Below are 60,948 nucleotides of genomic sequence, written 5' to 3'. Positions count from 1 at the left end.
CTGTGGTCTACAACCAGGATGAGCCCCCCGCCCCCGACAACTCCCTTCAGGCTGTGGGGCTCATTCCTTCTCTTCAAAGTAAGAACTAGGGTAGAGATGGGATAATGGGGGCAAAAAGGAACAGGGCATGTTGAGGAAAAATACAAACACCCAATAGGAGACACAGTGACTGGCAGCTAGGTTACTTTTCACAAGATTTCTTTATGAAATTTTGTTCCGGCTTGGAGAAGGTTTAGTGCAAGAGTGACTGTACATGCTGCTGAGCTCCCCTGGGCTGGGGTGGGCCCTTGGCATCCGCACACTCCTTGATCCTTGCTGGGACTCCCTCCTCCACAGTCCTGCCTGGGGTTGACAGGCACTAGATGCTGGGTTGCAGGATTCAGTCCTTATGGCTTCTCACGCTTGGGGGTAAGGCAATCTTTCTGTGTCACTAACAGTTCTTTTTCTCCATAGTTAGAAAACAAAACAAAATCCAAACAAGGAAAATAGGAACCAGGTTCAGGAGTAAGCCCACAGCTACAGATGGACTGGCTACAAACTCTAATAGCACAGCTGAGTACAGTTTTCTTTTCTTCCCACTGTAAATAAACACAGATGAAGAGAGTGTCCAGCAGCCAGGAGTGTCCAGAGAAGGGTGGGGAAAAACAGGTGGGCTCTGGGCCAGATGTCTAGGCACAGAGTTCCTGTTTCCCATTCTCAGGCTGTAGTGCTTGACACCACTGGCAGGGGCTGGGGCCTGCAAGGATGGTAGAGGGCTGTGCAGGCAGCTAAGGGCCCAAGCATCTTTCCCTCCTGCCCAGAGAAAGCAGGAGGAGGTGGAGGGATGATCAGATTTCCAAAGAAGAGGGTCCAAAGTGGCCACAGTGTTTTGGCCCAGGGCTGCAAGAGGAGAAGGTGGGGGAACTCTGAGGCAGGGCTTTCAGGTCCAAAGCAGAGCTGGCAAAAGGCCCTGCACAGGAGTCAGGCAGGCCTGTGGGGTGGGGTGGGGGGGTGGGGTGCTGCATGTGTTGGGGCACCCCCTGCTGTCCTGGCACCGTCTCCAAGTGTGGTAAGACAGAACCTGGCTCACTCCTGGCAGCATCCAGAATCCCTTTGCCTCAGCCCTACTCACTTCCAGTTTGCAAAATAAACAGGCAAAGGAAGGCTGGATATGGAGGACGCAGCAGAAGAGCTGAAGCACCGTAGTGCATCGTGGCCCTTTGCTGAGGCAGTCCAAAGTGCTGTTGGGCCGGGTGCAGGGAGTGAGGGTGTGAGGCTCACTTTCGGAAGGGTGTCAGCCGGCTGATGCTGTGCCAGAAGGTAGACGGCTTCCGCTTGGGCTCTGCCAGCACCAAGACTTGCTGCTGGGGGGGTAGGCCGGCCGGCAGTGCTGGGTGCTTCTGGCGTGTCAGGTAGTAGGGCCGGCTGGTGGCTGGGCAGAGGGAAGATGACACAAGCGGGTCACATGGCACAGGGCAGGGTGGCAGCCTGCGCTGTGGGAGGGGTGGACCTGGGCCCGTTCCATGGCTCTGCCTTAGGTCTCCCACAGGTGACAGCTCTGCCACACAAAAGACTTGCTTCAGCAAGGTTTGGGCTGACTACACCCAGGGGCCACCTTGGCCACCAATGAGCTGCTGGCACATGCCCTGCCCTTCTGTGGCCTTCAGAGGTGATGGTAGGAGTGCTGGGAAGATGAGGGCTCTGGACTCCTCCATGGCGTGTGCCATTGACATTTTGGGGCTCCAGGCCTGAGGGAGTGGGGCCGTTTGCTCCTTTGCAGGGAGCTGTGCAGGTCAGTGAGATGCTGTGGGCTGCCTGCTTTGTCACTGGCAGCCCCTCAGTCACCAACCTTCAGGGGCAGACACCTGGTCATGGCTCGTGTCAGGATGGGTGTGTGTGGCCCAGGAGATGGGAACAGGGGGCTTACCCTTAGGCTTCCCAGCAGCTCGATGCTTGCTGGCATTCAGCATGGCCTGCTTCCTCTGCAGTTCTGTGATGGAAAAGCCTGGGGTGGGGCGGGGACACAGTGAGGACCCCTTGGGCATCTCTGCCAAGGATGAGGCAGCCCTTCCACATGCTTTTGTACCTGGGCTGCACCAGCCTATGGGTGGACGCCCAGCCCTTGGCCCTACCTGGGAAGAGAGGTTGCTGGGACCTCATCTGGCCATGTGTCCTCTGCTTCACATGCTGCACTCCCCTCCCTGTTACCAGAGGCCCATCTCCCCACTGCCTGGAGCCCTGAGGGCAGTCTCTCTCCCTGCATCTCCCACGGGGCCCAGGGGCAGGCGGGGGTGCAGTGGGGAGATGCCCTGGTCACGTGGGGGCTGTGGGGGAGGCTTCTGGAGGGCAGCCCCCATATTCCACCCTAATCCTCTCCCAGGGCTTGCTTTGGAAGGGGGCTCCCTCAGGTCCGAGCAACCTGGGGCGGTGAGCAGAGGGGCCCAAACCCTGTGCAAGCAACCCCCCACCCCAGACGCACCCAGGACAGTGGCAGGGCCCTGCGGCTGCATGCTGAGAGGAAGGGGTTGCTCCTGCCAGTAGGGTGATGAAGGCAGTGCAGGTTCACACTCCTAGGACTGAGAAGGGCCCTTGTATGATGGACAGGGGCTGTCTCACAGTTGCAGGTGGTTCTGACCGCCTCATGTTCAGGTGAGGAGGACAAGGCTGAGCAGGGTCACGCACCTGTCTCCTGGTCCAGCCGCACCTGCTCCCTCTCACTGACAAAAGCCTTCAGCCAGCGCTGCTTCTGCTCGGGCTTCCTGGCGCACAGCAGATGGCTCTCCCCCGTGGTGCTGCAGCATAGCCTGAAGGCATTCTTGATGCTCATATGGAGGTCTCTGTCCTTCCCATCTTCCACATCCACGACCTCCAGGCGGTCCATGTCCACGCGGCCCTTATAGTACAGGACTTCACGGCGGAGCAGGTCCTGCCAGAGATGCCATCAGGTGGTGCCCAGCCTGCTGGTAGGGACCCTCCTGGCCCTTCCGAACCCTTGCCAGGGCCCTGCCTGAGGCCAGCTCCTCTTTACAGGAAGGGTCCTGGGGGTGTCCACCACAGGTACACACCATGGGACAGTGGGTCTCCTGACCAAGGTTTGCTGAACCTGTGAATGCCCCTGGTCCAGCCCCAGTCCTGGGGGGAGTCTCTAGTTCTGGAAACAGCTTCTGATGCCTCTGCGTGTCTGGTCTGGGAGCAGGAAGAGATTAACCAGTAAGCAAGGTATGCGTGGGCTTTTGTTTACGTACTAATCTGTAATGCACAATTTCACATGGGTTTTACCACCTTTGATGTGGTGAAGAACAGTTGAAATTGTGCACTACAGATTAGTAAGTAAGCACAAGTAAGCCTGTGAGTACTTCGCTTACTGGACAATCCAACCCTGCATGGGAGTCAGTCTCTATTTTAGGAGGGCAGAGGGGCTGCAGCTGGGATGGCAGCCATGGAAACAGTGCGGAAGCTGAACTCTACATCACCTGGGAGTGGGGTGGGGTGGGAGGGGAGGGACAAGTGGCCAGGTCACACAGTGAGGCAGAGATCTTGGTCAGTCAGGTTTCATCAAGAGAGGAGTCAAAGCAGTGTAGGTGCGGGCTCCTCAGGCCCTACAGGTGGCTTGAGAAGCCTGCAAGAAGTTACAGGGCTGAGGACTGCAGGGCTGGGAAGGAGGAGCAAGGTTTGCAGGGAGAGAAAAGGTGGCTTGAGGAGCAAGAAGTGTCCAGGCCCGGGAGAGCCTAGCTATGGTGTTCTCGACAGCACAGGCCCCAGTCAGGCTGCCCCCTGTCGGCCCTGAGTATAGGCCCACCCTGCAGAGCCACCCTCCTTCTGGCCCTGTGGGTTGCCCGTGGGCCTTTTGGGAACCTGGCTGGCTGCTTTCCTCTGGGCAGCTGCACCTGGCCCTGGCTTGACTCCCTCTGCCTGATTGATGCGGGGCCACCCTGTGCCCAGGGCTCAGCGACTCTGGTACCTTCTTACAGTAGATGAGTTGATGGTCAAAAAGGAAAAACATTCTCTGCTGGCTCTTGGCCTGAGGCTGCAAAATGCGTGTCAGCTCCCCCGAGTAGATGAGTTCTGAGCTCCTGACCAGGAGATCTTCCCCCTGGGGGAGCCCAAGGAGAGCCATGAGCTGAGCCCACCTAACTGTGAGCCCCAGAGAAAGCCTCTTCAACCATCTTTGCTTCCTGCCTCTGCCCTGGGGATGAGGGGTGTGGCATCCACAGGGCTTCAGCAGCAAGTACAAGCCGTGGTGGGCCTGCAGGACGTCCCTGCAGCCCGGGGAAGTAAGTATTCTGGGTGCAGCAAAGGTGGGAAGAGGGAGGAAGGTGGGCCACGTTTGTCGTATGAGTTGGTTATCTTTGTAAAGCAGGGAGCCTGGAGCCTCCTGTGGCTAATTGAGCACTTGAGGTGTGGCCACTTGAGATGTGAGGTAGGTATAAAATGCCAGTTTTGAAGACTTCATATGAAATAATGAATGTAAAATATTTCCTCAAGTACATTTTATATTGATTACATGTGGAGATGGTAATATTTTGGATATAGAGTTAAAACATTAAAATGAGTTTCATCTGTTGTCTTTTTTTTTTTTAAGATAGCTCAAACCAAAACCAAACCAAACCTGTTGCTGTCGAGTCGATTCTGACTCACAGCGACCCTATAGGACAGACTAGAACTGCTGCACAGGGTTTCCAAGGCTGTAAATATTTACCGACGCAGACTGCCACATCTCTCTTTTGAGGAGCAGCTGGTGGGTTCGAACTGACCTTTTGGTTAGCAGCCAAGTGCTTAACCACTGTTCCACCAGGGCTCCTTAGGTGGCTATTGGAAAGTATAAATTTACAGTGTGGCTCACGTTGTATTCCTGTTGGTCAGTGCTGCTCTAGAGAATAACTAGGCCTGGCTGGAAGTCACTCTGACGCCAGTTTTCATGGCTGCTAAGGTGGTCCTCTTCCCAGTGAAATGTGTTTAGAGCCTGGAATGGTCTCACTGGGGCCTGACTTCCTGACTCAGCCTGCCCCTTAGGCCACTCCTTGAAGATGCCAGCCACAGCCAGGAGCTGCAGGCTGCTTTCAGTTTGGTATTTTGTAGGGAGTCTTAACCAGGGCTAAGTCTCAGAATCAATTGCCACGGAAATGTAAAAGCAAAAACAAACATTGCTCAGCCCCTCCCCCAACTCCAGGGATTCTAACTCATTATATCTAGGGTGGGGTGCAAACATCTGTATTTTTATAAAGTTCTACAGCTGGTCCTGATGGTCCTCTTGGTTGATTTGTGCAGGGGCCTATAGAGACAGGACTGGTGTGGGTGTGGTACGGAGTGGGCAGGGCACCACAGGGAGCCATGGTCTCAGGGAGGAGTCAGATTGATGGGGGTGCAGAGGTGGGGGGTTCCTACAGCCACTCCTTAGGCTGATGGCCCGACTGGTAGAAATGTCCTAGTTCAGGGTGTGGTGGTGCTTTAGAGGCAAAACTGGTTCCTGCAAACAAACCAGGAGGCTCTGACTGGATGACCCATTGCTGGTCATGCCTGAGGCCCTATGGAGCCCTGGTGGTACAGTGGTTAAGAGCTCAGCTGCCAGCCAAATGGTCGGCAGTTGAAATTCACCAGGTGTTCCTTGGAAACCCTATTGGGCAGTTCTACTCTGTCCTATAGGGTCGCTATGAGTCGGAATTGACAGCATTGGGTTTGGTTTGGTTTGGTTTGGTCTTGAGTACCTTTACTGGTGCCCCCACAGTTAGCTAAGGTCAGGAGTCCACCTGGAAGCAGAGCAATGGAATGGCTTCCCTCTGTGTGGGGCCCCATTTTGGGACTGGCTGTCTGCCAATGGGAAGAGAATAGCATTGTCTTTGCACAAGGGCCTTCCACTCTTCACGCTTCACTAGGACAGAGTGGCCCTTGAGGCCCGCTCCTGGAGTTTGGTGAAACAGGTGCACTCTCCTGCCATGAGTCCCTGCTTGCCAGCTTCCAGAAGTGTGTCCCTGCTTCAGATGCCTCCTCTGCCCCACCACCCCTACCCCGCACCAGCCAACTCTTAGGCACAAGCATGGTGTTAAAGCACAGGGCCAAGGTCTCTGTCTTTTCTGGGCCCTCTGGGCCTCACCTCCCAGTCTTCTATGGAGCTCTGCCACTGCGCAATCTTGTCGATGTTTTCAAGCCTCCGCTTCCTTTCGTTGATGAGCTGGGCCACGTTCTTCATGGCATGTAAGGCAGCTTCCACGTCCTTGAAATCCCTGTGGCACAGCAGAGGAGCTGGAGGGTGGTGGGAGGGGCCTGGGACCCTCCTGCACCCCTCTGGAGCCAGCCAGAACTTCAGCTGTGGTAGCACGAGTCGAACTTATACATCCTTATCCCCCCCCCCGCCCCGCCCCGTTGCACCAACAGCGCCACAAGAGCATGGATTCCTAGTTTGCTCTCTGCTGCTATTGCCTAGTGCCCATAGCAGGGCCTGGCACAGCTGCTGTCTGAAGGGAGGCAAGCAGAGCCCCAGGGGCCCCCTAGTGCACCCCTACCTGTGCTGAAAAACTAAAACCAAACCCACTGCCCTCGAGTCGATTTCCAACTCATAGTGACCCCTAGGACAGAGTAGAACTGCCCCATAGGGTTTCCAAGGAGCGCCTGGCGGGTTTCAACTGCTGACCTCTTGGTTAGCAGCCGTAGTGGCACTTAACCCCTATGCCACCAGGGTGTCCCACCTGTGCTGTGGGGGTGTGTATTTGAGAAGCTCTGCCAGCTGCAGAGGGTACTTGCAGATCTTCTGCACTGGCGTCAGCAGGAAGCCGTCCAGGGAGATGTCAATCATCCTCTGGAGTAGCCGGCAGGCCTCGAAGAAGTACACATACTTGCTGAGCTTGGCAAGCCGGGAGAGCTCCACACAGGCGTTGGGGTGGTTGTTGCAGTACTCCGAGTAGATCTGGAAGTCTGCTTGCTGGAGGGACACAGCTGGAGATCAGGACAGCTGTCCTCTGCCCCCACCCCACCCCCAGGCCCTAGGCAGGGGCCTCTGGGCTCAGAGTGCTGGTTTCCCTGTCCCCTTGCTTTGCGAGGGCACCAGCCAAGTGGACTCAATGCCCAGGGGTGAGAGAATGCTGAAATGGTGAGCGCCAACATGGGCCCATGCTTCCTCAGCCTTTCTCTGGCACATAGTTTGGCTGTATGTTAGGTTTTCTGAAGAAACCACTGAAGCTATGGAGGCTGAAAATGACAGCGGCAGACAGTGGGCATTGCTGGTCAACAGAACCTAGAAACAGACAGATACTGAGAGGTAATAGGATGCCAGCTTCTGTGATGGGCTGCTGGCCCAGGTCCTGCTTACTCCTCACAAAGTCCTGACTCTTTGCCTGTCCCACAGAGTCACATGGACGCCCACATCCTTGTGCCAGGCTCGCTGTGCCTCCTTTCCGTCCAACTTCATCTAACTGGAGGTAGAGGGCCCAGGTCTGCCACGGAGCAACCTGGGCAAGTCAGGAAATTCTCTGGGCTTCCTGGATCAGGTGAAATGAGGGGATGCCTCCTCCTGGGGGAGGTTGTGATGGCCACCCAAAGCAATGTGCCTGTCTCTGGATCTGTCCCTCAACAGAGGTTCAGCCCCAGTACCCCCTCCCTGGGCCACAACTCTGCCTGCTGGATAAATGGAACCAACCTTACTTACACGGGTGCCAACCTGCTGTCCAGGCCCACCATCTGAGTCTGCACAGAAACAGTTGGCCAATGGCACTCCATGGTCTACCTCCCCGGTTCCCTACTCCCTGGGGTGGCAGGGCCTTCCCAATACCACCACTGGTAGTAGCCTGCCCTGGATGGGCTGGCTGTCCTGGATGAGTTGGGCTTGATACTGTCTGCTCAACCCCCTCAAGGCTGCCAGAGAGAGGAAAACAGACAAGAATTCCCCTTCCACCCAGACCAGAACAGGCTGACGAGCCTTGGCTCTGTGCCAGCTGGTACAGCGAGGGGACAAGCGCTGTAAGTACAACATAAGCCGTAATTTTTGCACTGTGTTAGGAACCCCAGAGTTTGCCAGTTGGCCCCTCTCTGGCCATAGCACACCCATCTGGGGCCAGTGCTCAGACACTCCCTGCTCCAAGGAGCTTTCCAGACTTGGTGTGTCCTCACCCCCCATGTCACAGAAGCAGAGGCACTCCTAAAACAGTGTTGAAGGGTTAGGGTGGTTGGCCAAGTGGAGGCGTGGAGCAGGGTCCACCCAGAACGTTTGGAAGCTTCTGGGAGGAGGGCAGGTTGCCTGGGTTTTAGCCTGCTGGGCAGGCCGCTGAGAGGAGGCAAGGAGACTGACCAGGAGAGCAGGGCAGGCGAAAAGGAGGCAGAAATGAGCCAGGGCCAAGGTGTGTGTGGAGACTCGGTAGCGCCGCACTCACGTGCTCCAGGAAGCAGGCCCCCAGCTCGCTCAGGTGCGGGCGCTCGCGGTTGAACCTCTGTTCCAGGGCCTTGATGAAGGCCTTCTGGCACCGGTAGATGTCCTCGATGTTGCCGAAGATGGTGCGCAGCTGCTCCTCGCTGAACATATCAGCGCGCTTACGGCACTGCCGGATGTAGCCCTGGGGGTCGGGGCCGGTCAGGGCCTTCCGGGGCTCCCCACCCCATCCACACCCTAGCGCCGGCCTGGCCCTCGCTCACCTCGCAGATGTCCCGCAGGTGCTTGATATAGTCCCGCTCAGTGCTGAGGATCTCGTTGATGACGTTGGTGCGCATCTGGTCTTTGCTGCTCTGCACTAAGCTGCCTTCTTCCGCCTCGCCATCTGCGACCCTGCCGTCCTCTTGTACCTGATGGGCCTCGTCGTCTGCTGGCTCGTCCTGGTTCACCCGAAGCTGCAGGCAACGCGTGGAGGTTCAGCACCCCATGAAGGGTCAGTGCCCCCATCCTGCAGAGTGGCAGGGGGAACCGAGGCTTGGAGGGGGTCTGACTGGTTCAGGGGCTGGGCAGGTAGGTGGGCACAGTCCTGCAGAAACGAAGGGACAACTGGAAACCCCTGCGAAGGTCACACGTGCAGTTCTTGGCCCAGGCCTGGTGCTAAGGACAGCTGCCACTGCCAGCGTTGTCCGGAGACAACCCAGGCCTACCTCAAAAGGCTCCCGTACTCCCCCAGTTGTCCCTTAGACTCTGTGCTCAGCACAGTGCTTGGAACCCAGCAGTGCTCAGAAGTGCCTTTTGAGTTGTGCCTGCTTATACCTGGGGTCCCTCTGGAGCTGAGAGGCCTGGCTGGGGCTCTGACCTGGACTAGGCGACACCTCGGGTGCAGAATGCACAGGTTATGGGGGAGGCTATGCGCTGCAAGAGAAGCATGACCCAGGTGAGATGGGCCCTTCCCTGCTTCCCCTGCTGGGCCTTTGGAGACTGCACCTCAGTCCTTCCCTGGAGACCAGAGGCCATCTAGGTGGAATTCTGGGTCCCTAGCTGTGATCTCTTGGGCTAATTAACGGAACTTCTGTGCCTCGATTTCTTCATGTGCAAATATTGGTTGCCACCTCAGGGTTGTGTGAGTTAAATGAGATAATTCATGTAAAATATTCTGCACAGTGCTTAGTAAATGTTTGGTAAAGTAAGTCATCTGTGGTGGGGTTATTCTAAACTAGCCAATTCCCGTTGGAGGAGTGGAGCCCTGTCTCCACACTCCAGTCCTTTCCCACCTGCTTTCCTCACAGGTCACCAAGGGCCATCCAGAGGGAGAAGCGGGGTGCAGGCATGGGAGAAGGTGGTGGCTCTGGAGGAGGAGGAACTGGCCTTCTGGCCCTGCACCCACCCTTCAGCCCACACGCACAGAGTGGGCACGCAGTCTCAATGTAGGGAGAAGTGGGAGGTCCAGCCCTGTGCCTCAGATCCTAGCTGCTTGGCAGCCTGAGGTATGTCAGGTTTGGGTTTCTGAGGAGAGCCAGGTGGCTCTTTACAGGGCAGTCAGGCAGGGGTCTGACAACCCTATCTACAGAGGGCCTGAGAGAACTTCAGGTGGAGTGGTACCCGCACAAAGGTGGCTGGAAACCACCCCTCCCCGTCGGTGATGCGGCCCCACCACCACTCTCTGTTGGTGGCATCCATCACTTCGATGACGTCCCCAGCTTTGAAGCCCAGTTCTTGGTCATCCATGGTGACATGGTCCCACAGTGCTTCAGCACAGACCACACTGCCATCGCTGATCAGCTGTGGAGAGAGCCAGGGACAGGCCAGTCAGTGGGCACCCCCGGTCCTCTGCCCCCAGCACTCCTAACTGGCTCTGTGGAGGGGCAGACACCCCTCTCCTCTCAGCTAGGGGCACTTCCTGTGCAGGCTGTGCCCTGGGCATCGCTATCTGGGCAGGGCTCAGCAAAGACACTCCAAATGCACTGGATCGCTGCAGTAGTGGCTGAGGGCTGCGTGCCTCAGTGACCACGGCACCCCTCCCGCTCAGTGTTGACCTCCCTCCCATCCCCGTGGGCCAGCGACTAAACTCGCCTCCTAGCTGCGCCCTCCTGTCTGTGGTCTGCTCTGTGGTGCTGGGCCTGGAATTCTGAGACCCACACTCTGCTGTGCCAGGTGCTCCCATTGGACTCTGCCAGCAAGGGCATTTGAGGGAGATGGCAGGCTGGAGCACTGACAGGGAAGTGCTCCCTCCTGTAGGTCTCCTTTGAACTTGCAGTCCCTGTGAGGCCCCAAGATGCTGCAGCTGCTGGGCCAATATGCAGGCTTTTTAAACACAGTCACAACCAGCCCCAGACACCAGCTGGGCACTGCCCCTCCTCTGAGCTCCAGTAACACGCCCAGGGGATTCTAAGCTTAAACAATATTTTGTTGTGTTTTTGGTGAAGGTTTACACAGCAATTTAGGTTCCCATTCAACAGTTTCTACACAAATTTTCAGTAACATTGGTTACATTCTTCACAATATATGAACATTCTCACTTCCATTCTGGGTGTTCCATTTCCATTAATCTAGTTTCTCTGCCCCCTTTCTCATCTTTGTTTTAAAGTAATTGTTGACCATTTGGTCTTATGTAGATGGTTTTTTTAAAAGAGCACAGTACTCACACGTGATATTCTTTATTTTGTGAACGAATCTAATTAGCTAAAAGGTGAACTCAGGGGCTAGTTTCAATTCAAGGTTTAAAAAATATCTCTGGGCGACAGCTTCGGGGAGTCCTCCAGTCTCAACAGGTCCAATAAGTCTGTTTTTTTTTTTTTTTTGGAATCTAAGGTTCTGTTCCAATTTCTCTCCCATTTTAACAGGGTCCGTGGGAGAAAGATGTGGCACTCTGCTTCCATAAAGATTACAGCCTTGGAAACCCTATGGGGTGGTTCTACTCTGTCCTATATGGTCGCTATGAGTCAGAATCAACTCAACGGCAACAGGTTTTGGTTTGGTATCAGGGTCTATCTATTCGTGGCCCAGATCAGAAAGGTTGGTAGTGGTATCCAAGCACCATCTTCTGGTCTCAGGGTAGATGAGGACATGGTTCGTGTAAATTATTAGTCCTGCAGACTAGTTCCTTCTTTGAGTCTTTGGTTTCCTTCTTTCTCTTTTGCTCCATATGAGTAGAGACCAATAGTTGTATCTTAGAAGGCCACTCACACACTTCTAAGATCCCAGACACTACTCACCAAACTTAACTTTATGCACTATATTATGAAAATTGAGATGTCCCACAAGACCATGGTCCTAATCTTTGAAACTCAGGAAACCAATCCCACAAGGTGTTTGGTTATGTCTAAGAAGTATCTATAACTGTGCCCCCTATATGCTTTATTATGTATAAATATTTATAAATACAGTAACATACATGCATATATATACACACAAAACCAAAAAACCAAAACGACTCATAGCATCCCTATAGGACAGAGTAGAACTGCCCCATAAGGTTTCCAAAGAGCACCTGGTGGATCTGCACCGACCTTTTGGTTAGCAGCTGAACGCTCAACCACTGTGCCACCTGGGCTTATACATATGCATAAACCTATATATACACACACACACACATATATACTTGCATATACAGTGAAACCTGTGGGAGCTGGAACTCAACATGACTGCCTTGTTTTCTGGGTTTCACAAGTTTTCGGCCTTTGACAGGTTGCAGTCTTACACTTTTCTATCACTCATTTTAGTAGAAAATATTTGAGTTTTCCTTCTCTGACAGGTTTTCACCTTACATGGGTTCTGGCTTTCCCAGGTTTTACTCTGCATACCTATATACATATATGTTGTCATGGATTGAATTATGTCCTCCCAAAAATGTGTGTATCAATTTAGCTGGGCCATGAGTCCCATTATTGTGTGATTTTCCTATATGTTGTAAATCCTGCCTCTATGATGTTAATGAAGGAGGATGGGTGGCAGCTGTGTTAGTGAGGCAGGACTCAGCCTACAGGACTGGATTATGTCTTGAGACAATCTCTTGAGATATAAAAGACAGAAGCAAGCAGAGAGACAGGGGGACTTCATACCACCGAGAAAGCAGCACTGGGAGCATAGCGTGTCATTTGGACTCAGGGTCCCTGCGCCTGAAAAGCTCCTCGAACAGGTGAAGATTGAGGACATGGACCTTCCTCCAGAGCCAACAGAGAGGGAAAAGCCTTCCCCTGGAGCCAATGCCCTGAATTTGGACTTTAGCCTACTTTACTGTGAGGAAGTAAATTTCTCTTTGTTAAAGCCATCCACCTGTGGTATTATAGCAGCACTAGAGGACTAAGACATATGTCTATATGCAAACATATATATCCACACATATATTTTTTGGTTGTTGTTGCTGTTGTTTCAAAATAATATATGCCATAAACCAAAAAAAAAAAAAAAACTCTTGCTGTCAAGTCGATTCCGAGTCATAGCAATCCTACCAAAAGATCCTTTTTTCTTCTGTATCATTTAGTGACATCATTTACGTGTGCACACACCCTGATACAGTGTAATCTTTCTCATCATCAGAAATAAATGCCTACTATCTAGAGAGTGAATTTCTGTCTCCTCTGCCCACCACCCGTCACTGGTAACCACTAATGAACGTTAGTTTTTGTGTATCTGCCTGTTCAGGTCATTTCATAAAAGTAAGAACATACAATATTTGGCTTTTTGGATTGACTTATTTTGCTCAACATAATGTCCACCAGATTCATCCACATTGTAAGATGTTTTAGGAACTCAGTTTTTTTTTTTTTTTAAATCGCTAAGTAGTATTCCATTGTATTATGTACCACATTTTACTTATCTATTCATCTGTTGATGGGCATGTAGGTTGTTTCCATCTTTTTGCTGTTGTGAATAGTGCTGTGATGAACATAGGTGTGCATATGTCTGTTCATGTCATTTCTATTAGATCCCTAGGGTATATGCCCAGGAATTGGTAGGTCATATGGCAGCTCTACCTCTAGTTTTTTTTTTTTTTTTTTTAATAATTTTTATTGTGCTTTAAGTGAAAGTTTACAAATCAAGTCAGTCTGTCACATGTAAGCTTATATACACCTTACTACATACTCCCATTTACTCTCCCCCTAATGAGTCAGCCCGCTCCCTTCTTCCAGTCTCTCCTTTTGTGACCCTTTTGCCCGTTTCTAACCCTCTCTTCCCTCCTATCTCCCCTCCAGGCAGGAGATGCCAATACAGTCTCAAGTGTCCACCTGATACAAGTAGCTCACTCTTCAACAGCATCTCTCTCCAGCCCATTGCCCAGTCCCTTCCATGTCTGATGAGTTGTCTTCAGGAATGGTTCCTGTCCTGGGCCAACAGAAGGTTTGGGGACCATGACTGCTGGGATTCTTCTAGTCTCAGTCAGACCATTAAGTCTGGTCTTTTTATGAGAATTTGGGGTCTGCATCCCACTGTTCTCCTGCTCCCTCAGGAGTTCTCTGTTGTGTTCCCCGTCAGGGCAGTTATCGTTGTGGCCGGGCACCATCTAGTTCTTCTGGTCTCAGGATGATGTAAGTCTCTGGTTCATGTGGCCCTTTCTGTCTCGGGCTCATAGTTATCGTGTGACCTTGGTGTTCTTCATTTTCCTTTTATCCAGATGCGTTGAGACCAATTGATGCATCTTAGATGGCTGCTTGTTAGCATTTAAGATCCCAGACACCACACTTCTAAGTGGGATGCAGAATGTTATCATAATAGAGTTTATTATGCCAATTGACTTAGAAGTCCCCTTAAGCCATAGTCCCCAAACCTCTGCCCTTCCTCCGCTGACCTTCAAAGCATTCAGTTTATCCCAGAAACTTCTTTGCTTTCGGTCCAGTCCAGTTGAGCTGACCTTCTATGTATTGAGTATTGTCCTTCGCTTCACCTAAAGTAGTTCTTATCTACCATCTAATCAGTAAATAACCCTCTCCCACCCTCCCTCCCTCCCCCCTCTCGTAACCACAAAAGAGTGTGTTCTTCTCAGTTTATACTATTTCTCAAGAACTTAAAATAGTGGTCTTATACAATATTTGTCCTTTTGCATCTGACTAATTTCACTCAGCATAATGCCTTCCAGGTTCTTCCATGTTATGAAATGTTCACAGATTCGTCACTGTTCTTTATCGATGTGTAGTATTCCATTGTGTGAATGTACCCTAATTTATTTAACCATTCATCCATTGATGGACACCTTGGTTGCTTCCAGGTTTTTGCTATTGTAAACAGTGCTGCAATAAACATGGGTGTGCATATATCTGTTCGTGTGAAGGCTCTTATTTCTCTAGGGTATATTCCGAGGAGTGGGATTTCTGGGTTGTATGGTAGTTCTATTTCTAACTTTTTAAGAAAACTCCAGATAGATTTCCAAAGTGGTTGTACCATTTTACATTCCCACCAGCAGTGTATAAGAGTTCCAATCTCTCCGCAGCCCCTCGAACATTTATTATTTTGTGTTTTTTGGATTAGTGCCATCCTTGTTGGAGTGAGATGGAATCTCATCGTAGTTTTAATTTGCATTTCTCTAATGGCTAATGATCGAGAGCATTTTCTCATGTGTCTCTTGAAAAAAAAAAAGCCTGAATATCTTCTTTAGTGAAGTGTGTGTTCATATCCTTTGCCCACTTTTTGATTGGGTTGTTTGTCTTTTTGTGGTTGAGTTTTAACAGAATCATATAGATTTTAGAGATCAGGCGCTGGTCGGAGATGTCATAGCTGAAAATTTTTCCCAATCTGTAGGTGGTCTTTTTACTCTTTTGGTGAAGTCGTTAGATGAGCATAGGTGTTTGATTTTTAGGAGCTCCCAGTTATGCGTTGTATTAGGGCTCCTACATTGTCCCTATTATTTCTTCCATGATCTTTATCGTTTTAGTCTTTAGGTCTTTGATCCACTTGGAGTTAGTTTTTGTGCATGGTGTGAGATATGGGTCCTGTTTCATTTTTTTGCAAATGGATATCCAGTTATGCCAGCACCATTTGTTAAAAAGAGTATCTTTTCCCCAATTAACTGACACTGGGCCTTTGTCAAATATCAGCTGCTCATACGTGGATGGATTTATATCTGGGTTCTCAATTCTGTTCCATTGGTCTATGTGCCTGTTGTTGTACCAGTACCAGGCTGTTTTGACTACTGTGGCTGTATAATATGTTCTAAAATCAGGTAGAGTGACGCCTCCCACTTTCTTCTTCTTTTTCAGTAATGCTTTACTTATCCGGGGCTTCTTTCCCTTCCATATGAAGTTGGTGATTTGTTTCTCCATCACATTAAAAAATGTCATTGGAATTTGGATCGGAAGTGCATTGTATGTATAGATGGCTTTTGGTAAAATAGACATTTTTACTATCCATGAGCAAGGTATATTTTTCCACTTAAGTAGGTCCTTTTTAGTTTTCTTGCACTAGTACTTTGTAGTTTTCTTTGTATAGGTCTTTTACATCTTTGGTAAGATTTATTCCTAAGTATTTTATCTTCTTGGGGGCTACTGTGAATGGTGTTGATTTGGTGATTTCCTCTTCGATGTTCTTTTTGTTGATGTAGAGGAATCCAAGTGATTTTTGTATGTTTATCTTGTAACCTGAGACTCTGCCAAACTCTTCTATTAGTTTCAGTAGTTTTCTGGAGGATTCCTTAGGGTTTTCTGTGTATAAGATCATGTCATCTGCAAATAGAGATAATTTTAGTCCTTCCTTGCCAATCCGGATGCCCTTCATTTCTTTGTCTAGCCTAATTGCTCTGGCTAGGACCTCTAGCACAATGTTGAATAAGAGCAGTGATAAAGGGCATCCTTGTCTGGTTCCCATTCTCAAGGGAAATGCTTTCAGGCTCTCTCCATTTAGAATGATGTTGGCTGTTGGCTTTGTATTAAAAGAAAAAAAATTTTTTTTGGCTTTGTATAGTGCCCTTTATTATGCTGAGGAATTTTCCTTCAGTTCCTATTTTGCTGAGTGTTTTTATCATGAATGGGTGTTGGACTTTGTCGAATGCCTTTTCTGCATCAATTGATAAGATCATGTGGTTTTTGTCTTCTGTTTTATTTATATGGTGGATTACATTAATGGTTTTTCTAATATTAAACCCACCTTGCATACCTGGTATAAATCCCACTTGATCGTGGTGGATTATTTTTTTGATATGTTGTTGAATTCTATTGGCTAGAATTTTGTTGAGGATTTTTGCATCTATGTTCATGAGGGATATAGGTCTGTAATTTTCTTTTTTTGTAATGTCTTTACCTGCTTTTGGTTTCACAGATATGGTGGCTTCACAGAATGAGTTAGGTAGTATTCCATCATTTTCTATGCTTTGAAATACCTTTAGTAGCAGTGGTGTTAACTCTTCTCTGTAAGTTTGGGAGAACTCTGCAGTGAAGCCGTCCGGGCCAGGGCTTTTTTTTGTTGGGAGTTTTTTGATTACCTTATCAATCTCTTTTGTTGTTATGGGTGTATTTAGTTGTTCTACTTCTGATTGTGTTAGTTTAGGTAGGTAGTGTTTTTATAGGAATTCAACCATTTCTTCTAGGTTTGCAAATTTCTTAGAGTACAATTTTTCATAATAATCTGATATGATTCTTTTAATTTCAGTTGGGTCTGTTGTGATGTGGCCCATCTCGTTTCTTATTCAGGTTATTTGTTTCCTTTCCTGTATTTCTTTAGTCATTCTGGCCAATGGTTTATGAATTTTCTTAATTTTTTCAAAGAACAACCTTTTGGCTTTGTTAATTCTTTCAATTGTTTTTCTGTTCTCTATTTCATTTAGTTCAGCTCTAATTTTTATTATTTTCTTCTGGTGCCTGATGGATTCTTTTGTTGCTCACTTTCTATTTTTTCAAGTTGTAGGGACAGTTCTCTGATTTGGGCTCTTTCTTCTTTTTGTATGTGTGCATTTATCGATATAAATTGACCTCTGAGCATTGCTTTTGCTGTGTCCCAGAGGTTTTGATAGGAAGTGTTTTCATTTTCGTTGCATTCTATGAATTTCTTTATTCCCTCCTTAATGTCTTCTATAACCCAGTCTTTTTTCAGGAGGGTATTGTTCCGTTTCTAAGTATTTGATTTCTTTTCCCTGATTTTTCTGTTATTGATTTCCACTTTTATGGCCTTGTGGTCTGAGAAGATGCTTTGTAATATTTCGATGTTTTGGATTCGCAAAGGTTTGTTTTATGACCTAAGATGTGATCTAGTCTAGAGAATGTTCCATGTGCACTAGAAAAAAGTATACTTTGCAGCTGTTGGGTGGAGTGTTCTGTATAGGTCTTTGAGGTCAAGTTGGTTGATTGTAGCAATTAGGTCTTTCATGTCTCTATTGAGCTTCTTACTGGAAGTCCTGTCCTTCTCCGAAAGTGGTGTGTTGAAGTCTCCTACCATAATTGTGGAGGTGTCTATCTCACTTTTCAGTTCTGTTAAAGTTTGTTTTATGTATCTTGCAGCCCTGTCATTGGGTGTGTAAATATTTAATGTGGTTATATCTTCCTGGTCAATTGTCCCTTTAATCATTATGTAGTGTCCTTCTTTATCCTTTGTGGTGGATTTAACTTTGAAGTCTATTTTGTCAGAGATTAATATTGCTACTTCTGCTCTTTTTTGCTTGTTGTTTGCTTGATATATTTTTTTCCATCTTTGAGTTTTAGTTTGTGTCTCTAAGTCTAAGATGTGTCTCTTGTAGGCTGCATACAGACGGATCGTGTTTCTTTATCCAGTCTGAGACTCTCTGTCTCTTTATTGGTGCATCTAGTGCATTTACATTTAGTGTAATTACAGATAAGAATGTGTTTAGTGCTGTCATTTTGATGCCTTTTTGTGTGTGTTGTTGACGATTTCATTTTTCCACTTTTTTATGCTGAGATGTTTTTCTTTGTAAATTGTGTGTTCCTCTTTTTCATAGTAGTCGAATGTATATTTGCTGAGTCGTTATGTTTTTCTTGGTTTTTATTTTGAGTTATGGAATTGTTAGACCTCTTTGTGGTTACCTTAATATTTGCCCCTATTTTTCTAAGTAAAAAACGTAACTTGTATCGTCCTATATCGCCTTGTTTTCCTCTCCATATGGCAGTTCTGTGCCTCCTGTATTTAGTCCCTCTTTTTGATTATTGTGATCTTTTACATAATGACTTCAATGATTCCCTGTTTCGAGCATTTTTTTTCTTTTTGAAATTAATCTTAATTTGTTTTTGTGATTTCCTTATTTGAATTGATATCAGGATGTTCTGTTCTGTGACCTGGTATTGTGTTGTTATCTGATGTTAATGATTTTCTGACCAAAGAATTTCCTTTAGTATTTCTTGTATCTTTGGTTTGGTTTTTGCAGATTCTCTAAGCTTGTGTTTATCTGTAAATGTTTTAATTTCACCTTCATATTTGAGAGAGAGTTTTGGTGGATAAATGATCCGTGGCTGGCAGTTTTTCTCCTTCAGTGCTCTATATATGTCATCCCATTGCCTTCTTGCCTGCATGGTTTCTGCTGAGTAGTCTGAACTTATTCTTATTGATTCTCATTTGTAGGAGAGCTTTCTTTTCTCCCTGGCTGCTTTTAAAATTTTCTCTTTATCTTTGGTTTTGGCAAGTTTGATGATAATATGTCTTGGTGATTTTCTTTTTGGATCAATCTTATATTGGGTTCGATGAGCATCTTGGATAGCTATCCTTTCGTCTTTCATGATGTTAGGGAAGTTTTCTGCCAACAGATCTTCAACTATTCTCTCTGTATTTTCTGTTATCCCTCCTTCTTCTGGAACACCAATCAGACGCAAGTTATTCTTCTTGATAGAGTCCCACATGATTCTTAGGGTTTCTTCATTTTTTTTAATTCTTTTATCTGATTTTTCTTCAGCTATATTGGTGTCAATTACTTTATCCTCCCACTCCCCCACTCTGCATTCCGATTCCTCGATTCTGCTCCTCTGACTTCCCACTGAGTTGTCTAATTCTGTAATTTTACTGTTAATCTTTTGCATTTCTGAATGCTGTCTCTCTATGAATTCTTGTAGCTTATTAATTTTTGCACTATGTTCTTGAATAATCTTTTTGATTTCTTCAACTGCTTTGTCAGTGTGTTCCTTGGCTTTTTCTGTAGATTGCCTTATTTCCTTTATGAGGTCATCCCTGATGTCTTGAAGCATTCTGTAAATTAGTTTTTTATATTCTGCATCTGGCAATTCCAGGATTGTATCTTCCTTTGGGAAAGATTTTGATTCTTTAATTTGGGGAGTTGTAGAAGCAATCATGGTCTGCTTCTTTATGTGGTTTGATATCGATTGTTGTCTCCGAGCCATCTGTAATATATTGTAATGGTTTATTTTATATTTGCTCACTGAGACTTATCTTGTTTTGTTTTCTTTCAACGTATGTAGATGGGCTACTAGATTACTGTGTCTTGATTGTTGTAGGCTTTGAATCACTTATGTCCTCTTACCAGCTGGTGTGGGCCGTTACCAGAAATATAAGCCTAAGAGTCCATTCACTATTCTTGAGTAGAATCTGATTTTGGGTCAGCAAGTGTGTGGGGTAGACTGTCACCTATTTGCTTAGAGGAGTAGTGTTTATAGTTGTGTGCACCAGATTCTAGTAGCAGCAGGGGGTCACACTCCAAGGGGGCAGGATGCTGACAGGCTTCCGCCAAGTGCCAGTGAGGTAGGTGTGTCTCTATTCCTAAAGCACTTTGGTGGGTGGGCTCTGCAGCTGTACCTTAGGCACCCAATGCATGTACCTCTACAGATTGGTAGATGTCACTATCCTCAGACCTCTATGGCAGGAGGTTAGGTGGTTTGGGTGGAGCTTCAGCCCTCAGTTCCCCCTTGTGGGTCCGTGAGGGCTCTGTTGAATAGGTAGAGATATCAGACCTGGGAAACTTGTCTTCCCGGTAATCAGCTAAAACAATTACAGTCAGATCCCTATCAGAATTGCCTTTGCATTATAATAGCCACCTTGTTCCCTGTAGGGATGAAAGCCCAAGAGGATCTCAAATGCTTGACTGGAGCTGTTCTGTATTTTTAGTCCAATTTTGGGAAGTCAGGGAAGGATTCTTGGTCCCTGGGTTTTTTGCAGCTGCTTTGCTCAAGCCAGGAGAATGGATTAGGAAAAGACAAAACAAACAAGCAAAGAAAAAAGAAAACTGCAGAGCACTTCACTGTCTGGCCCAGGAAATTCCGATATTAATGAAGCCGCCTGGGAAGGGGAGGGGAGGGATCAGATAGATAGGAGAGAGTAGCACCCCGAAATATAGACAAAGTTACTTATCTTGCTTGGGATGACTGTTTCATCTGAGATTCCCGAGGGGCACGTTGACTGTGTGCGCTGGCTGGGTAGAGATTGCCCCCGAGGGTCAGGCCCGCGTCCCATGCTTGCATTGTCTCAGACGCCACGGTTAGTTCCTCTGCTCCCAGTCCAAAGCCTAGCGCCAGGGTTCTCCGTCTGGGACGCCGCACTCCAGGCTCCAAAACCAGTCGCTGCCTCCCGGTGTCTTCTCCTCCTGTCAGCCTCGTCGCTGCGCTGCCTGCGTGCACTGGCTGGGCTTCCCCCGAGACACTTCTGGGGGCTAGGGCTGCATCCCGTGTTTGCGCTGTCTCAGGAGGCCATGCTCAGCTCCCCTGCGCCCAGTCCAAAGCCCGGCACCAAGGTTTTCTGACTGGGACGCTGGCTCAGGCTCCGAAAACGGTCGCTGCTTCCCCGTGGTTGTTCATTCTCTCGTTCACCCCATCATTGTGCCGCCTGCTTGCGCTGGCTGAGTCTCTATGGAGGTTACTCCGGGGGCTAGGGGCTAGGGCTGTGTCCCGTGCCTGCCCTACCTCAGCAAGCCGCAATCAGCCCCGCCACTCGGCACCAGGGAACCGCCAGGGCTCAAGGCTTTGGGGTGGTCGTGGGTTCCAGAAGCGGTCGCTGGTTCAGGACACAGGTTTTCGCTCACCTGTAACTCAGGTCAATTCTTTAGATCTGTGTTTGATGGTCAGGGTTCGTAGATTGTCATGTATGTGATCGATTCACTTGTTTTTCTGAGTCTTTGTTGCATGAGGGATCTGTAGTAGCTTGTGCCTAGTCAGTCATCTTGGCCCCCTATCTCCTCTTAGAAACCCTTCTGTGAGGAGAATGCCAGACTCTGCCTGCTCCAGTCTCAGCACCTGCTCTCTGGGTGGTTCAGGATGGTCCACTCATGTGGCCCTTCTGAGTCCTGTTGTTTCCATCCAGTCCAGGATTCTGGAGGCCAGGCTAATGCTGCAGAAGTGGACATGCTTGTAATATGTCTTTGTAGCTGGGGATGAGTTCTCTCGTCTCCTGAGAAGGCTTAAAGCCCCTAGAGCTAACCCAAGCTCTGTGTCTGGGTCTCTGGATGGGCCTAGGAAGCCCGTGAGCCCTAGAAATGGCCATCACCCAGTGAGTGAGCATGTGTGCATGTGCTTGTGGGTTTCTCTGAGAGGGGTGCCTCCACTGGGCCTGTCTGGGGAAGCCCAGACTTCTTATTTGGGAGCTAGAAAGGGCGTGGTGTTACCTGTAGACTCTGCAGGACTCTGGCAGTTTTTTTGAGGAACTGCCAGACTGTTTTCTACAAAGGCTGTACCATTTTGCATTTCTACCATCAATGAATGGATGAGCGTTCCCATTTCTCCACATCCACTCCAGCACTTGTTATTTTCTGACTTTTTTTTTAATCTTAGCCAACCTAGTGGGAGTGAAGTGGTATCTCATTTTGATTTTGATTTGCATTTTCTGATGGCTAATGACCTTCCTTGAGCATCTTTTAATGTGTCTATTGGCCATTTAAAAATCCTCTTTGGTGACATGTCTGATCATGTTCTTTGCCTAGTTTTTAATCGTGTTATTTATCTCTTTAGTGTTAAGTTGTAGAACTTTTCTCTGTATTCTAGATATTAGACCCTTATCGGTTCCCAAAGATTTTTTCCCAGTCTGTAGGGTGTCTTTTTACTCTTTTGATAAAGTCTTTTTATGAACATAAGTATTTAACTTTTATGAGGTCCCAGTTATCTCTTTGGCTTTCTGATGCTCATGCATTCATTGTTGTGTTTGATAATCTATCATTGAAGAAAATTAGGTCCCAAAGCTTTGCTCTTACATTTTCTGCCAAGAACTTTATGGTTTTAGATTTAACATTTATGACCTTGATACATTTTAATAGTTTTTGTATATGGCATAAGGTTTGGATCTTGTTTCATTTTTTTGCATGTGGAAATCCAGTTTTGCCAGCACAATTTGTTGAAGAGACTGTTCTTTCTCCAGTGAATGGATTTGGCTCTCTTTTTGAAAATCAATTGACCATAGGGGATTCTAAGCTTTAATAGTCCCACCTCTTCCCTTCACTCCCAGCTCTAGGAGAAGCAGGTACTGTGCTACCTGCCTGGTGCTTCAGAATCCTCTTGACCCTCTGATCTCTTTGTTCCAATAGTGGGCATGGCTTCCTTCTCCCGAGCGGGCCCTCTCTGATACATCGACTTCAGCCGATACATGAGGGCTGCTTACTGCCCCTCAAAATGGGGCCGCCTCCCTCCAGCAGCTCTGATATCAGCCCCACTCTGCTGAGTGGACATTCGCTTTTCTGTCCTGTGTGTTCAGCTCTTCCTAATGAACAAGTGAATGGCTTCCTGGACTCAGGGCAAGAAGGAAGGGGTGGGCAGGTCTGGACAAGAGATGCAATTCCTTTGTGCCCACTGCAGGGGACCAACTCTGGGCTCTAGCTATCACAGCCAGAGTCCTGCAGAGTCTACAGGCAACACCACGCCCTTTCTAGCTCCCAAATAAGAAGTCTGGGCTTCCCCAGACAGGCCCAGTGGAGGCACCCCTCTCAGAGAAACCCACAAGCACATGCACACGTGCTCACTCACTGGGTGATGGCCATTTCTAGGGCTCATAGGCTTCCTAGGCCCATCCAGAGACCCAGACACAGAGCTTGGGTTAGCTCTAGGGGCTTCAAGCCTTCTCAGGTGACCAGAGAACTCATCCCCAGCTACAAAGACATATTACAAGCATGTCCACTTCTGCAGCGTTAGCCTGGCCTCCAGGATCCTGGACTGGATGGAAACAATAGGACTCAGAAGGGCCACATGAGTGGACCATCCTGAACCACCCAGAGAGCAGGTGCTGAGGCTGGGGCAGGCAGAGTCAGGCACTCTCCTCACAGAAGGGTTTCTAATTGAGGCCTTGAAGTATGTGGCTTAAGGGAAAGGGGGAAGCAGAGTACTCAAAGTTAGTGTAGGTAAGCCTATGAAAATATGGGCTGCAGGTCAACATCCCTGTGCCCAGGGTCTGTAATGACAGGCAGGTGTGTGTGTCAGAATAAAGTGTGCCTGTAACAACAGGTGAGTGTGTACTGCAGAGCAGAGCATGCCCATAAGGACAGGCAGGTGTGCATATCACAACAAAGCGTGTCTGTAACGACAGGTGAGTGTGTACCTCAGCACAGAGCGTGTCCATAAGGACAGGCAGGTGTGCATATCACAACAGAGCGTGTCTGTAACGATAGGTGTGTATACCTCAGCACAGAGCATGTCCATAAGGACAGGCAGGTGTGCACATCAGAACAAAGTGTGTCTGTAATGACAGGTGAGTGTGTACCTCAGCACAGAGCATGTCCCTAAGGACAGGCAGGTGTGCACATCAGAACAAAGCATGTCTATAACGATAGGCGACTGTGTACCTCAGGGCAGAGTGGCCATAATGACAGGCAGGTGCGTACCCCAGGGCAGCAAATGTCCACAACAACAGGTGAGTGAGTGCATCAGGGCAGAGAGTCCCTGTAACGACAGGCAGGCATGTGCCTCAGGGTAGGGCCTGTCCGTTACTACGGCTGAGTGTGTGCATTATGGCAACGTGTGTCGGTCTGGGCATGTATGAAGGGTGTGAAGAATGAGTGTGAATGTAAGCCCATGCCTCGAGAAAAGCACAGAGGCAGGGACAGAGAGGGCTGTCACTTGCAAATGCTGGACAGTAGGTGGCACACTGAGCACTCAGCCTGGGCTATGCATAACTAGAAGGTCCCCATGGCTGAGGGTCTGCAGTGTTGCCTGAAGCATTTGGGGTGCTATTTTATGGGAACACACTTTTTGAAAAGGTCGATCTGTTCATCTGTCACAGGGGGTTTCTGCCAAGAGGCATTGGGTTTCCCCTCACCAGCTGTCACGGAGAAAGACAATGTCAGAAACCCAGCTCACAGTCAATCTCCAAAAGCTCCTGTGGGCTCAGGAAGTGTAAGCCTGGGCTCTGGCTCTCATCTTCCCTGTGCACTGGGACAGTGGTTGCGGCTCTACCTACGGGAGGAGCTGTCCTGGACACTCCCCACAGTGGACACTCTCCACACTCTTTGGGCAGGCTGAGGAGGACCAAGGCAGGAAAAAGGTGTGGGAAGAGCTGGGAAAATTTGCATGCTTTGAATGATGAGTGAATTATCAAGAGTTACCAAGAAAATGAAACAGTTCACTTCCTGGGTAAAGAGGTTTGAACTGCTCTACAGTTCAGCTTCTGGAGAAAAGGGAGTTCTGAGACTCTGCACATGCAGCCCTGACAAGCACGCCCAGCAAACCTCCCTGCTGACCAATCCTCTGTGGCATGTCAGGATGCTACACTTCCATTCCTAGAGGAGAAAAATCTGCTAAACTAGGAGGTGGCTCCTGTCTGCCCAGCTCCCGCCAGGTGCTCACATATGTGCCCCAGGACAACATGAAGGCTGCCCTTCCTGCAGGAGGTGCCCTTCCAAACCCAGGCTGGAGGGTAACGTAGTTGCAGCCCACACGGCCCCACGCCCCCAGGTGGCTTCCACCTGATATTACCAGGCCAAGAGTCTCCCTCTCTTAGGCTTCCTCAAATGAGTGCCCCCAGAAATGGCCTGCTGCTCCCCCTGCTTTATTTGGCCAGTTGTTGCAGAGAAGGGGGAATCTCGTTTCTTATAGAGCTGTGAGAAGAAGGTCTTGAGGCGTGGGGCAAAGAGACAGAGCTTTACAGAGAAACTAGAGTTCTGTGCCACCACCTGTCTGTTAGTTTGTTGAACTGTGGTGGCTTGCATGTTGCTGTGATGCTGGAAGCTATGCTACTGACATTTCAAATGAAAACTCTACGGATCACAACAGAATGTTGTCCAATACAGTGCTGGAAAATGATCCCCCTTACATGGGAAGACCCCCAAAATACACAGAGGACGCACAATGGACTTCGACATACTGATAATCATGAGGACGGCACAGACCGGGGCCACATTTCCTTCTGTTGTACGTGGGGTCACTGTTAGTGACGAGTCCATGACAACTAACAATGACAGGGTTCCTGGAGAGTTATGAACAAGCTGCTATTCCTGTTCTGCCTCGTCACACGGGGAGCCCTTGGGGAAGGGGGCTTGTCACCTTTGCTACTCCATGCCCTAGTGCAGGCGATCCTCAATAGACAAACAGCTCAAGCAAGTCCTCTGACCTTCTGTGCCTCAGGCTCCCGTCAGGCCTGAGTAACTGCCAGCATCTGCTCTACCTGGGCTGCAAAGCCCCTGTGTAGATCCCAGAAAGGAGAGGTGTCCTGATGAGGTATATTCATGGTATCAACCATTCTTCTGGGGTCTGCAAGCTGGGAGAGTAGCCTCCCTAAGTGTTCCCTGGTCTCGGTGTGGCTTACTGCCTACACTGAAAATCCCGAGTCCTTCACTCATTCAGAAAAAAGAAAAAAAAACCCAAATACCGAAGCCTAACAAGCACTCCCCCTGCCCCCACGTCTGTCAGTTTGTTGTACCGTGGGGGCTTGTATGTTGCTGTGATGCTGGAAGCTATGCCACCGGTATTCAGATACCAGCAGGGTCACCAACGGAGGACAGGTTTCAGCTGAGCTTCCAGGCTAAGACAGACTAGGAAGAAGGACCTAGCAGTCTACTTCTGAAAAGCATTAGCCAGTGAAAACCTTTCTGATATAGTGCTGGAAGATGAGCCCCCCAGGTTGGAAGGCACTCAAAAGATGACTGGGGAAGAGCTGCCTCCTCAAAGTAGAGTCGACCTTAATGACGTGGATGGAGTAAAGCTTTCCAGACCTTCATTTCCTGATGTGGCACGACTCAAAATGAGAAGAAACAGCTGGAAACATCCATTAATAATCGGAACCTGGAATGTACGAAGTATGAATCTAGGAAAATTGGAAATCGTCAAAAATGAAATGGAACACATAAACATTGATATCCTAGGCATTAGTGAGCTGAAATGGACTGGTATTGGCCATTTTGAATCAGACAATCATTTAGTCTACTACGCTGTGAATGACAACTCGAAGAGGAATGGTGTTGCGTTCATCGTCAAAAAGAACGTTTCAAGATCTATCCTGAAGTACAACGCTGTCAGTGATGGGATAATATCCATACGCCTACAAGGAACACCAGTTAATACGACTATTATTCAAATTTACACACCAACCACTAGGGCCAAAGATGAAGAAATAGAAGATTTTTATCAGCTGCTGCAGTCTGAAATTGATCAAACATGCAATCAAGATGCATTGATAATTACTGGCGATGGGAATGCAAAAGTTGGGAACAAAGAAGAAGGACCAGTAGTTGGAAAATATGGCCTTGGTGATAGAAAACAATGCCGGAGATCGAATGATAGAATTTTGCAAGACCAACAACTTCTTCATTGCAAATACCTTCTTTCACCAACATAAACGGCGACTATACACATGGGCCTCGCCAGATGGAACACACAGAAATCAAATTGACTACATCCGTGGAAAGAGATGATGGAAAAGCTCAATATCATCAGTCAGAACAAGGCCAGGGGCCGACTATGGAACAGACCATCAATTGCTCATATGCAAGTTCAAGCTGATACTGAAGAAAATCAGAGCAAGTCCATGAGAGCCAAAATATGACCTTGAGTATATCCCACCTGAATTTAGAGACCATCTCAAGAATAGATTTGACGAATTGAACACTAGTGACCAAAGACCAGACGAGTTGTGGAATGACATCAAGGACATCATCCATGAAGAAAGCAAGAGGTCACTGAAAAGACAGGAAAGAAGGAAAAGACCAAGATGGATGTCAGAGGAGACTCTGAAACTTGCTCTTGAGCGTCAAGCAGCTAAAGCAAAAGGAAGAACTGATGAAGTAAAAGAACTGAACAGAAGATTTCAAAGGGCCTCTCAAGAAGACAAAGTAAAGTATTATAATGACATGTGCAAAGAGCTGGAGATGGAAAACCAAAAGGAAAGAACACGCTCGGCGTTTCTCAAGCTGAAAGAACTGAAGAAAAAATTCAAGCCTCCAGTTGCAATAGTGAAGGATTCCATGGGGAAAATATTAAATGATGCAGGAAGCATCAAAAGAAGAGGGAAAGAATACACAGAGTCATTATACCAAAAAGAATTAGTTGATATTCAACCATTTCAAGAGGTGGCATATGATCAGGAACTGATGGTACTGAAGGAAGAAGTCCAAGCTGCTCTGAAGGCATTGGCAAAAAACAAGGCTCCAGGAATTGATGGAATATCAATTGAGATGTTTCCACAAACAGATGCAGCGCTGGAGGTGCTCACTCGCCTATGCCAAGAAACATGGAAGACAGCTTCCTGGCCAACTGACTGGAAGAGATCCATATTTATGCCTATTCCCAAGAAACGTGATCCAACCGAAAGTGGAAATTATAGAACAATATCATTAATATCACATGCAAGCAAAATTTTGCTGAAGATCATTCAAAAATGGCTGCAGCAGTATATCGACAGGGAACTGCCAGAAATTCAGAAGAGGATGTGGAACCAGGGATATCATTGCTGATGTCAGATGGATCCTGGCTGAAAGCAGAGAATACCAGAAGGATGTTTACCTGTGTTTTATTGACTATGCAAAGGCATTCAACTGTGTGGATCATAAAAATTATGGATCACACTGCGAAGAATGGGAATTCCAGAACATTTAATTGTGCTCATGAGGAACCTTTACAGAGATCAAGAGGCAGTTGTTCTGACAGAACAAGGGAATACTGATTGATTTAAAGTCAGGAAAGGTGTGCGTTAGGGTTGTATTCTTTCACCATACCTATTCAATCTGTATGCTGAACAAATAATACGAGAAGCTGGACTATATGAAGAAGAACGGGCCATCAGGATTGGAGGAAGACTCATTAACAACCTGTGTTATGCAGATGACACAACCTTGCTTGCTGAAAGTGAAGAGGACTTGAAGCACTTAATAATGAAGATCAAAGACCACAGTCTTCAGTATGGATTACACCTGAACATAAAGAAAACAAAAATCCTCACAACTGGACCAATGAGCAACATCATGATAAACGGAGAAAAGATTGAAGTTGTCAAGGATTTCATTTTACTTGGGTCCAAAATCAACAGCCACGGAAGCAGCAGTCAAGAAATCAAAAGATGCACTGCATTGGGTAAATCTGCTGCAAAGGACCTCTTCAAAGTGTTGAAGAGCAAAGATGTCACCCTGAAGACTAAGGTGCGCCTGACCCAAGCCATGGCATTTTCAATCACATCATATGCATTTGAAAGCTGGACAATGAATAAGGAAGACAGAAGAGTTGACGCCTTTGAATTGTGGTGTTGGCGAAGAATATCGAATATACCATGGACTGCCAAAAGAACGAACAAATCTGTCTTGGAAGATGTGCGGCCAGAATGCTCCTTAGAGGCAAGGATGGCAAGACTGCGTCTTACATACTTTGGACATGTTGTCTGGAGGGATCAGTCCCTGGAGAAGGACATCATGCTTGGCAGAGTACAGGGTCAGCAGAAAAGAGGAAGTCCCTCAACGAGGTGGATTGACACAGTGGCTGCAACAATGAGCTCAATCATAACAACAATTTTAAGGATGGCGCAGGACCAGGCAGTGTTTCGTTCTGTCGTGCAAAGGGTCGCTGTGAGTCGGAACCGACTCGATGGCACCTAACAACAACAACAAAAACAACAAGCACCCACTTATTTTTTTAAAATCAGCTGGTGGATCACTTTGCTTGTGAAGCATGCCCTGGTCTTCACGGAGCTGACGCTTCCTTCTTTGCTAAGCACACTCTGCCACAGCCTTATTCAATGGGGTGGTGCCTGCTTTGTATGGCTGGTAGGAGGACCAAATGCCATCATCATGCATGTTCGGTGCCAAACACAGGGCTGGGATGGAAGTACAGCAGCACTTACCATTTACAGAGTGTGTTTGTTTCCAGAGAGATCTAATTGTACTCAGGTCTTCTGCTGCTGCTTCATAGAAGCCTCCCTCCACCCACTGGGCCTTCCTGGGCTTGAAGACGCAGGGCACTGGGTCAGAGGCAAGGCCAGGAGCTATGTCCTGTGGGTAGAGCCCTTCTTCTGGGAGGAGCTGGCCCAGTCCCCTGCCAGCCTGGGCAGGTTCCTGGACTAAGGCTCAGCCCCTCACTCCCTGTGGGGCTAGGGGCAAGTTACTTCCCCTCACCATGCCTCAGTTTCTTCATCTGCAATTGAGGTTAATTATAAAACTCACCTCAAAGGATTTGTGAGTATTAAATTAATATGTATTAAGAGCTTAAAAATCCTCACAACAGGACCAATAAGCAAAGCAACATCATGATAAATGGAGAAAATACTGAAGTTGTCAAGGGTTTCTTTTTACTTGGATCCGCTGTCGACAGCCATGGAAGCAGCACTCAAGAAATCAAAAGACGCATTGCATTGGGCAAATGTGCTGCAAAAGACTTCTTTAAAGTGCTGAAAAGCAACAATGTCATCTTGAAGACTAAGGTGTGCCTGACTCAAGCCATGGTGTTTTCAGTCTCCTCATATGCATACAAAAGGTGGGATGACAATGAATAAGGAAAACTGAAGAATTGATGCCTTTGAATTGTGGTGTTGGAGAAGAATCTTGAATATACCACGGACTGCCGAAAGAACGAATGAACAAATCCGTCTTGGAAGAAGTACGACCAGAATGCTCCTTAGAAGCAAGGATGGCAAGACTACACCTCACATATTTTGGACATACTATCAGAAGGAGGGAGGAAACCCTGGTGGCGTACTGGTTAAGTGCTACGGCTGCTAACCAAAGGGTCGGGAGTTCAAATCTGCCAGGCACTCCTTGGAAACTCTATGGGGCAGTTCTACTCTGTCCTATAGGGTCGCTATGAGTCGGAATTGACTCGACGGCACTGGGTTTGGTTTTTGTTTTGGTTTATCAGGAGGGATCAGTCCCTGGAGAAGGACATCATGCTTGGTAAGGTACAGGGTCAGTGAAAGAGAGGAAGACCGTGAACCAGATAGGCTGACATAGTGGCTGCAACAATGGGCTTAAGCATAATAGTGATTGTGGGGATGGTGCAGGACTGAACAGTGTTTCCTTCTGTTGTATATTGGGTCGCTATGAGTTGGAACTGACTTGACGGCACCTAACAAGAACAAGAGTTTAAAACAGTGCCAGGCAACACTGTTAAGCTATTACCTGATGACTGCTCCCTTTCTTTCCTTTAAGGTCAGAACACGTCCCTTCTCTACCAACAGGTGTCTGGGCTGCTAAAGCCTGCATGGGTGCATGAATGTAGCACTGTAATGGGTGCAAGAGGCAGGCAAACTCTGTCTCACTGCATCTCTGACACAGGAGCTCAGACTAGTGAGGATCATGGGGAGATTCAAGAGCAAGAACAAAAAGGAAGGGGGCTGCAGGCACAGCCAAACTTGTCTGAGAGAGTACAGAAGGTTCTACTTTGGAAGGTGAGCCTGGGAAGCACCAATGCACACGCAAAGGAGTCCCAGGGAGTAAAGAGCAACTTCACAAAGCCCTCTGTTCCACCAGACTTGCATTCACAGGTGCTGACTCACCTGCACAGGGCTGTGGAGAAGAGTGAGGTCTGGGGTCTGCCTCTCTCATCTCAAGAGGGCTGCTGAGCTATGTGGCATTGAAGGGTGCAGCACGAGACAAGTTAGGAGACAAGACTTATACCATCCAGGACTGGGATGGTCTCCAGGCTGTATGCTCTGGTCCAGACTCAGGCAGCCTGAACTTGCCATGCCCGCACACCACCACCCTCTCTCCTCTAGAGCTGTGAGCTGCAGGCTGCCCACACCCGGAGTGCACAGGTGTGCTTAGGGCCACTCCAATCCTGGACACTACAGAGAAGAGTTCCATGTAAGGACCTCTGGTCACAGGCTTGAGGTCCACCGTGCCTTCCTGAGACCAGCTTCTGACCATAGTCCACCCTATGTTGTCCCTGGCACACACATGACTTCTACGGTGTCACCAAGACAAAATGAGTCCAAGAGGTCAGAGTCATGCTTCATGTGACATCAGAAATGCCTTGGTCCTGAAGCCATGAGGGTGCCGATCACAGCCAGCACTGGACAGGCTCCTGGGCAGAGGCCCTTCCCTGTGTGGCTTCTGTCTTCAGCAGCACCTGGGCCAGAGGAGTTGAGGATCACACAACGACTGCCATGGGCTTTGCCTGGCCTCTGAAGCACAGGGGTGTTGGGGAGGGGGGTGGTTCCCAGTGAAGGGACAAGCTCAAGACTAAGGCAAGCCAGGGCCCAGTGGAGCCTTGCAGTCCTGGAAACAACAGCGCAACAGCCGGCCACGCCTGCCTCCAAATGGCCATCCGATGACCACTGGCTCCGTGTCCAGCTCTGTGTTACATGCCCACAGGATACTATCTCCCCGGAAGGCAGGCCCTGCACAGCCCGAGTACACTGTGGGTTCTGCCTGTGTGTGTGTAGTGGTGCTGACCAGGACCACGAGTCAAAACCTAAAATGCAACTGCAGTTATGCGCAGGGAAGAGCATCTTCCACAACACAGGGAACTTGCATGCCGGCCCCACACACGCCCCACCACAATGCCGGTTTCCAGACCACCGCAGCCAGCCACGGCCACGCCCGCACCAAAGCCATCAGGCAGACACGCCAGCCATGTTAGTCACACGCATCAGAGGACAGACAAGGGGCCTTACCAAGCCTGTGCCCTCGTGCCAACGGCACTGCCTGCAGTGCGCATCTGCCACCCCGCGGGGACGCTCCAACGCGGCACCTAACAAGATGTGCGGTGAGGGGCAAACAGAGAGGCCCTCCCTTCAATGCGTCCAGTGCAGGGCCACCGGACCAGGCCAGTTTAGGGGCAGAGAGCATCTGCCCCCCACCTGCCATACCACTGGCTGGGCCTGGGGGAGACCAGGCGGGGGCAGACGGGGTTGGGGGGGCGGTGAGATGGGACTAGGTAGAAAAGACCGGCAGCGGCAACTGCAGCAGCAGCAGCGGCGGCGGCGGCGGAGGATGGTGACGAGCTGACTCTTGTGTGTGCCAACCCGGTGCCACTCACCCCCAGCCCGTCGCCTCCTCGGCAGGCGGTCAACGGAAGGCCAGCAGGAATATCAGCACGACATTGATGAAGATGAGGAGGGCCAGGACGGTAGAGACCACCACGCGCTGGGCGCCGGGGGTCAGGTTGCACTGCAACAGGGCGCGCAGGGCGCTCCCCCGTGGGGGGCTGCGGTGGCGCTGCGGGATCCGAGCCATGCTCTGCAGGCCGTAGGGCGCCGCCGCCGAGGCCGCCCCGGAGCTCGGTTTCCTGGAGCAGTGCCGGGGCGGCGGCAGGGCCTCAGGGCCCGAGAGGAGGAGCCGCCGCCGCCGTTCAGCGGAGCCCTGCCCCCGCCGTGGTGGGGGCGCCGGGAGGCGGCGCAGGCTGCGGGCTTCGGACGCCACCGGCTGTCTGCCAAGCGGGACAGTCTCCAGGCGCCGCGGCCCTAGCAACCAGCAGGCTGGGCCGCAGGGGCGGGTGAGGGAGGGGCGAGAAGGAGGGGGCTTAAGGAGGCGGCTCGAGAGGAGAGTAGCTGGGGGGCTCCCGGGCTCTCCCCTTGGCTTCTTCCTGTAGCGTCTGCAGGAACTGCAGGCAGTAGAGCAGTCTCTGCACTGAGTAGGCCAGACCACAGATGTCCGCGGAAGGGCTGAGGGAGGTCGTGCGGGACCCGCAGACAGACACACAGAGCCAGGCCAACGGATCAGCGACCAGAGCGGGTGTGCGTAATCAGAAAACTCGAGTCCTGATAGCAAAAGGTGGATACTAAGCCTCTCTCTTTGTTTCTTCTCCTTATCAGGGAGCCTCCCTCCCCGTTCTGGGTACGTAGTAGCTTTCTTTGTTCTGCTCCTGCGTGGCTACCATATGGCACCTGGCCAACCTCATTTTTATTATCTGTTCCTGGTGGGGAGGAAACAAGGTCCCTCACCTGCAGCCTGAGAGGGGTGTGCCCGACCCTGCCAGTTCTGTGTTGGCTCTGGGCACTGACCTGATGGCCATGGAGGACCAGTGCTCCCTAGCAAAGCTGACCTTCCCTGTGTGAGTAAAGCATTGTTCCATCCACTGCCTTTGTGTGGGACCCCAGACCTTGGCTCAACAGTTTGGTGCAGTGTGCCTTCCCTACAGTTAGCTCTCTGAAGCAGGGACTGTGTCTTACACCCCGTTGTATTCCTAGGGCACTACCTGACACAAAGTACTCAGTAAATACTTACTACATGCATGCAACACACACACATCACACCCATAACCGTCACATACAGCGCACACGCACACACACACACACAAATACATGCACTCCTTATGTGCCCAAAATACAAAACTGCTCCACTGGACTACACTGTGTCTACTGCTTTTCAGACCAGGTAGTTTGTTTTCCCTTCTGCTTAGGAAACTGAGAAGTAGTCTTTCCTTCTGAGGTAAAAACAAAACAAGAAAGTGTCACAATTTTGAACAAGACCCCCACATATTTTTAGAAAGTACAAGTGAATACGTTACTTTCAAGCAGACCAAATATTACTTAATAAGAACTTTTCTTTGACGTCTGTTGCTTCTATAATCTCCAGAGATTCTGGTATACAACTCGTTAGGCCCTAACAAACCTGGATGAGCAAGTGAGAATGGCAGTGGATGCCAGAGAAGTCATAAAATGCTCTGTGGAACTGTGCTGTCCTGGAAGACAGAATTAATCAGGCTGTCACTGGAGAATCACCTTTTATGTCTTTTTCAAAGAGCTTCTGTAAAGCACAGGCGATTCAAATGGATGTCACACTCTGTTTCAAAATTCTTATAAGGCAAGTTGATTGTAGTGCTTTCAACAAACCCTAACAGGTGCTGCATTTCGCAAACACCAAAGCATGCCAAGCACTTCCAGGCCTCACACATCAGCCGCATCTACCCTACAAGGAAGAAACCGTGGCTCACGGAAGTCAAAGACTTGCCAAAGGTCCTACAGGTACCAAGCGGCAGCAGAGTGTGGACTCAGACCCAGGATGTCTGCCTCCAAACCCGGGCCCTTCCCTGCATACTCCACTGTCTCTTTCAGGACAGCATCTGAACTTTCCGCATCAGGGTGGAGAGCTGGCAACATCTCAATGTGCTGGCTGGTCTCCTGAGGGAGAGCTAAGCACTAGGAGCCCAGCTTATCTGCTGCACTGGCACACTGCATCACTGGGAGAGGGCGCCCTCAGCCAGGACCTGGTTTTGTTGTCTGGATGGAGTGCACCTTCCTCCCAGTGGTATGCTATGGTCTGTCAGGGGAAGACAAGTACATGGAAATCACTGAGTGCTCTAAACAAAAGGTATAGCAGCAAGACCCCATTTATTCAGTGACCTCAAATATGAAAACCTTTGAACCAAACAGGAAAAAAATTCTCTAATCAGCAAAAACAGGGGTTACAAAATTTATGTACTAAATTAACTTCATTTCCCTCATAAAGGTGCACTCCCTGCCAGAGCCCATTTGTCCTGGCTATTGGTTTTCCTAGTCCACACGTCTTAGAATAAACAAATTCTGAAGGGCCTGAGGGTCCCCAAAGGTACCTCATCACCAGCAGCAAGATGTAACAGGCCTTAATTTCACTGTCAGGCATAGTTTATAAAAGGCAGGCAGAAGAACTCAAAAATGCAGCATCTATGACCAATCAAATAGCACCCACACAAGTCATTAGTCCCTAAAAGCTTTATTTAACATTCCTTCTTCATTATCATCCCACTGTTGGGGACTTACTGAGACATCACTGTGCACTGGGTTACTTACGTTCATTACTTTAGCCAGTCCTCTTCCAACTTCATGGCTGTCCCGTTAGTTCTCCATATCACAGTTAAGGAAACAGTGCTCTGACACTACCTGCTCAGACCTCCACGGCTGGTTGGTGGGAGACAGAATCCCCTCCCAGGTTTAGAGGCCCCCGTGCTGGTTCCCCCACTTCCCTGCACCGCCTCCCCATAAGGCTCAGCTGAGGACAGCAGTCTGAGTCCTCAAAAAGAGCAAACCATTATCTGTGGCCTTGCTTCAAGACAAGATTTTTCAAAATCTTCCATCCAAAATGGAATACAATAAACTTTGTTCTCTATACATTTGCTTTTTCTGGTCTTTTTACGTAAGTGAGATCACACAATACTTGTCCTTTTGTGATTGACTTATTTCACTCAGCACAGGGCAGGAGGGAGGGGAAAAGGCAGATGGAAATATTGCATTGATTAAGGGTAGGATTACACAGCCGATTATTGTAACTGTGTCAATAAATTGTACACCTGTAAAAAGTTGAATTGGCAAAAGTTGTGTGATGGATACATTTACAACAACGACAAAAAAAAAAAAAAAGTAACTGCTAAGGCTGATTATGTATAACCAAAAACCTCATGGGATTTTGTTTCTTGATTTGGAGATTTGGTGTGATGGTTTCATGGAACATCCCTGTTACTGGCCTGATAACATGTTTAGTGCCTCTGCTCTACCTCCTAGTTTGATGCATAATGCATGGAGTCTTAAAAGCTTGCAAGTGGCCATCCAAGGCAGGACAATTGGTCTATTCACCTGGAGCAACAGAGGAAGAAGGAAAGTCAGGAATAGGAGGAGGATATAGAATGTCTGTCTAATTGCCTCCATCAAAAACTGCCTCCTTTGCCATGAGACCAGAAGAACTGGATGGTGCCCAAGTCAGTCTCTCAAAGATTCCACAGAAGAATCTTGATCAAAAAGGGGGAAATGCAGAAGAGAATTTCAAATTCTCATGGACTCCAGGCTTCCTGGAGTCATGAAGGTTGGATGAATCCCTGGAACTATTGCCCTGAGATAATCTTTAAACATTAAACCAAAATTATCCCCTGAAGTCTTCTTAAAACCAAACAATAGTTTAGCTTAACTAGTTAAGAATGTCTGCCTTGAATAACTAGTAAAGCATGCCTGTCTTGACTATATGGGATCAAATCGATAACAGCAACTTGAAAAATTAGATAGGAACCTTAGCGGGCAGCGAATTTATGTTAGTGAGAGAGGAACAACTCAGAAAAGGAGGGCGAGAATGATTGCACAGCTCGAAGAATGTGATCAGTGTCACAGCTCGAAGAATGTGATCAGTGTCACCAAATGGCGCATACAGAAACAGCTGAATTGGTGTATGTTTTGCTGTGTATATTCTCAACAACAGCACAAGAAATAAAATTTTATATATCTATAAAACAAAATGGCATACAAGTGGCACTTAAAGGGAAAGGTTGTATTTACTAGAAAAACTAACTTATTTGGATGCTTTTTCTCTGTGTACCATGGATTTTGAATAAAGTATTCCTTAATGATGATTTTGAATTATTTTCTAAAGCCAGGCCTCTAAGAAAAGTCTGTCTACCATGGACTCCATTACTCTGTCCTGAGGGTAATGAGGGGCGCCGGGCCCCCTACAGCCTTCTGAGAAGCGCCCAGCCTGTTCATCCACAGAGATGGCAGAGGTGAACTGTTGATGAATGACTCCTTCTGAAGAAGAACCTCTGGGTGCTTCCACAACCCACTGTCAGATTCTGGCTTTAATGAAACAGAAACATACCACCATCTCATTTCCAGGAGAAAATAAGGTGGTTGTTATGGACATGTGGTTATGCTGACTGCTCCAAATTAAATAAAAAAGAAGAGGGTGAGAAAATAGGAGTATGAGTGAGTCAAGGTCTCAAACCTTGATTCTCTATGGAGAGCGCAGAAGGGGAGCTGGCATGTGAGCCCATTTTGAATACATGAATTGTCTCACCAACTTCTGCTTATGCAGAAGGTGCAAAAACCGGTCACTCACACAGTGGTCACAGCAACAGCAATGCTTTTGAGCTCTTGGTGTCAATAGGAAAAGAGTCACTTTCCTCTTGCCTTGCCCCTAGTCCTGCCTAGATGGCTTGCTGGAAGGTTGGGTTGAGGTGGCTGGAGCAGCCATGCCCTCTTGTGTCCCATGCAGGACTCCTCAGCCCGGAGGGATGGCTGTGGGGGTTACTTGGTAGAAACCCGCCACCAGACAAACCAGCACTACTGTGTGGTAGGTTGGGCTGTGTGGTGTCTGCTGGGCTTCGTGAGAGGAGGGAAGGGCTCCTGTAACAGACATCACACCCAACAGTGGTGGCCACTGGCTGACACTGTCCACGTTCATGCCCGGTCCATTCATCTGTTTGGAAACAGAGCATGTGGAAATATTGGCCCACATGAATGGGCTGAAGTCACCCAGGCCCAGACCTGCAGGCCACAAATCTCTCCTCTATCTGCCCCACATAGCCCCGACCCTACCTCGTTGATGGCCAGTTGTTCACCACCCCCGCCAGAGTGGCTGTAGTGGTGACTGGAGCTCCACATGTCCTGATACAGGTCCTCCTCGCTCCCCGCCTCTTCCACATGGATGGCCGTGCCGAGAGCTCCATCAGGAATGGCTGGAAGGAGAGAGACCAGCTTGCAAAGGGAACAGACTGGAAAGGGTGGAAGGGGGGATGTGGAGAAGGAGGTGAATCTTCTGAGGATAAATAAACGCACTCTCCACAAGCATGCAGCCTGGCTGACAGAGTACTCTGGCTGGCTCTCCCGCCACCACGGATGACAGCCAGCTATGCAGCTTGTACACACTCACTACACAAGGAGACAGAGACATCTGCCACAGCAGCACACTCAGGAGCCCCTCCATCTGTACTTCAGTTCAAAGCCATTCCTAAAGAGTCTAGTATGGTCAAAGGCCCTGAATAAGTTAAGAAAAATGGAATTTTCTTAAGTGCATTATCCTCATTTTTTTCACATGTTGCGTTAATGTAAATGTACATGCACCCATGCTCTCCCATTCTGTATGTGCTACAAGTATCTTCTCGTACTTTGTGGCTTGTCTTGTCATTCTCTTTAAGGGACCCTTTGATGGACAGAATTAAAAAAAAGATTTTATTGTGCTTTAAGTGAAAGTTTACAAACTAAGTCAGTCTCATACAAAAACTTACATAAACCTTGCTATATACTCATAGTCGCTCTCCCTCTAATGAGACAGCACACTCCTTCCCTCCACTCTCTATTTTGGTGTCCATTCTGCCAGCTTCTGCCCCTGCCCTGCCTTCTCATCTCCCCTCCAGACAGGAGCTGCCCACATAGTCTCATGTGTCTACTTGATCCAAGGAGCTCACTCTTCACCAGTGTCATTTTCTATCTAAAGAGTTGGCTTTGGGAATGGTTCCTGGACAAAATTTTTTTAATTTTAATTACACAAATTTGTCAGTCTTGTCCTATCCGGTTAATATTAAAAAAAAAATTTTTTTTTTTTTTCGTATTTGTTGTACTTTAAGTGGAAGTTTACAAATCAAGTCAGTCTCTCATACAAAAACTTATATACACCTTGCTATATACTCCTAGTTGCACACTCCTTCTCTCCACCCTGTATTCCCTGTGTCCATTCGAACAGTTTCTGTCCCCCTCTGCCTTCTCATCTCCCCTCCAGACAGGAGCTACCCATATAGTCTCATGTGTCTACTTGAGCCAAGAAGCTCGCTCCTCACCAGTATCATTTTCTATCTTAGAGTCCAGTCCAATCCCTGTCTGAAGAGTTGGGCTAACAGAAGGTCTGGGGACGATGACTTCCAGGGGCCTTCTAGTCTCAGTCAGACCATTAAGTCTGGTCTTTTTACGAGAATTTCAGGTATACTTCCCACTGCTCTCCAGCTCCATCAGGGATTCTCTGTTGTATTCCCTGTCAGGGCAGTCATTGATTGTAGCTGGGCACCATCTAGTTCTTCTGGTCTCAGGCTGATGTAGTCTCTGATTTATGCGGCCCTTTCTGTCTCTTGGGCTCATACCTTGTGTTTTTGGTGTTCTTCATTCTCCTTTGCTGTAGGTGAGTTGAGACGAATTAATGCATCTTAGATGGTCACCACTCACCAAAGTGGGATGCAGAATATATTTTTAATAGTTTTTATTATGCCAGTTGACCTAGATGTCCCCGGAAATCATGGTCCCCAGACCCTTGCCCCTGCTACTCTGGGCTTCGAAGCATTTGGTTTATTCAGGAAACTTCTTTGCTTTTGGTTTAGTCCAGTTGTGCTGACCTTTCCTGTATCATGTGTTGTACTTCCCTTCACCTAAAAAAGTTCTGTCTACTAACTAATTAGTGATTACCCCACTTCCTCCCTCCCCACTCTCATAACTATCAAAGAATATTTTCTTCCCTATTTAAACTATTTCTTGAGATCTTAAAATAGTACTCTCATACAATATTTGTCATTTTGCAACTGAATAATTTCACTCAGCATAATGCCTTCCAGATTCCTCCATGTTATGAAATGTTTCACGGATTCATCATTGTTCTTTATCGATGCATAGTATTCCATTGTGTGAATATACCATACTTTATTTATCCATTCAACCATTGATGGGCACCTTGGTTGCTTCCATCTTTTTGCTATTGTAAACAGTGCTGCAATCAACATGGGTGTGCATATATCTGTTCATGTAAAGGCTCTTATTTCTGTAGGATATATTCCAAAGAGTGGGATTGCTGGATCATATGGTAGTCTATTGCTAGCTTTTTAAGGAAGCACCAAATTGATTTCCAAAGTGGTTGTACCATTTTACATTCCCACCAGCAGTGTATAAGTGTTTCAGTCTCTCCACAACCTAATATTTATTATTTTGTATTTTTGGATTAATGCCAGCCTTGTTGGAGTGAGATGGACTCTCATTGTAGTTTTGATTTGCATTCTCTAATGGCTAATGATTGTCTGCATTTCCTCATGTATCTGTTAGCTACCTGAATGTCGTCTTTAGTGAAATACCTGCTCATATCCTTTGCCCATTTTTTAATTGGATTATTTGTCTTTTTGTTGCTGAGTTTTTGCAGCACCATGTAGATTTTAGAGATCAGACGCTGATCGGAAATGTCATAGCTAAATCTTTTTCCCAGTCTGTAGGTAATTTTTTTTATTCTTTTGGTGAAGTCTTTGAATGAGCATAGGTGTTTAAGTTTTAGGAGCTCCCAGTTATCTAGTTTCTCTTCTGGTGTTTGTGCATTGGTAGTAATGTTTTGTATACTGTTTATGCCATGTATTAGGGCTCCCAACATTGTCCCTATTTTTTCTTCCATGATCTTTTCAGATTTTATATTTAGGTCTTTGATTCATTTTGAGTTAGCTTTTATGCATGGTGTGAGGTATGGGTCTTGTTTCATTTTTTTGCAGATAGATATCCAGTTATGTCAGCACCATTTGTTAAACAGACTGTCTTTTCCCCATTTAACAGACTTTGGGCCTTTGTCAAATATCAGCTGCTCGTATGTGGATGCATTTATGTCTGGATTCTCAATTCTGTTCCATTGGTCTATGTACCTGTTGTCGTACCGGTACCAGGCTCTTTTGACTACTGTGGCGGTATAATAGGTTCTAAAATCATGTAGTGTGAGGCCTCCCACTTTGTTCTTTTTCAGTAATGCTTTACTTGTCTGTGCCTGTTCCCTTTCCATATGAAGTTGGTGATTTGTTTCTCCATCTCAATAAAAAAATGCCATTGGAATCCAGAAAGGAATTGCATTGTATCTATAGACAGCTTTTGGTAGAATAGACATTTTCACAATGTTGAGCCTTCCTATCCATGAGCAAGGTATGCTTTTCCACTTACGTAGGTCTCTTTTGGAAGCCCTGGTGGCATAGTGGTTAAGAGCTATGGCTGTTAACCAAAGGGTCGGCAGTTCGAATCCTCCAGATGCTCCTTGGAAACTCTATGGGGCAGCTCTACTCTGTCCTATAGGGTCACGATGAGTTGGAATCGACTCGATGGCACTGGGTGGGTGTGGTGGTGTGTAGGTCTCTTTTGATTTCCTGCAGTAGTGTCCTGTAGTTTTCTTTGTATACGTCTTTTACTTCTCTGGTAGATTTATTCCTAAGTATTTTATCTTCTTGGGGGCTACTGTAAATGGTATTGATTTGGTGATTTCCTCTTTCATAGTCTCTTTGTTGGTGTAGCAGAATCCAACTTTTATCTTGTATCCCAATACTCTGCTGAACTCTTCTATTAGTTTCAGTAGTTTTCTTGAGGATTCTTTAGGGTTTTCTGTTTATATGTCATCTGCAAATAGAGATACTTTTACTTCTTCCTTACCAATCTGGATGCCCTTTATTTATTTATCTAGACTAATTGCTCTAGCTGGGACCTCCAGCACAATGTTGAATAAGAGCGCTGATAAAGGGCATCCTTGTCTGGTTTCCATTCTCAAGGGAAACACTTTCGGTCTCTCTCCATTTAGGATGATTTTGGCTGTTGGCTTTGTATGAATGCCCTTTATTACACTGAGGAATTTTCCTTCTATTCCTATTTTGCTGAGAGTTTTTATCATGAATGGGTGTTTGACTTTGTCCAATGCCTTTTCTGTGTCAGTTGATCAGATCATGTGGTTCCTGTCTTTTGTTTTATTTATATGACGTATTACATTGATTGTTTTTCTAATGTTGGACCATCCCTGCACACCTGGTATGAATCCCACTTGGACATGCTTAATTATTTTTTTGATAGGTTGTTGAATTCTATTGACTAGAATTTTGTTGAGGATTTTTGCATCTAAGTTCATGAGGGATACAGGTCTGTAATCTTCTTTTTTTGTGGTGTCTTTACTTGACTTTGGTACTAGGGACATGCTGGCTTCATAGAATGAGTTTGGGAGTTTTCCAACCTTTTCAATGCTCTGAAATACTTTTAGGACTAGTGGTGTTAACTCTTCACTGGAAGTTTGGTAGAGCTCTCCAGTGAAGGCCTCGGGGAGAAGCCTTTTTTTTGTTGTTTTTGAGAGTGTTTAAATTACCTTTTCAATCTTTTCTTTTGTTATGGGTTTATTTAGTTGTCCTGCCTCAGTTTGTGTTAGTTTAGGTAGGTTGTGTGTTTCTAGAAATTCATCCATTTCTTCTAGGTTTTCAAATTTGTCAGAGTACAATTTTTCCTAGTAATCTGATATGATTCTTCTAATTTCAGCCCATTTCATTTCTTATTCAGGGAATTTGCTTCTTCTCCTGTTTGGCCAATGGTTTATCAATTTTGTTAGTTTTTTCAAAGAACCAGCTTTTGGTCTTGTTAACTCTTTCGATTGTTTTTCTGTTCTCTATTCCACTTAATTCTTCTCTAATTATTATTTGCTTTCTTCTGGTGGCTGACAGTTTCTTTTCCTGCTCTGTATTTGTTCAAGTTGTAGAGATAATTCTTCTATTTTGGCCCTTTCTTCTTTTTGGACGTGTGAATTTATTGATACAAATTGACCTCTGGGCACTGCTTTTGCTGGGTCCCAAAGGTTCTGATAGAAAGTGTTTTCATTCTCATTGGATTCTATGAATTTCTTCGTTCCATCCTTCACGTCTTTTATAACCCAGTCGTTTTTGAGCAGGGTATTGTTCAGTTTTCATGTGTTTGATTTCTTTTCCCTGATTTTTTTGTTACTGATTTCTACTTTTATAGCCTTATGGTCAGAGAAGATGCTTTGTAATATTTTGATGTTTTGGATTCTGTTAAGACTTACTTTATGACCGAATATGTAGTCTATTCTAGAGAATGTTCTATGTGCGCTGGAAAAGAAAGTATACTTGGCTGCTGTTGGGTGGAGTATTCTGTATGGGTTTATGAGGTCAAGTTGGTTCATTGTGGCATTTAGATCTTCTGTCTTTATTGAGCTCCTTTCTGGATGTTCTGTCCTTCACTGTTTTTGTGATTTGAAGTCTCCTACTATAATTGTGGAAACTCTGGTGGCGTAGTGGTTAAGTGCTACAGCTGCTAACCAAGAGATCAGCAGTTCAAATCTGTCCTATAGGGTCGCTATAGTTGGAATTGACTCTATGGGGCAGTTCAACTCTGTCCTATAGGGTCGCTATAGTTGGAATTGACTCTACGGGAGTGGGTTTGGTTTTTGGGTTTACTGTAATTGTGGAGCTGTCTATCTCACTTTTCAATGCTGTTGAAGTTTGTTTTATGTATCTTGAAGCCCTGTCATTGGGTGCATAAATATTTAATCTGGTTATATCCTCCTGGTATATTGTCCCTTTAATCATTATATAGCATCCTTCCTTAACCTTGTGGTGGATTTAAGTTTAAAGTCTGTTTTGTCAGAAATTAATATTGCCTGAGATATTTTTTCCAACCTTGAGTTTTAGTTTATTTGTGTCTTAAATCTAAGGTGTGTCTCTTGTAGGCAGCATATAGACAGGTAGTGTTTTTTTTAACCATTCTGGCACTCTCTGTCTCTTCATTGATGCATTTAGTCCATTTACATTCAGCATTATTATGGATAGGTATGAGTTTAGTGTTGTCATTTAGATGTCTTTTGTGTGTGTGTGTGTTGTTGACAGTTTCTTTTTCCCACTTAATTTTTTTGGCTATGTAGTTTATATATTCTCTTTTCCTTTTATGCATTGTTGTTCATTTTGTTTCTGCTGAGTATTTTTTTCTTGTATTTTATTTTGATGAGTAGAATTGTTAGTCTCCTTTGTGGTTACCTTAATATTTACCCCTATGTTTCTAAGTTTAAACCTTACTTTTATTTCTTTGTATCACCTTGCATCCTCTCCATATGAAAGATCTATGACTACATTTTTTAGTCCCTTTTTATTATTTTAATGTTGTCGTCTTTTACATAATGACATCTCTGTTTCCCTGTTTTGAGTGTTTAAAAAAAATCTTGATTTATTTTTGTGATTTCCCTGTCTGGGTTGACATCTGGTTGCTCTGTCCTGCATTCTAGTCTTGGATTGATATCTGATATTGTTGATTTTATAACCAGAGAACTCCCTTTAGTATTTCTTGTAGTTTTGGTTTGGTGTTTACAAATTCCCTAAACTTCTGTTTATCTGGAAATGTCCTAATTTCATCTTCATGTTTAAGAGACAGTTTTGCTGGCAATTTTTTTCCATTAATGGTTTATATAAGTCATCCCATTGCCTTCTTGCCTGCATAGTTTCTACCGAGTAGTCCAAGCTTTTCCTTATTGACTTTCTTTTGTAGCTGGCTTTTTGTTTATCCCTAGCTGCTCTTAAAATTCTCTCTTTATCTTTGGTTTTGGCAAGTTTGATTATAATATGTCTTGGTGACTTTCTTTTGAGATCTACCTTATGTGGAATTTGATAAGCATCTTGGATAGATATCTTCCCATCTTTCACGACATTAGAGAAGTTTTCTGCCAACAAATCTTCCAACAATTCTCTCTGTATTTTCTGTTATCCCTCCCTGTTCTGGTACTCCAATCACTCGTAGGTTATTTCTCTTGATAAGAGTCCCATATGGTTTTTAGGGTTTCTTCATTGTTTAAAATTCTTTTATCTGATTTTTCTTCAAATATATTGGTGCCAACTGTTTTATCTTTAATCTCATGAATTCTGCCTTCCATTTACTCAATTCTGCTCCTCTTTCTATTGAGTTGTCTAATTCTGTAATTATATTGTTAATCTTCTGAATTTCTGATTGCTGTCTCTATGGACTCTTACAGCCAATTAAATTTTTCATTATGTTCTTGAATAGCCTTTTTAATTTCTTCAACTCCTTTTTCTGTGTGTTCCTTGGCTTGTTCTGCATTTTGTCTGATCTTGCTACTGATGTCTTAAGTACTTCTGTATATTAATCTTTTGTATTCTACATCTGGTAATTCCAGGAAGACACCTTCATCCAGAAGATTCCTTGATTCTTTGAGAGCTTGTTGAAGCAATCATGGTCTGCTTTTTATGTGATTTGATATTGATTGTTGTCTCCGAGTCATCTATTAATTATTGTATTAATTTATTTTATGTTTGTTTACTGTATCCTAGCTCTTGCTTTGTTTTCTTTTCATATGCCGAAATAGGCTGCTTGAGTGAGCTAGCTTGATTATTGAAGCTCTAATAGCCTGTCACCAGATGGCTAGAGCTGTTAAACCAGGTATATGAGCCTAGGAGTCCATTCACTTTTCTTGTATGGATTCAGCTCAGGTGTTCAGGCAGTTGGTCATCAAGTGTGGTATAGGCTCTGTCCTACAGTCTCTGAGGGGTAGGGGTGATTGGTGCAGGCACAGGTATCTGGTTGCAGCAGGGGATTACACTCTGAACAAGGCAGGGGGCTGACAACTGTCCCAAGTGTCTTTGAGGAAAGCACATCCTTGTTTCCTAAAGTGCACAGGTAGGTGGGTTCTGCAGCCAGATCATGGGCACCCAATGCTTTTGGCTGTAAGGACTGGCAGGTACCACTTACCCTTAGACCCCTGTTGCGGGTGGCTAGGTGACCTGGGTGGAGCCACCAGTCCTTAGGTCCCTGACATATATAGGTGTGGACCCTGTTTAATAGGCAAAGTGGTGTCAAATATCAAAAACCCTCCTCTCCACCACACAGCTGAAACAGTTTCAGTCTGCCAACAAGGGCTTATTCTCTGAAATAGGCCCAGACAGGTCCTTGGAGGGGTGAAAGGTATTCAAAGTGCACAGACCGTTTGTGCCTCGACAAGAGCCTCTTCTGTACTGAGCTCCCCAGCTTAGTGGAGCTGGCAGATTATCTTTTCTCCCAATTGTTAATTTATTCCATCTCCAAGGCCAGGAGAATGGCTCAGAGCATGCAGCAGGACCTACCTCAGGCCCAGGGAAATCAATAGCCATTGACGCTGCCTTGGGGGCTGGGGGCATGGTATAATAAACACAAGTGCTTAGCTTTTGCCAACAGTGCCATTCATCTCCGGTTCTGGAGGTGTGAGTAGGCTGTGCAGCTTGCTGTCTCTCCCTGAGGAAACCACATCTGGAATGCTAACTCTAGCCCCACCATGGTCGCTCCAGGGGATCGTGCCTGAGGGTTCCTGCTGAATCAGGTCCCGCAACTCCTCACTACTTCTGAACCATCTCTATCCTCCACCCCTCAGTCTAACTTTGCATTTGATGTTTAGGGCTCCTAGCTTGTCATATATATAATCATTCCATTTGTTTTTTTGGGTCTCTGTTGTAAGAGGGATCACCAGAAGTGTCTGATTACTCTGCCGTCTTGGCCCCACCTCCTCTAGTTTAAATTTTTTGTGTTTAGGAAATCCTTCCCTACCTCTAAATTATAAAGATATTCCCCTATGTTGTCTTCTAATGTTTTATAGTTTTTCCTTTCACATTTTTCGAAATCTTTTTGTATGATGTGAGGTTGAAATCTGATTTCATTTTTTCCCCTAAGAATGGTTTATTGTCTCAGCACCATTTATGGAATGGTCCTTTCTCCATAGATCTACGATGTCTGCTTTGTCATTAAATGAAGCTTCCATGTAGTTGGGTCTGCATCTGGAATCTATTCTGTGGCAAGCAGAATAATGGCCCCAAAGATATCCATATCCTAGTTCTTGGAAGCTGTGAATATGTTATCTTACATGGCAAAGACTACAGATGGAATTAAGGTCGCTAATCAGCTGACTGTATAATAGGGAGATTATCCCATATTATGTAGGTGGGCCCAATATTATCACAAGGGTTCTCACAGGGAGGCAGAGGAGTCAGTGATGTGAGAAAGACTCCACCTGCCATTTGAAGATGGTGGAGGCCATGAGCCAAGGAATATGGACGGCTCTAAAAGCTGGAAAAGGCAAGAGATTAATTCTCCCCTAGAGTTTCCTGAAGGAATGCAGCCCTGCCAACACCCTGATTTTAGCCCCCATGAAACCCGTGTTAGGCTTCTAACAAAACTGTCAGATAATAAATTCATGTTGTTTTAAGCATTTTATGATAATTTGTTTTAGCAGCCATAGGAAACTAATGCAATTATAATTCACCAGTCTATTTGTGTATCTCTTTGCCAATACCACAATGTCTTGATTCCTTTAGGTTCATAACATGTCTTGGTGTGTGGTTAGGTAGGAGGATCTGCCACATGTTCTTCTTTACTAGGATTATCTTGGCTCTTCTTTTTTTTAATGGGTCAAAATGGCTTTTATTTGCTAATGTGTTTTTGGTTTACATTCAGTTTGATTGTATTCTGTTGCCTTCACATATTAGACATATACTCCGACTATCCAAATGTGTGAGCAACTTTGTTACCATCCGTACTGAATGAGGTTGCACATCTTTATTCACTTAGGAAATGATCTCCCTAAATAATTAGTACACATATTGTTTTGTGATATTGGTTGCCAACCCCATGGCATGTCAACACTCTCCCCTTCTTGACTTCGGGTTCCCTATTACCAGGTTTCCTGTCCTCTCCTGCCTTCTTGACCTTGGCCCTGGGCTGGTGTGCCCATTTAGTCTGGTTTTGTTTTATGGGCCTGTCTAATCTTTGGCTGAAGGGAGAACCTCAGGAGTGACTTCATTACTGAGCTAAAAGGGTATCTAGTGGGGGGGGGGGTCATGCTCTCGGGCTTTCCCCAGTCTCTGTCAGGCCAGTAAGGCTGGTCATTTTTTTTTTTTTTTTGTGAGTTTGAGTTTTGTTTTATATTTTTCTTCAGCTCTGTCCTGGACCCTCAATTGTGATCCCTGTCAGAGCAGCTGGGCACCATCTACTTGTTCTGGACTCAGTCTGGTGGAGACTGTAGTACTTGTGGTCCATTAGTCATTTGTACTAATCTTTCCCTTATGTCTTTCGCTTTCTTCATTCTCCCTTGCTCCAGATGGGGTATCTTAAATGGCCACTCACAAGCTTTTAAGACCCCAGATGCTACTCACCAAAGTAGAATGTAGAATATTTTCTTTATAATCTGTTATGCTTGGCTCTTCTTGGGCCTTTGGTTTTCTACATAAATTTTACAATAACTTGTCAAGTTCCTCTTCCTCCTCCTCCACCACCACTACCACCACCACCACCACATGGTTGTGAGTTCACTGAGTCTATAGATCAATTTGGGAAGACTTGACATCTTCACAGTAAGAACTCTCCCATTCCATGAACACAGCATAGTTATCCATTTATTTAGGTCTTCTTTGACAATAAATTTTTAAAAATTTCTCCATGAAGGGCATTTATATGGATTTAGTCCCAGGTATAACTGACAATTTGTTTCATCCATACTCCCCTCCCACTCAGCACTTTCCCTTCCCTCCATGCCCACTCTGTCTTGCCAATATCATATGATTGACTAACACATTTAGGGACCTATAAGAGTCAGGGAAGAAAGACAGGATACCCTGTAGATCTCCAACACGACAGCCTAACTCACAGTCATTGCTTCCAAACCACTGCGACCACCTGGCTTACTGATCTCCTCGCTCAGCTTCCCTGACTCCTCCAGCATTGGACCTCACTGCTAATCCACATATTATGTCCTCTTCCCTCCCTGTTGCCTCACCGGATATCATCTTTTTGTGGCATACATGAGTTTTTCCCCTGCCTGTGGCCATTTCACCAAATGCATGGACTGCCCTGGGTGGGCGACACCATTCTCATGTTACCCTGGGTCTGTCTGGATGTCCCTATTGGTGGGTCTGCCCCTGCCATCTCTCAGGCCCATGGGAAGAACCTGGCAATGCCCCTACAGTGCATTGTTGGTGCTGTCAGCCCAATCAAGAAGTAGAATGCAGCACAGACAGGGTGAGGGTCCCATCAACTGGCTGTTGCAGGGGTCTGAGCAGAGTCTTGGTCTATGTCTCAGCCTATTCTGATGGAAAATCTCCTAAGATAAATACGCCCAGAACACCCAAGAAGTTATGTTAAATGAATCACAGACTTACTTTAGTCTTTTCTCTGTTTCTCTGCATCACAGCAACTGGTACAAAAGGAACCAGGGAGCAAGGTATTTGGAGTTTTGCATTTGTCAGTTTCCATTCATTCAGAGGCTATAGCTATGGCCAAGTGGATGAAATGGAGGGCAGGCTCCCCTCATCTAATGTGTACTGAGGAAAGTGAAGTGAGAACCAAGGCAAGGAACTCTGCTGGGGCCTGGGGAAGATGCTTCTTCTCACTGGACCTCATGCATGACACCAGAACACACTTCTTAGGCTGTGCAGTGTCCCCAAGATCACAGACCCATAGACAGTGACATGGTCATGTGGCTGTCTCTGAGCTGACACCCCACCCTGTGGCCCCACGTGCAACTGTGCTGGCGAGAAAGCCTGCCCACTGAGCATTGTCAGTACGGCACACTCACTGCAAACTCCTGCAAATTAGAAGTCTCAAATGCCACCAGGCTCTGATGGGATCCAACCTAAACTGGAGAGCTCCCAACCTGTCCAATAATCCTGTCCAGAACCTTTCTGATGATCATGGGCCTGAAAGCAAGACAAGGGCCAAGTCCCTCAAGAGCAAGCCAAGGCCAAATACAGCTATGAGACTGTCTGTGAGTTATTGCTGCTGGGGAGGAAAAAGTGAATTAACTGGGGCCTAGAGCATTCCTGAAATAGCAGACTGAATAGAAATAGACTTGGTCCCCAGGCCGCTGCTTCTGCTTAAGAAAACCAACCAAACCCCTTGCCGTTGAGTCAATTCTGACTCACAGCAACCCTAAAGGACAGAGTAGAACTGCCCCCATAGGATTTCCAAGGAGCACCTGGTGGATTTGAACAGCTGTAGCTCTTAACCACTATGCCATCAGGGTTTCCTGCTTCTTTAGGAGACCCAATTTCTTTCCCTGAAACAGAGGTACAGCTCATGTATTTCCCACATAGATCTTCTCATAGATCCCCTCTTTCCTGAATAAAGGGGGCAAATTTACTATGGACCTCCCAGTCAACAGACCTGACCTGTGGGTGTGGTGGGAAGGTCCTAAGGGGCCTAGTCTTGGAGCTGTACTCACAGAGGAAGCACACTGGTAACCTCATGAGTAGGTTTATCTGGGGATGGCTTGGGGGAACCCCAAAGGGGAAGGCAAACATGACAGTCATTTCAATGCAATGGGGTCTGTGCTCCAGGTTAAATATTCTCAGTCCCCTGAATTATTGCTCATAGGATGTGATGCTGAGATCCTACTACCTGCTCAGTCTACTCTGACTTTTCTTGAAGGTGAAGTCCAGGGCTGGGAGGAGAGGGCTGTCCTTGCTTTGCAGATGCCAGGCCTGCTAATGCAGGCTGTTATGGATTGAATTATGTCCCTCAAAAATATTGGTTGTAAATCCTAACCTCTATGCCTATAGTTATAATCCCATTTGGGAATTGGTTGTCTCTTTTTTTTATTATGTTAATGAGACAGGATTAGTGTAGGATGTGTCTTGAGTCAGTCTCTTTTGAGATATAAAAGAGATTAAACAAACAAGCAAGTGAGCATGGGGTAAGATAAATGCCAAGACACATGGGGATCTTCAAGGAAGCAGGGAACAAGCTGAAGAGACAAGAACTTTTTCCCAGAGCCGACACAAAGAGAAAGGCTTCCCCTAAAGCCGGGGCCCTGAATTTGAACTTCTAGCCTCCTAAACAGTGAGAAAATAAATTTATGTTTGTTAAAGCTGCCACTTACGGTATTTCTGTTATAGCAGCACTAGAAAACAATAAGACACAAGCTATGTTCCACTTTGACTACTCTGGAATCTTGGATCCAAGGCGAGGAGAGGGCAGAACCGCCAACAGCCTGGGAAGGACAAGGGCATCATCGAGGGAGACAGACTTCTCTGGCCTCATCTGTGGTGGTGCAAAAGGAGCAGAGTTGCTTTGGTCCACGACTAGAAGCTTGCGTTTGACCCATTCCAAAGCACAACATGAATTTTCTGAGTCATCAAAACCCTTCATTCTCAATGGCAGCCACAGTGCAGCCCTGAGGTAATGAATCTGCCAGAGGTGTGAAGGCATGCCCAGGGAGAGGGGGAGCTGGTGATAAATGCATGTGGCCCAGAAGTCCCCTCAAGAGAGCAGAGTATTAGAGCCGTGACGTGGGGGCCGAAGCTAGTCAGCCCGGGAGAGCCAAAATGAGGGTGGCCAGTGTGCAGGGCAGTTTTGACCCTTAGCTGATACTAGCTAACCACAGGCACCATAATGAATGCTGACACCGGGCGCACCCCCAGGAATTCTGATTTGATTGGTCTGGGGAGGGGGTTACTGGTATCCCGTTTACAAGCTCCTGGGTGGCTGTGCCTGCACCCATGGCTGAGAATCCTTGGCTTAGGGGAGGCTCACAGGGCACACTTGCAGCAGCCTTGGGAAGGCAACCCCAGGCTACTGCAGCAGCAGGGCCTGAGGAGCCCACTGGCTGGCTCTGGGTCCTTCCCACACCCTGGAACCTAGCAGGGTGCCCTGACTGGTACTTAACCATCTTGGTGGATTTGCCTGAAATCTCCAACCAGACTGTAATGTTCACAGGTGCAAACCTCACGGCATACAGATAGACAGATGGGAGATGTTCGGTAGAGACTGAAAAACTGAAGATGGTGGGCAGAGAAGTCTGGATGAACAATGGGTGCAGAGGCAGCTGCGGGCAAAGAAGCTTGGCCTTGGACTTGAGCTCAGGTTGTCATCCAGACCTTCTAGCCACATTTCCTTTGTTGTTGTTGTTAGGTGCCGTCAAGTTGGTTCCGACTCATAGTGACACTATGTACAACAGAAACATTGCCCAGTCCTGCACCATCCTCACAATCGTTATGTTTGAGTCCACTGTTGCAGCCACTGTTTCAATCCATCTTGTTGAAAGTCTTCCTCTTTTTTGCTGACCCCCTACTTTACCAAGCACAATGCCCTTCTCCAGGGATTGGTCCCTCTTAATAACATGCATGAAGTATGCGAGATGAAGTCTCCCCACCCTTGCTTCTAAAGAGCATTCTGGCTGTACACTTCTTCTAAGACAGATTTGTTTGTTCTTCTGGCAGTTCATGGTATATTTAATATTCTTTTCCAGCACCAAAATTCGAAGGCATCAATTCTTCTTTGGTCTTCCTTATTAAGTGTCCAGCTTTCACATGCATATGAGGCAACTGAAAACACCATGGATTGGGCCAGGCGCACCTGTCACCAAAGCTTCCAGTCTTAGGCTATTACAAATAAAACTGCTATGAACATGCATGCACAAGTTTTGGTCTGGATAAGTTTTCACTGCTCTGTGATAAATGCCCAGAAGTATAATTGCTGGGTTGTATGATAAGTACATATGTTTAGTTTAAAAAAAAAAAAAAAAAAAAAAAGCCAAATTATTTTCCAGGGTGGCTGTAACACTTTATATTCTTACTTGCAATGTATGAAAGATCCAGTTTCTCCACATACTTAAGACCATTTGGCATTATGGCTATTTTTTACTGTAGCTGTTCTTACAGGTGTGTAGTGTTATCTCACTGTGGTCTTAATTTGCATTTCCCTAATGACCATGAAGTTGACCATCTTTTCATGTGCTTACTTGCCATCCATATGTACTCTTGGTGAAATGTCTCTTTATGTCTTTTGTCTATTTTCTAATTGGGTTCTTTGACAGTTCTTTACATATTCTACATGTGACTCCTTTGTAAGGCATGTGGTTTTCAAATACTTTCTCTCAAATACTGTCTTTTCATCCTCAGAGCATGGTCTTTCACAGAGCAAAAGATTTTAATTTTGGTTAAGTCAAATTTATTAATTTTTTTCTTCTATGGATGGTGTTTTCGGTGTCATGTCTGAGAACTATTCACCAAGATCTAGTTCCCAAAGATTTTCTCATATGTTTTCTTCTAAAAGTTTCATAGTTTCATGCATTACATTTAAATCTATTATCCATTTGAGGATCTGTGAAGTAATTTTTGTATAAGGTATAAGGTTTTAGTTGAGGTCCTTTTTTTTGCCTATGGCTATACAGTTGCTCCTGCACCATTCGTGGTAATGAATATAGTTCCTCCACTGAATTGCTTTTACCCTTGCCAAAAGTCAGTTGGCTCTGCTTGTTTGGAGCTATTTCTGAATTCTCTATTCTGTTACATTGATCTTTGAGTTTATTCCTCTGCCAATACCACACGGTCTTGTTTTCTGTAGCTATATAATAAGTTTTGAAATGTGGTAGAAAGTTTTCTCCTACTTCACTCTTTTTTTACAGAATTGTTTTAGCTATTCTTGTTCCTTTGCCTTTCCACATATATTTTAGAATAAGCTGGTCTATAGCTACAAAAATTCTAGCTGGGACCCAACTATATGTTCTCACAAAAGATCCATTTTAAATCAAAAGATGCAAATAAGGTTAAAGTGAAAGTTTTGAAAAAGTACTCCACACAAACAGAAACAAAAGAGAGCTGGAGTGACTATATTAATATCAAAATAGACTTTAAGTAAAAAAAAAAACTTATAAAAGACAAAGAAGGACATTAGATAATGATAAAAAGATCAATTCATCAGGAATTGTCATTATCACAATTATATATGTACCTAAAAAAAAAAAAAAATTTTTTTTTTTAACAGCAGAGCCGCAGTAAACAAACACTGAAAGAATTGAAGAAAGAAATAGACAGTTCTGCAGTAATAGTTGGAGACTTTAATACACCACTTTCAATAATGGACAGAACATACAGAAAGAAGATCAACAAGGATTAGAGGATATGAACAATATTGTAAAGCAACTAGACCTAGCGGACATTTATAGAGCATTTCACCCAACTACAACAGAACATACGTTCTTTGCCAGTGCACATGGAACATTGTCCAGTATAGACCATGTGTTAGGTCACAAAGTAAGCCTCAATAAACTCAAAATGATTGAAATTATACAAAGTATTGTGGAGTGAATATAGAAATCAATAACAGAAGGAACACTGGAAATTTCACAAAAATGTGGAAATGAAACAACACAATATTAAACAACCAAGAAATCATAAGGCAAATCAGAAAATACTTAAAGACAAATAAAAATGAAAGCACAACATAACAAAACCAATGAGATGCTGCAAAGGCAGTAATCAGAGGGAAACTTATAGCTGTAAATGTCTACATTAAAAAAGAAGAGCTCGAATCAATTACCGAACATTACACCTTGAGAAACCAGAAAAAGAAAATCAAACACAACCCTAAGCAACCAGAAGGAAAGAAACAATAAAGATTAGAACAGAGATAAACAAAATAGACAACAGAAGAACAACAGAGAGAATCAACAAAACCAAAAGTCAGTTCTTTTAAAAGTTTTTTTTAAAAAAGGACAAACTCCTAGCTAGAATGACAAAGGAAAAAAGATGACATTAGGAACTAAAATCAGGAATGAAAGTGACATTACTACTGACCAACGGAAGTTAAAAGGATTATAAAGAATACTATGAACAACTGTATGTCAACAATCTAGATAACCTAGATGAAACGGATGAATTTCATACGGTCTACCTAAAGTGACTCAAGAAGAAGTAGAAAAGCTCAACATCTATAACAAGGAAAGAGATTGAAAAAGTAATCAAAAACCTTCCAACAATGAAAAGTCCAGAATTAGATGGCTTCCCTGGTGAATTCTTTCAAACATTTAAGGAAGAGTTAATACCAATTCTTCTCAAACTCGTCCAAAAAATAAAGGAGGGCTTCTTAACTCATTCTATGAGGCTAGCATTACCCTGATACCATAGCCAGATAAAGACTCCACAAGAAAAGAACACTACAAACCCATAACCCTAATGAATATAGATGAAAAGACTCTCAACAAAATCTTAGCAAACTGAATCCAACAGCATATTTATCCAAGGAATATAAGAATGGTTTGATGTAAGAAAATCAATCAATATAATATACCAGACTGATAGAATGAAAATAAATCTACATGATCATCTCAATTGCAGAAAAAAAAAAAAAAACACCTTTTCAGCAAACTAGGAAGAGAAGAGAAATCCCTCAACATGATAAAAGGCATTTATGAAAAACCCACATCAAACATCACACTCAATGGTGAAAGACTGAAAGCTTTCCCCCTGACTTAGGCTGGGTTCTCTAGAGAAGCAAAACCAGATATTTATATCAAGGAAATGGCTCACACAGTTGTAGAGGCTGGAAATGTCCCAAGTCTGTGGTTCAGGACAGAGGCTTCTCCTGATTCACGTAGGTTAGGCCATGATTCCCAGTATTGCATGGTTGTCCTCCATTTTGTGATTGTAATTTTATGTTAAAATGATTAGGGTGGGATTGTAACACCCTTAAGGTCACAAACCTGATCCAATGTAAAGGGAGTTTCCCTGGGGTGTGGCCTGCACCACCTTTATCTTACAAGAGATAAAAGTAAAGGGAAGCAAGCAGAGAGGGGGAACCTATACCAAGAAGAAAGCAGTTCTGGGAGCATAGCATGTTCTTTGGACCCAGGGTTCCTGCGTGGAGAAGCTCCTAGTCTGGGGGAAGATTGATGAGAGGGGAACAGAGAGAGAAAGCCTTCCCCTGGAGCTGACGCCCTGAATTTGGACTTTTAGCCCACTTTACTGTGAGAAAATAAACTTCTCTTAAAAAGCCATCCACTTGTGGTATTTCTGTTATAGCAGCGCTAGATAACCAAGACACACATCCTCTTCTGAATTCAGTTTCAATTTCTGGCAGTTCCCTGTCAATGTACTGCTGTGTCTGCTTTTGAATGATCTTCAGCAGAATTCTGTGTGTGTTATTAATATTGTTTGATAATTTCCTCATTCTGTTGGATTACCTTTCTTTGAAATGGGTACAAATAAAGATCTCTTCCAGTCAGTTGGCCAGGTAGCTGTCTTCCAAATTTCTTAGCATAGATGAGTGAGAGCTACCAGCACTGCATCCGTTTGCTGAAACATCTCAATTGGTAGTCCATCAATTCCTGCAGCCTTGTTTTTCGCCAGTGCCTTCAGTGCAGCTTGGACCTCTTCCTTCAGTACCATCAGTTCTTGATCATATGCTACCTCCTGAAATGGCTGAATGTCGACCAGTTCTTTTTGGTAGAGTGACTCTTTATTTCTTCCATCTTCTTCTGATGTTTCCTACATTGTTTAATGGTTAAGTTAAACTACTATTTGGTTTTAAGAAGACTTCAGGGGGTATTTTTGGTTTAAAGTTTAAAGATTATCTCAAGGCAGTAGTTTCACGGGTTCATCCAGCCTCCATGGCTCCAGATAATCTGTATTCCATGATAATTTGAAATTATGTTCTGCATTTTCCCCCTTTTCATCAGGATTCTTCTATGGAATCTTTGATCATAATGTTCAGCAATGGTAGCCGGGCACCATCAGTTCTTCTGCTCTCATGGCAAAGGAGAGAGTTGTTAATGGAAGCAATTACACACACATTTCATATCCTCCTCCTACTCCTGACTCTCCTTCCTGTGTTGTTCCAGGTGAATACAGACCAATGGTTGTGCCATAGATGGCTGCTCGAAAGCTTTTAAGAATCCAGACACTACACATAAAAAGTAGGAGGTAGGACAGAAGCACTAAACACATTATTAGGCCAATTAACTGGGATGTCCCAGAAACCATTACCCTAAACTTCAAAAGCAAGAAACGAAATCCCATGACATCTTTGATTATACATAAGCAGCCTCAGCAGCTACTCTTCATGTGTCATTGTTGTAAATATATCTATCACACAACTTTTGAGAATTCAACTTTTTACAGGTGTACAACTAACTGACAACCATTACAATAATCAGCCGTGCAACCTTATCCTTAATCAATGCAGTATTTCCATCACCATTAACCTCCCTGCCACCCATGGTAACCACTAATAAACTTTCTCTACACATTCGGAAACCCCGGTGGTGTAGTGGTTAAGTACTACAGCTGCTAAGCAAAGGGTCAGCAGTTCAAATCCACCAGGCGCTCCTTGGAAACTCTATGGGGCAGTTCTACTCTGGCCTATAGGGTTGCTATGAGTCAGAGTTGACTCGACGGCACTGGGTTTGGTTCTTTTTTTGGTTTATACATTTGCCTTTTGTCGTCTTTTTATGTAAGTAAGGTTATACGATATTTGTCCTTTTGTGATTGACTTATTTCATTCAGTATAATGTCTTCTAGCTCCATCCGTACTGTAGCATATATTAAGACTTCATTTGTCCTACTGGCTGAGTAGTATTCCACTGTATGTATATACCATATTTTGTTTATCCATTAGTCTGCTGATGGGCATTTAGGTTGTTGCCACTTTTGGGCTATTGTGACTAGTGCTGCAATGAACACTGGTGTACAAGTCTCTGTTTGAGTCTCTACTTTCAAGTCTTTTGGGTCTATACCTAGGAATGGAATTGCTGGGTCTTATGGTAGTTCTATTTTTAGTTTTTTGAGGAACTGCCACCCTGTTTTCCACAACAGTGATATCATTTTTCATTCCCACCAGCAATGGCTAAGGGTTCTAATTTCCTCACATCCTCATCAACATTTGTTAGTACTTTTTTTTTTTTTTTTAATCTTAGCCTTCTTATTGAGAATCAAATGGTAGCTTGTTGTGGTTTTGATTAGCATCTCTCTGATGACTAATGATGTTGAGCATCTTTTCATGTGCATGGTGGCTTTTTTGAACATCCTCTTTGGTGAAATGTCTATTCAATTCCTTTTCCCATTTTAACAATTGGGTTGTCTTTTTGTTGTTAAGTTGTGGAAGTTTTTCTATATATATATTTTGATTTTTTAATTCTTTTTGGATATATGGTTCCTGGAGATATTCTCCCAGTCAATAGCTTGTCTTTTCATTTTTTAAAAGTCTTTTGATGAGCAAAAGTTTTTAATTTTTATGTCTCATTTATTGGTTTTGTCTTTTGCTGTTTGTGCTTTTGGTATTATATTAATCCATTGTTAAAAGCTAAACCCAACAGTCTTGCCCCTGCATTTTCTTGTAAGAACTTTATGGTTTTAGTTTTCACATTTAAATCCTTAATCCATTTCAAATTTGTTTTTGTGTATGATGTGAGGCATGGATCTTATTTTATTACTTTTGCATATGGAAATCCAATTTTCCCAACACCACTGATTGAAAAGACTCTTCCTTCTCCATCAAAAAATCAGTTGACCACAGATAAGTGGGTTTATTTCTGGACTCTCAATTCTTTTCCACTGTTCTATGTGTCTGTTGTTATACCCACACCAGGCTGTTTTGGTTATGTTTAAAATCAGGAAGTGTGAGTCCTCCGACTTTGTCCTTCCCTTTCAAAATTGCTTCGACTTTTTACTGCCTCTTGCCTTTCTATATAAAGTTGAAGATTGCTTTTTCCATTTCTGTAAAGAAGGCTGTTGAAATTTTAACTGGGATAATTGAATCTATAAATCACTTTGGGTAGTACTGAAATCTTAGCAATATTAAGTCTTCCAATCGAGGAACATAGAACATTTTTTCATTTATTTACATCTTCTTTAATCTCTTTCAGCAGTGTTTCATAATTTCCATTGTGTAAGTCCTTCATGTCCCTGGTTAAATTGATTCCTAAGTATTTTGTTCTCCTAGATTCTACTGCAAATGGAACTGTTTTCCTAGTTTCCCTTTCAAATTTCTCATTGCTGGTGTATAGAAACCCAAGTGATTTTTATTTGTTGACCTTGTACCCTGTAACTGTGTTAAATCCCTCTATTACCTCTAAAAGCTTTCTGTTGGCTCTTCGGGCTGATTGGCTTTAATGCTTAACGAATTTAAATATGTCCTTTATTATATAATGCAGGATTTGATTTGCTAAAATTTTGTTTCAAGTTTTTGCTCCAGTTAAGTGAGTGAGATTGGCTTGTAATTTTCCAATGTTATGTGGCCTCAGAAAATGAATTGGGGAGTATTTCCTCCTTTAGTATCCTCTGGGAAAGTTTATACAAGATTGTTGTTATTTACTACTTAAAAGTTTGGTAGAATTCAGTAGTTGTCTCAGTTATTTAGTGCCGCCATAACAGAGACACCACAAGTGGGTTGCTTTAACAAATAGAAGTTTATTCTCTCACAGTTTAGGAGGCTAGAATTCTGAATTCAGGGTGCCAACTCCTGGGAAAGGCTTTCTCTCTGTCAGTTCTGGTGGAAGGTCCTGGCCATCAATCTTCCCCTGGTCTAGGGGCTTCTCAGCGCAGGGACCCAGTTTCAAAGGACACTCTCCGCTCCTAGCACTTCTTGCTTGGTGGTAATGAGGTCCCTCTCCTCTCTGCTCATTTCTCTTATATCTCAAAAGAGGTTGACTCAAGATGCAACCTAATCTTGTAGATTGAGCTCTGCCTCATTAACATAACTGCCTCTAATCCTGACTCATTAACATCATAGAGGTTACGATTTACAACAAGTAGGATAATCACTTCAGATCACAAAATGGTAGACAACCACTCAATATGGGGAATCATGGCCTAGCCAAGTGGACATACATTTTTGGGGGACACAAATTAATCCCTAACAGTAGCGAGGTCACCTAATCCAGGAATTTTCTTCTCGGGAAACTTTATGGATTTTCTGTTTCTTCTTGGTCAGTTTTAGTAAGGTGGTTTTTCTAAGAGTTTTATAGTTTCAAATTTGTTGGTATAAAGTTGTTCATAATATCTTTTTATGTCTCTATCTTCTTTAATGATTTCTCCTTTTCCATAATTTACTTATTTATTTTTGTAATTTGTACCTTTTTTTTTTTTTGCCCCCTTGATCACTTTTATTAGTTTATAATTTATTAGGCTTTTCAAAAAACAAAAATACAGTAACTTCTGTTTTTGTTTATCTTTTCTATCATATATTTGTTTTTCATATAACTAATTTCTTCTCTTATATTTCCTTCCTTCTAGTTATTTTGGATTTAATATCTTTTCTGTTTCAAATTTCTTGATATGGATTAATGTAATACTCTGGCAAACTTTGGAGGTGGTGGCTGCATTGTGTTTGACAGATCACATATGGAATACTGTGTCTGGTTGTTGGCAACATACTTTCAAGAGGAACACAGGCAAATATGAATATGTCCAGTAGAAGGCAACTAGCAGAGTGATGTAAATAAAAAGGCACCCTCACGCCCAGCTCCAGTGCATTAGGCAAACAGTTCTGCTTTTCTTTCTTTTCTTTCATTATGAATAGGTTTTCATTGTAAAAAATTTAAAACATTAAGTATCTAAAGTAAATAGTGGAAGATTGCTCACTACATCCCCTACAGTAAACACTGTCAATAGTTTGATGTATGCCCTTCAAGACCCATATTCTGTACATGTGCCAATACTCAGCTTGTCAAAATTTAACTTGCATACAAGTCCACATGTATATTGTTCATAACATTCATCCAAGAAAAAAATGGAGCCACTGATTATTAGATCTTATTAAGTGACAGGCATTATGCTAGGTTTTTTTTTTTTAATTTTGTTGTGGTGAAAATATACATAACAAAACGTACAGCATCTCAACTATGTGTACATGTACAATTTGGTAACATTGATTACATTCTTCAAGTTGTACTCACATTCTCGCTATCCTTTTCCAAATAGTTCCACCACCACTAACATAACCTTAATGCCCCCTAAACAGAAACTCTTCCTTCCCACCCCTGGCGACCACTAATAATCTGTAGTTTCTATATACTGTAAAACCTGTGAAAGCTAGAACTTGTGTAAGATGGAAAACTGTTAGAGAAGGAAAACTGTTTTCCACTAATAGCAAGTGATAGAAAAGTGTTAAGACTGCACCCTGTCAAGGGCGGAAAACATTCAAAACTGGAAAAAATAAAGCAGTCCTCT

The 60,948-nt window shown here is 45.3% G+C and overlaps 1 protein-coding gene across 5 annotated transcripts; it reads right to left on the bottom strand.

The window, feature by feature from the left end:
• Nucleotides 1–205: 205 nt before the first annotated feature.
• Nucleotides 206–37,967, bottom strand: ARHGEF4 (Rho guanine nucleotide exchange factor 4). 5 transcript variants are annotated; one of them, XM_023556100.2, is made up of 10 exons: nucleotides 37,814–37,965; nucleotides 9,938–10,117; nucleotides 8,599–8,790; nucleotides 8,340–8,519; nucleotides 6,663–6,895; nucleotides 6,071–6,200; nucleotides 3,941–4,072; nucleotides 2,662–2,905; nucleotides 1,907–1,984; nucleotides 206–1,411 (listed from the first exon to the last, which is right to left on the bottom strand). In XM_023556100.2, exons 1-10 carry the CDS (start codon nucleotides 37,877–37,879, stop codon nucleotides 1,257–1,259), a joined length of 1,590 nt encoding a protein of 529 aa, XP_023411868.1. In that variant the 5' UTR covers nucleotides 37,880–37,965; the 3' UTR covers nucleotides 206–1,256. The 5 variants fall into 5 exon arrangements, with proteins under 5 accessions (XP_023411868.1, XP_023411866.1, XP_064143441.1 ...); XM_023556098.2 differs by lacking the exon at nucleotides 37,814–37,965 and adding an exon at nucleotides 32,578–32,781; XM_064287371.1 differs by lacking the exons at nucleotides 9,938–10,117; nucleotides 37,814–37,965 and adding an exon at nucleotides 32,578–32,781.
• Between the last annotated feature and the right edge of the window lie 22,981 nt (nucleotides 37,968–60,948).

Source organism: Loxodonta africana, chromosome 6 (assembly GCF_030014295.1).
Source record: "Loxodonta africana isolate mLoxAfr1 chromosome 6, mLoxAfr1.hap2, whole genome shotgun sequence".
In the NCBI taxonomy this organism is placed as follows: Eukaryota; Metazoa; Chordata; class Mammalia; order Proboscidea; family Elephantidae; genus Loxodonta; species Loxodonta africana.
The sequence above is the reverse complement of the archived record's forward strand: the minus strand, read 5'-3'. Positions and strand labels throughout refer to the sequence as shown.

What these genes read in the sequence shown, in the direction of transcription:
- ARHGEF4 (XM_023556100.2), bottom strand. Translation starts at nt 37,879, where the DNA reads ATGTGGAGCTCCAGTCACCACTACAGCCACTCTGGCGGGGGTGGTGAA. An exon ending in TACACACCCCCACAGCACAG is followed by an intron (nt 6,201 to 6,662) that starts GTGGGACACCCT and finishes GCTGTGCCACAG; the next exon opens with GGATTTCAAGGACGTGGAAG. An exon ending in AGCTGCTGGGAAGCCTAAGG is followed by an intron (nt 1,412 to 1,906) that starts GTAAGCCCCCTG and finishes CCCTCTGCCCAG; the next exon opens with CCACCAGCCGGCCCTACTAC.